Genomic DNA, 72089 nt, shown 5'->3' with positions numbered 1-72089 from the left:
TTCTTTTCGCTGTTGTCCATAACTATTGTGATACTTCTAAGTAAAATGAAACATAAGCGCATATTTTGAAAAGGTTGCAGTGAAAAATGTAGTTACTGGCCAGTGTATGTTTGCTGCGTAAGAAATATACCCAACATATCGAAACTGTTTTAACTCCGGAAGGCGTGCCGTACCTCTTTCCATTCTCGAGTAAATACGCGACAAACTATGATGCATCACACTTGACTCTAGGCCACGCGCCGCGCTATGCAGAGCTGCCCAGGGTGTGCTGCCGATACACACCAGAGTCATAAGCTCATGATACTGACTAAATGTTTTTTCAATCTATGCTCCTTGGTTCGAGGAAACTTCGTGAAAAATGTAAAAGAAATTTCAAAACTAAATTCCTGTTACTTCTGAACGAGCAACTGAACGAAACTGAGAAGGAAACGTCAGGAGTTTTCTTAACATTATGGGCTTCTTCGATTTCTTCAAACACATTGTCTGCCCCTAAGCAGAGCTCACCACCCACTGCTACGCCATCCATGGTGACGAATCTCATTTCAAAACCAGCAATATTTCGCCTGACTACTACTCAAGCTGAATCATATACTACATTGCGAACTTGAACAGTTGTAGAAATACTATCCTAACACTATTAATTTGTAACTACTTGTGTGTATGTGCACACAACAATGAATAAACTACCATAATTGATGGTCTTACTAAAAATAACCTTTTTATACTGGCATTTGTAACAGTAACACCAACTTACCTTGTTACGAAGAGTAACTTCACAACAGGGGAAATAGGACGTCGAAAATTTGTTCTGCATTGTCAGAGTAGCTGATACTAGTAGCTCCAAAAAGTGGAAACTGTTTGGACTCATTTTGTAGAATTCGCAGAATGTGTGGATTTTGGAACATATGTTGTATTCGAACATTGTGCATTACCTCGAAGAGAACGGTCTATTGACACACAGTCAACACGGATTTAGAAAACATCATTCTTGAGAAACATAACTACCTCCTTACTCACACGGAGTGTTGAGTGCCATTGACAAGGGATTTCAAATCGATTTCGTACTTCTAAATTTCCAAAAGGCGTTTGCCACTGTACCACACAAGCGGTTTGTAGTGAAATTGCGTGCTTGTAGAATATCATCTCAGTTACGTTACTGGGTTCGTGACTTCCTGTCAGAGAGGTCACAGTTCGTAGTAATTGACGGAAAGTCATCGAGTAAAACCGAAGTGATTTCTGGAGTTCCCCAATGTAGTGTTATAGGCCCTTTTCCTGTTCCTTCTACATCTACATCTACATCTACATGGTTACTCTGCAGTTCACTCTTAAGTGCCTGAAAAGTGTTCATCGAACCATTTTCATACTGCTTTCTCGAATGGCGCGTGGGAAAAAGGAACACCCAAATCTTTCCGTTCGAGCTCTGATTTCTCATATTTTATTATGATGATCATTTCTTCCTTCGTAGGTGGGTGTCAACAAAATATTTTCGCATTCGGAAGAGAAAGTTGGTGATCGAAATTTCGTAAATAGATCTCGCCGCAAAGAAAGCCGCCTTTGTTCCAGTGACTGCCACCCCAACTCTCGTATCATATCAGTGACCCTGTCAAGACAACAATTTTAAAAAGGCTTATCTATATAAACGATTTAGGAGACAATCTAAGCAGCCGTCTTAGGTTGTTTGCAGATAATGCTGTCGTCTATCGACTAGCAAATTCATCAGAAGATAAAACAAATTGTAAAACGATTTAGAAAAGATGTCCGCATGGTGCAAAAATTGGTAGTTGCCCCTAAATAACGGAAAGTGTGATGTCATCCACATGAGTGCTAAAAGGAACACGTTAATCTTCGATTACACGATTAATCATTCAAATCTAAAGGCCGTAAATTCAACCAAATACCTAGGAATTACGATTACGAACAACTTAAATTGGAAGGAACGCATAGAAACTGTTATGGGAAAGGCTAACCAAAGACTGCGTTTTATTGGCACCTAGAAAATGTAACAGATATACTAAAGACACTGCCTACATTACGCTTGTCCGTCCTCTTTTAGAATACTGCTGCGCGGTACGGGATCCTTACCAGATAGGACTGACGGAGGACATCCAGAAAGTTCAAAGAAGGACAGCACGTTTTGTATTATCGCGATATAGGGGAGAGAGTGTCACTGAAATAATACAGGTTTTTGGGTGGACATCGTTAAAACAAAGGCGTTTTTCGTTGCGGCGGAATCTCTGCACGAAAATTCAATCACCAACTTTCTCCTCCGAATGCGAAATTATTTTGTTGCTGCAGACCTACAGAGGGAGAAACGATCGCCATAGTAAAATAAGAGAAATCAGAGGCCGCACGGAAAGACATAGGTGTTCGTTTTTTCCGCGCGCCGTACGGGATAATAGGGAATTATTGAAAAGGTGGTTCGATGAACCCTCTGCCAGGCACTTAAATGTGATTTGCAGAGTAATCCATGCAGCTGTAGAAGTGTCCGTGTTGCGAGAGCGCACGAGAAACCACAAGTCACCTTTGTTTGATATTTATAGCACTGTACGTGTGCACCCAGTTCTTTCCCGACTTTTTGGTTTTCTTTACCTTTAAATAATGATAAGCCACAGCAAAGCCCTCTTCAGAAGAGTTAAAGATTGCATCTCGAAATGAAACATAAACGTGATTCGTGCTGTCTAGTTGCTTAGCGTTTCATATCAGTAGGAACACGAGTGTCGCACCGATAAGCGTCGCGTTGCGCGACTTTTAATGCCACGTATTGTATGACACATCGTACCGTTTCAGTGCGAATCGCCCCTTACGGGCACTGTTTCGTGAACACAAACGGAAATTTTGAAAAATTGTTCAGTTTTATGAATACTGTAGTGTAGCTCAAAGAATAAGAGTTATAAACTCATGTAATGCTTACCATGTTTCAAACAGATCTTTTGGGAACAGTTTGATGTATAAACCACAGTTTTTGGTCTCACACTTCTTTTCTGAATTGCATTTTGTGTTGCATGTGAAATAAAACACGTTAATTATTCATGTACAGCATAGGTACACATATATCGAAATAAAAGCAAAATAGAGGCCACTTTTTTAAATTATTTACACCATTATGTTTAAAGCAGACTTTTAAAAAGATGTTGCTGTCATTAATTATGGTCATAAATCTTTTTAATAATGATTATCAAAAGTGTCAGTAATTGACTCATAGTTTTTCTTTAAAAGAGTCTTTAATATTCAAATTAAAGGCATTATGCTACTCTACTTTTAAGTTAAGTATGTTTTAAGACAGTACACAAAATTTCAGCCCTATATCTTTAATAGTTTTTAACCATTTTGTACCAGAACATGAAAAAAATAAACATCTGGGAAATGAAAGTTAAAGCTTGTGTCTCTACCTACCCTGCATAACATTAATGCATCCCAGGTCCATATTCATCTCGAGTCTGGTGTTGTTCTCCCTCCCTTTTCTTTTTCAGACTACTTCTTCTTATTCTTGCTTCTCTGGTGGCTTCCCAGTGCTAATTTCTCTGCTTTGAAGAGTCTTCAGCGATCAGTGGCAATATATATTTAGTCCACCAGGCAATCCTATCAATTCCGTAACCTTAAACCTCGGAACAGCACGATCACTGAAACATGGCAGGGCATCCAATACACCTGTTTTCGAAGTATTTAGTTCTACCAGAACAGTTTTTGGTGTTTGTTCCCATATGCAGTTGTTAAAAATCTCATTTGGGGTTTGAGTTCTACCATGTTTATACTTCTCTAATAATCTCGTGTCACTAAGACATTAGAGACTAAAAGGTCATAAACACAAAAAAATGAGAACAGGACTCTGTTTTTAAGAGAGCTATTTGTGTGACGTGGGAGTGTGTCCATGTGTTCAGACGCTTTTAAATTCCTCTAATTCTGGGGTTTCTTCGGTACAATTTCCTCGAAGGGAACTTTTTCTTGTTCAGAAAAGTACAGAGAATTTTTAAGACAAAAAATTTTAAAAATAGATTTTTTAATATTTTATTCGCTTTGTAATCCCATTAACGTCGTTTTCTGCCGAGTGGGGCTTCAGCAAGCACGGAGAATTGCTGCTGAATGGACCGTCTGAGTACGTCGACAAAACTGAAGTACACAGAATTCTAGAAGTCACACTGGTGATTGAGTACTTTAGTTGTTTCTTGCACGTGATGTCCACAGATGTCAATTTCTTTCAGAATGTCCAATAAACGTCCTTTAGGGGCTGTGTACAAAATTTAAAGATGTCTCTCTGTTGGCCATACTGAGTGTTTAGTTTCAGTTGGATGATCTCTAAGTGCTGTCTTAAAATGTATTGAATTCTTCTTTAAAACGGATATCAAAGTTCTGGCTGTCTAACCTACATAATGTTTAGGACAGTCGTTCCATTTAATGCAATACACGCGTGGTGCACAAAATTTAGAACTTCATTTAATTGTACCATGTTTTGGTTTAAACCGAAGAGTTTCACTTTTGCGAAAACAGATGCTTACTCAAGTTTTTAGAAATTGTTGCGCTGTTATATCTCGACGCCCTTCCGCTTATTTTGTAGGCACATAGCTTTTTGGGCTTGATGTCCCTCTTTCAAGATAATATCCTTTCATCTCTGAGTTATGTAACGCATAAGTTTTTCCAGTATTCGGCACTTCTTGAGGCACCAGTCGGGGTCATTCCAGATCGACCCCATGACGGAAGTGTATGCGGAATATGGTGCGGAAACCACTGCCAATTTCTCACCCTGTTGAATACAGAAAGTTATTATTCCTCCTCAGCTCCCAAATGGTTGACGCTGTTTTGCAAGTTCTAGTACCTTATATGCTGGAGAAGCCCATATTTCTATGTATGAAGGTTGTTTCCTCTAAAACGAAAACTGGCGCGCTTTCTGGCACGACACATTCCATGCTCACTGAAACATATAGGTTCTTCACAGAGTAAATCTAGTCTCATCTGTAAACAGAACCTTCGCCTAAAATGCCGTATGCCCTTTGGCACCCAGGTTCATCTTAACTAACATATGGCCTCTGTCTGGGTACGCTAGAATTTTATACCGTCCTTCTGGCAGTCGTATACGACACACCACTATGCCGCATGCGTAGCTATTTCAGAAGATGCAGTATTGTAGTATTTTAACAAGGTTCGCCACATACCTCTGTTCCCTGGGCCTAATCTTGCTTTCACCATTTATAATCCGAGTTTGACCTCGCTGATGTTCAGCGCTTCATTATTGCTCGGCGTCGTCTTATTCTTCACCGATGTCAGAAAGAGATTTTCTCCTTTATTCTTCACTCCATTTCAGCGATTTCACGCAAACGTGTCGAATGAAGTAAGTTTATTAAGTACCTTTACAATGCAAAAGATTGCAGAATTAATTTCATTCATACCCGTGTGCACTTCATAGAAAAATTGCGTGGTCTTACGGAAGGTGGAAGGTTATAAATGCGACCTCCTGCTTCTGTGCTCCCCCCCCCCCTCCCTCCACCCTTCACCCTATTCCCACACCAAAACCTTTGTTAACGTATGAAACTAATTACGTTGTTATAACCTTTTTCTGTTGCAGTCATAATTTAAATCTTTGTGAGTTGCATTGCTGAGACAACATTTGTAAATGAGATACCGCCTAGATCGGTTCTGACCAGTGTACAGAACTAGAAGTCATTAATCGGTTCAAGGTTTCGATGCTGGTCAGACACACGTACCCATCGCTTAAGTTAGTCTATACTATCTGTAGTTGAGAAGAATGCTCTCGACAAGAATGCGGCAGCGAGTAGGGTGAAATTCTTTAGACAGAACAATAGTCTAAAAACATTTTCATGGCTGAATTTACGCCAGCATTGTAACTGTCACTGACTTGGAGTTAGAGCGGCGTAAATGCATTGCTCTGCAAAGCTTAACAACGAGATACATAAAGTAACATAAAACATTAACAACTCGGTGGAAATGAATGAAAGTGCGGAAACATGTGTAAGTAGGCTGTTTATGTTTTCTTATTGGCAACGTTACGTACCGCTCTGTATGAAAATCACTGGCTGTGCTGTGTGCAGTCTGTGGCTAGTTTGCATTGTTGTCTGCCATTGTAGTGTTGGGCAGCTGGATGTGAACAGCGCGTAGCGTTGTGCAGTTGGAGGTGAGCCGCCAGCAGTGGTGGATGTGGGGGGAGAGATGGCGGAGTTTTGAAATTTGTAAGACTGGATGTCATGAACTGCTATATATATTATGACTTTTGATGATATTAAGATCCAGTAAATAAATAATTTAACGATCTACTTCCAAAAAAAAAAAAAAAAAAACGAGGAAGAGCATAGATAATTTTTGTCAATGACTTGGTACATTTTTGGTACAGGGCCATTCTTTTGTAGGGATTATTGAAAGTCAGATTGCGTTGCGCTAAAAATATTGTGTGTCAGTTTAAGCACAGTCTTGTATAATTGTTCAAAGGGGACGTTTCACATGTTCCTAGAGATCTCCCAGTCGCGCACAGAAAGGTGCAAGTCACATGGTGTGCGGTGAGCGTGACTATAGCGGCAAATGGGGCTGTCCCCGCAACACGAAGCAGTTACAAATGGTTCAAATGGCTCTGAGCACTATGAGACTTAACATCTATGGTCATCAGTCCGCTAGAACTTAGAACTACTTAAACCTAACTAACCTAAGGACATCACACAACACCCAGTCATCACGAGGCAGAGAAAATCCCTGACCCCGCCGGGAATCGAACCCGGGAACCCGGGCGTGGGAAGCGAGAACGCTACCGCACGACCACGAGCTGCGGACACGAAGCAGTTACAGGAACGGGCTCAAATGGATCTGAGCACTATGGGCCTTAACATCTGAGGTCATCAGTCCCCTAGACTTAGAACTACTTAAACCTGACTAACCTAAGGACATCACACACATCCATGCCCGAGGCAGGATTCGAACCTGCGACCGTAGCAACAGCGCGGTTCCGGACTGAAGCGCCTAGAACCGCTCGGCCACAGTGGCCGGCACAGGAACGGGAAAAGACTCTGTGTGTGTGTGTGTGTGTGAACCAGCGAACAGTTACGGTGCACTGTGTTGGTGTTCTTCATTACAGCGTGGCCCAGAGACACCATCGGGATGATTTTACACAGGGAAGAATCATCGAGAAACTGGAAGAAGAACAAAGTGCGACAAGTGTAGCTCAGGAGTTTGGTGTTGCTCGCAGCATTGTGTCTCGTGCATAGGGAGCCTTGCAACCCCACAGGCACTGCTGCTCGAATGAGAGAAAGTGGTTGACCACAGTCAACTACAGCGGAAAATGACTGTAACATCGTGCAGTAGGCAAAAGGGGACCAACGTCAAATACCGAGTGGAACTGCAACAACATTTAACAGGGCTGCAAGGCAGGCAATCTTATGTTCCCTGCGGCATGGTGACTGCATAGGGATGGTTTCTTTGTCCGATGACCAGTCCGTTGTGTTCTGTTGAGACATTCACATCAGCGGCAGCGTTTGCGATGGTGCTAATAGCATAGGGACTTGACCACCGAAGAGTGGGGTCGCGTGTCCTTCTCGAATGAGAGAAGAATCTATCTGAGTAGTGATTCTGAAAGTACCCTCATATGGCGGTAGGTGGGAACACGACACCCAGAAACATGACCCTTTTGGTAGGTTCAAAAATCAAATGGCTCTGAGCACTATGGGACTTAACTTCTGAGGTCATCAGTCCCGTAGAACTTAGAACTACTTAAACCTAACTAACCTAAGGACATCACACACATTCATGCCCGAAGCAGGATTCGAACCTGCAACCGTAGCGGTCGCGCGGTTCCAGACTGTAGCGCCTAGAACCGCTCGGCCACTCCGGCAGGCCCTTTTGGTGGGCCAGGTGTTATAGTGTGAGGAGGCAAAACGTTCCATGGGCATACTGACCTTCAAATCTTTGTACTCGGGACAGTTATCAGTCAGCGTTAGTAGGTAGACAGTGCCGTTCTGGCACCAAACTACATCATCTATGACGTCACCAATGACGTCATCAATGGGTAATCGGATTTCGTCACCCTTCCCTCCCTCTACACTCTCTCTGAAAAGGGCCAATTGGCCTATGTATAGAAATGCAGGCAATTAAGCACTAGCCAGGGTTTTCCCCCACCGCTATACGTCAGTGAGGAAGTAGGGCTACTGTCCTAAATTGGCGAGTAATTCAAAAATCTAAGATGGTGCATTGTTATGCTATTGTTAGATCACTTGTGCTAAAAACAGAATTCAAAATGGCTGACCTGGAATCCTGGCACAGTCCCAATGATATCAGAATTTTCCCCCAGCTATTACTCATTATGACATGCATGGCTGTTTATAACTGTCCGGATGTTCCCTTTTGATGTCATCACTTAAACAACTACTCAAGTTTGGTGGGAAATTGGACATATGTGATAGAGCATCATGTTACTTCAATTCAAAAATCATAAGCTCACTTTTCCCCTAAAGTCCGCAGCTCGTGGTCTTACGGTAGCGTTCTCGCTTCCCGCGCATGGGGTCCCGGGTTCGATTCCTGGCGTGCTGAGGGAATTTTTCCAAGCCTCGAGATGACTGGGGGTTGTTGTGTCGTCTTCATCATCATCATCATTCATTCCCATTACGGTCGGAGGAAGGCAATGGCAAACCACTTCCGCTAGGACCTTGCGTAGGCGGTGGTGCGGGTCTCCCGCATCGTCCCTTACGCTCCTCGGAGTATGGGACTTCACTCACTCGCTTTCCCCTAAAAGTTTTAATGACTGCTCTTCTGACACCATAGTTTAAACAAGTTGTGCATTATACAAGCAGACAGTTGACTGTCATATTTGTGGGGTGCTGTTAGATAGAAAAGTGGAAACTCCACATAGAGACCACTGTCATCTAACAGGAAAGTTCTGTGTTGCAGGTGACAGTCCTTGCAACTTGAAGTACTGATTACCATGACAAATACCTGACTTCTTCGATGATGTGAGCGGATATGATCCTCACTTGCTTGTTGAGAACGGGGATGATTTTGGCTTGAAAGATTATAAGGTCAGTACCATTCCTGACACCACTGAAAAGTACATTGCATTTTCCAAGCGAATCACGGCAAAAATAACTCTCCGCTTCTTAGTTTCATTACGATTCATGCACGTGTTTCTTCAGAAACTTGTTGAGATGATGCATCAGGAAGATATTCACATCGCCAGAACTACATGTCCCGACAATGTCTTTCCATAAAAATAACTGGATTCGATGGAGAGACTCAGTGAAACCAAGCTGCCCAACATAACCACTTTCTCCAGTAAACTAACAGGCACTGCCATATCGAATGCAGAATATGAGCGTGTGGTGAATGTCTGACAGGAGTTCAGCGTCTCTGATTTAGAAGAATATGCTAAATTTTACAGAAACACAGATGTACACCTGTTCATAGGTATTTTCCACATATTGTGCCTGAGCACATACTCTCTGGATCCTGCCTTCCTATAAGCCACACCAGTGCATTCATGGAATGCAATGTTAAAAAGAACACATGTCAGCATCAAACTGTTCACCAATGTTAATATGCTGCTCTTCTTTCAACACGGGATTAGTGGGGGACTTAGTTAGTGCATGCATAGTTATGCCAAGGTGAATGACCCGTGAACGGGTGAAGAGGAGTACAAACCATGTGATGACTTCACTTACATCCTTTAAACGGATGGAAACAACCTCTGTGGGCAAGCTGTGCCACGAACTCTGCCGTTTGTAGTGTTTCAATGGATACCCAAAGGGATAATCGCTGGACTGAAGGAAAAGATTCGTGTTGTGGCTGCTGATACTGGCGAGAGATTTGTTCTGGTGGTACAAGTGGCTTATTCTGCCCATGTGTGTGACACTCACACTGACTTGCACTGTAACCGGAATGTGTAGTCCCATGTAAGGTTCCATCCTGAAGCTATTGACAATGCTGGGAAATAAGCAGTGACACATTCTACTTTACAGAAATATCCAGCAATATCTTCACGTTACGATGAAAGAAGAGGCAAATGATTGGCAGGACCGAGAGTTTGTGGGGCTCAGATAGAAAATGTACACATACTGCATAGATCCAGGTGCTGCCTGGAGGCGGCCTATGGGTGTGAATTGTGTGGCCTCAAGAGCTCTCACTATTGAGGACTACATGAAGCGACTGCTCGAGGGAATTGGGTCGCTCCGCCTATGGTGCACTAGACAGTCTTTCAGTTGCAAGACCATCATGTAGATAACGCAGTGTAGCTGAAAGTTCGGCTGTCGCATCATGATGACAAATGGTTCATCTGTGGAGGCAGGATCGGGAACCTCTCATATTCACACTATTTGCTAAGTGATTGAGTGTGTATTTATTTATATGTCAATAGTGGCTGTGTGTGCAGATTAGTGGGATGAACTGCTTTCATAACTTTTGTGTGTGTGTGTGTGTGTGTGTGTGTGTATGTCTATAAGCATGCATGCCTGATTGTATACAAATATGTACCATGACTGTACACTATGTGTGCTTGTAAATATTGTATATATTTGTGTGTATGTGATTTTCCTGCACTGGCTACTGCTAGCCCCCATTTCCCACATACTGTATATGTAGAAAAATGATTAAAATGTATATATTGTGTATAGAATGAAATAAACAACTATAAATTCAACGGAAAATGAAATATTGAAGTTCTTCCATAAGAAATTTATTGTACATTACATTTCTAAATAAATTTGTAAAAGAGAAATGATATTGACTAAAAAATCAAACAATACTGTTTACAAATTGTATTACAAAAATTGTTATTAATAAACCATTAGTTAATTTATCACATCATTGTTATTATTTACAAACCTTTTCACTGTAGAATTATTAGCTGTTGTGGCACCATCTTACAACTGTCTCATGAATCAGTACAGATAATGTTACATGACCAGTTGTGAAATGTGTGATATTTCTAGCACAACATGTTTCAGGACTACGTTATCCCATTATCAAATGCTATAAAACAAGGAAACCATCAATAAATTTCAATACTACACGCACTAACAACCATATAAAAATATTTAAATTATCAAGTAGTATAAAATATTATCTTTAGGTGCCATCAAAAGTAAAGTTTTCTGGTAGGTGTTTACTTTTGACACTGTATAATGGCATAGAAACTTTAAGGTATGCTATACTACATGGCGATATAAATATTATTATATGGTCCTTAGTACATGTAATATTGCGATTTATTGACTGGTTTCCTTGTTTTATAACATTTGATAATGAAATAACGTAGTCCCAAAACAGCTTCTGCTAAAAAAATCACAGATTAAACAACTGGTGGCGTAACATTCTCAGTACTGATACACAATTATTGTTGATAATAATTTGTTTTTATAACAAATATGATCGTCTCCCTTCGGTACTCAACCCAAGATCGGCACGGTGCACGCAACTGAACCAATTACAAAGTATAATAAGGGGGAGTGAGAGCTCTAATATAATTGGCCCCGAGATGGGTGAGGAGTTTGCGGCAGTTTTAATGTGCTCCCATTGGTCTAGGCGTTTCCCTCTAATTTTAAGTTACGCAAGACAACGAGACTGGTATCAAGATACGTTATAACCTAGACCAATTGCCTAAGGGGTGTGGGTAGGCCGCCGGCCGGAGTGGCATAGCGGTTCTAGGCGCTTCAGTCTGGAAACGCGCGACCGCTACGGTCGCAAGTTCGAATCCTGCCTCGGGCATGGATGTGTGTGATGTCCTAAGGTTAGTTAGGTTTAAGTAGTTCTAAATTCTAGGGGACTGATGACCTTAGATGTTAAGTCTCATAGTGCTCAGATCCATTTGAACCATTTTTTTGTGGGAAGGCCAGGGGTTCTGTGGATGCCTTTAATAAATTGCAGTGATTCTGCATGACATGTGGGTATGTGAATAATCTTGAATATAACTAGCCCAAGTGTGTAACCTGACATTGGGGGTTCTTATCAGTGACCTTTAGATAAGACCGTTATCTTGGCCAGAAAGAACCCTGCATAACTACTGGCCCTCTGAATTAAGTTACCTGTCCTTCAAATCATACACTCTGAAATCGCGTCCTTTTAAGTTTAGAACTGTTACTATATAACAACTACAGTCTTTAAATTGCTTGTCGACGACGACATCAAACATTGAACAGTTTTGAAGTCAGACCCCAGTTATAGCGTCTTTAATTCCAGCAACTTTATTCCTTCCTTTAAGTGTGAAGTGACCTTTAGAGGCATATAATACTAGGACAGTTCTTTTACTGAGAAGCATACAAAGTCTGCTGTTCGAAACAGTAGGTAATCAATTCATCGCTACCCTCTAGTTAGAGAAAAACTGTCTCTGTCTTGTCGTGCAAAATAACGGCACATCGAATGAATTATTTATTTATTAATCCTAGTGAATTAGGGCCATAAGGCCCTCTCTTTTACGTACATCCAGGAATTTTATTCGTTTTACTTTACATTCAATACATGTATAATAGGTCTTACATCTAGTATGGAATTCAACGATTAGAAACAGCTATGACATAGTGTAAACTGTAATTGCTACTGGGCTGTTTTGGAAATCAGCCTTATGCAAATGCAATTAGTTTATTTTTATATTTCCCCAGACACGTTTCGACACCAATGTGTCATCTTCTGTGGGTCAAATTTTTATTTCTGTAAAGTACAATATCATATTTGTAATAATTTAACTGCTGTAGGCCTAAGAAATACGATATTTCCAATTTGCTTCGTTTTGTCTGGGCACTCACCTTAAAATTACATCGCTAACTGAACTGTACTGTATTATTATACATTGAGTTTTGTGCTCGTTTTCGACTCTTTTTTTTTTTTTTTTTTTTTTTTTTTTTTTTTTTTTTTTTTTTTTTTTTTACAAAATGTCATCTGCAAACTAGCCATGAAGAAAATTATTGCGTATTTGTGGAGAGCTATTTCGATGGTAGAGGTTATGTACGTTTCTATACTTACATTTTCCGTCCTGTTTCGTGTCCCTGGTTGGTGTCTCAATCAGCTGCTATTTAGTGCATTGCTTTCACTCAGTTTTCCATAAATTTCCACTCACTACTTCACCTCACATGCACTTACACATAATGTGGCGAAATGTGATCTGAGTAGACACTTCTGACAGTACACTGAGTGAGAGGTGTCATGTTATTGTCGTTGCTCACTTGTTCATCGTTGGTCTTGTGTTTGTCATGCGCTGATTTTGAATGTGTGTGTGTGTGTGTGTGTGTGTGTGTGAGAGAGAGAGAGAGAGAGAGAGAGAGAGAGAGAGAGAGTGGGAGATGGAAAGAGGCGGGGAGAGAACCAAGAAAACAGAGGTTTTTTTCCTGTTATGTTTTTTGTAGAGAGTCACCTTTTTATAGTTCATTGAGTGTTCCAAACAGTGTTTTGTTGCACAGTGTTGTATTTTCATTCAGGACTCTCTTTCCCTGTATTATTGCTTTTTGTATGTGACAGTTCTACTCTATTGTAAGTTTTTGATAGAGACTGTTGCTTTCTCTGAGGATCTTAAGATCAGTCTCCACGTTTTTTGGGTGGTGATTTTCTTGTATTAGATGGTCCAAAAAAGTGGAGTGTGTACTATCACTTCTTAGGGCTCTGAGGTGTTCGGAGTACCTCGTTTTGAAATTTCTACATGTTTGGCCTATGTAGACCGACTGGCATGAACTGCAGGTTAACTGATATATTCCAGCTTTGGAGAATTTGTCTGCAGAGGTGTTCTTAGATCTTATCTTCTGTACTTTATTATTTGTGCGGAATAATATTTGTAGCCCTTGTTTCTTCAGTATGTTTCCCATCCTGTGTACGTTTTTGTTACTGTATGTTAGTGTGTGCCATGCTGTACTCTTTGGAGGGTGTTCCTCGTATCCTGTGTTTATCTGGAGCTTGTGTTCTTGGTTCTCTGTTGTGGCTGGTGATTTGTTGATGGTTTGTTCTCTCTTAATTTGTATTTTAATTTTGTTGTTCAGTTTGTTTATCATTTGTGTGTTGTACCCATTCTCTCTGGCTCTGGTGTATTGTATTTAGTTCCTATGTGTAGTTGAGTTTGTCCAGAGGAGTTCTGTTGAGACTGTGTAACATGTGTCTGAAACTTGAGAATTTGTGTGCTTGGGGATGGTTGGAGTTGATGTGAGTGGTTGTACTTGTGGCTGTAGGTTTCCTGAAAATTCAAAAATTGTTTTTTGTTGATTCTGTGTATGGTAATGTCTAAGAAATTAAGCTTCATTTCCTCATCTGTCTCAATGGTGAATTTTATTTTTGGGTGAACTGTATTTATGTCACTGTGAAATTGTTCTATTTGGGTATCTTTACATCAATCAAGCAAATGATGTCATCTACGTATCAGTACCAGTGTTGTAACGTTGTTGCTTTAATTTGTTATGAAAGCGGAGCTGATAGACAATAAAAGCGGGTTAAAAGCTGTGAGCTGTCTGGGGAAGTTAACCTTGCATTACTGAGCAACTGTTTCACCAGGTATCCAGTCTAGCTTACCAAATTCCCAACCAGACTAACATTAATCATAATCTTTTAATAGTCGTACGACAACCGGTGATATGTATATAAAAAAGAGAATTTAAATAAAAAGAAATAAATCAGTTTGTATTTGGAAATTTATTTTAACATTGATCATTGAAATTTCAGCATATTAAACTCGATTCATAACTAAGCTGGTGCCTTATTTAGGATTGTGAAAATGTGAGACTGTAATCTTACGGAACACATCAAATATGGAGCCAATATTGGGAGACTGCATACAACACTGCATGCATAAAATAACACACGAAGAACGTTGAAACATATGCAAGAGGAAATTAACCACAACCAACCGATTCAATTTTCACCCAAAGAAGTTGCGTTCGTAGCGCAATCCTGTCCGTCATGAAATTACCACACACTGGTATACTAAATGCATACTAACTCTCTGTGAAATGTTCCCGAAAAGAATAGCTGAGGGCTACTTTGGTGATTACACCACATGCTTCACGTGGTCAACTTGGTTTACACAAAGAGTGTAGCTCCACAATAATTTTGATAATTAAAATAAATTACATCGAAACGCAATTTACTAAAGAAAAACCTCGAACTGGTTACTGACGTCTTACTATTAACCTGATGGGTCAAACAATTGTATAAGCACGTGGTACTGGTCTCACAAAGTACACCCCACGTTGGTTGAACATAAAGAAAAGTTGCTATATTGAAAAATATTGTCAAGATGAGACTTTATAATCTCACGCACATTCGCATTTAAGATTGATGATCTTAGTTAGAGTTACTGATCAACACGTGGTTCCACTTTACTCACAAAGTAGTGACAAAGCAACTACCGGAATATATTCTGAACTTCACACTCGAATTACACTGCGCTGCAATTTAAGATTACATTTGATATTTTAGAGCTAAACCTGAAATAAAGGTGATTAAATTTTCAGTTAGGCTGAACTTAAGAAATCCATTGTCCTATGGACTTAGCAGACACGCGCTTAGCCGGAGATCTTACCACTTCAGACGCTCGCCGCGGACCGACTGCCCTGGCCTCCTACCAAGGGTGCTTCCGTATACAAATGGCTCTGAGCACTATGGGACTTAACATCTGTGGTCATCAGTCCCCTAGAACTTAGAACTACTTAAACCTAACTAACCTAAGGACATCACACACATCCATGCCCGAGGGAAGATTCGAACCTGCGACCGTAGCAGCCTCGCGGTTCCGGACTGAGCGCCGAGAACCACTAGACCACCGCGGCCGACTCCGTATACAAAACGGAAGTGACCAGAGAGGCAGCTCCCTATACCAACATGACAAGGGACGGACAGGACCATAAGGATAGAAACCTCTTTGCTTTTAGAAAGCGTAGCTACCTGTTCTGACGTTGGTCCTACTGTTCTCTAGCAGACAGGCTTGTCTGCTACCCTCAAGCATGCAACTAGAAATACATTTGCTTATTCATCCTCTCACACAGAAGGGAAGGGGGATGACAGTATGTTATCATATACAGTATATAAAAGAAAGCGGATGTAGGTTCCGTATGAGACTGTGTGACATGAATTACATATAAACTGTATTTTAAAGTGTAGTAGTGTGTTTATGTGTAAAAGTAACACGTTCCACTGCTCAGTCTCCCCCCAGATAGTCAGAAACGCCACAGTAAATTTAGAAGAGGAATTTATGCCGTAAATGGCAACATATTTTAGAAATTAACATGAAAGGAATCCAACAGAGACCTTTCAGTGTATAATCTTGTACTGTTTTGGATGTATGATTTCATTGAATATTTTGTTTTCAATGTGGTTTAGAAATATGTTTGCAAGTAGACCACTGATGGGTGAGCCCATTCGTAGGCCACCTATTTGCAGATAGAACTCTTTCTTAAAAGTGAAGTACTTCTCTTCTGTTATAATCTTTAGAGTTTAGACAACGATGAACAAGTGAGCAACGACAATAACATGACACCTCTCAGTTAGTGTACTGTCAGAAGTGTCTGCTCAGATCATATTTCGCCACATTATGTGTAACTGCATGTGAGGTGAAGTAGTGAGCGGAAATTTATGGAAAACTGAGTGAAAGCAATGCACTAAATAACAGTTGATTGAGACACCAACCAGGGACACGAAACAGGACGGAAAATGTAAGTACAGAAACGTACATAACCTCTACCCTCGAAACAGCTCTCCACAAATACGCAATAATTTTCTTCGTGGGTAGTTTGCAGATGACATGCTGTCAAAGAAAGAAATCACGAAAACGAGCACTAAAATCGATGTATAATAATACAGTTCTGTTAGCGATGTAATTTTAAGGCGAGTGTCCAAACAAAACGAAGCAAATTGGAAATGTTGTATTTCTTAGGCCTGCAACAGTTAAATTATTACAAATGTGATATTATACCTTACAGAAATAAAAATTTGACCCACAGAAGATGACAGACTGGCGTCGAAAGATGCCTGGGGAAATGTAAAAATAAACTATTTGGGTTTGCATAAGGCTGATTTCCAAAACAACCCAGTTTTTTAATCGCAAACACGGAAGAACGAAAAGAGGAGCTTCGTATCTTAGTAAAATGATTACGTAGTTGCTACAGTAGAAAAGTACACAATTTATATTTGTCGGTGGAAAGTAGAATAATCGAAAGTACATATGGTAGGTAACGTAACTTGTCTGGTCGAAACAAACGTAAAAGACCCTACGAGGAATTGAGGTAGTCAGACAGGACGATACTGCAAACGTAACGTTCCCAAGTATTCATTAGTATTACGGTATTTTATATTCCTCCGGGAGTCGTGTTGTTATTGCCAGCATTGATCCCTCCATTTTACGCTCACGTGAATGTCAGTTTCCAGTGGCTTTCTGACACCGTATGTGAAATCTTTCACTACGTTAAATCATTAAAACAATATACTCGTATGTTGGTGCTACCATTTCGTAATGATCATTAACTCTTCAGAACATGGAATGCTTCCGAAAATTTCACAGTCAGATTACGATCATCAGTATCCATATTTTATCCTTTCACCGCCTTTGACATATTTTCGGAATATTTCCCGCCAATATTCGTAAGAATTTGAAGCCCAGGTTGCTTGCCTGCTCTCTTGATCTCGATGAGTGGTTGGTGACGTTACAAGAAAACAATACGCAAATGACTGTTCTGAACAGAAAATCGATGCCTCTGAAAAATTCCCAGCGAATGATTCCAGTTTGCGCTTCATTGGCTGAGGTTTCTGAACTGTGGCAGTCACGCTTTCGCCTCCTGATTCGCAAGAGAAGAAAGAAGAAAGGTGGTAGTTTACTGCGTCGTCAACATGCAGGTCATTAGAGACGGAAGAGTGGCTCGACACGGACGGGAGGAAGAAATGGCGTGGCCTTGCTGATAAAACTTTCGCGGCCTCGAAGTTATTTGTGGAAATCGCAAAAAACGTAAATGACTATGATCGAACAGAGGATTAAACACAACTCCTCCCGAATACGAAGCCAGTGAACCGCCTCGATTGGTATATCAATTAGCAATTCCTGGTCATTAAAAATGGTCGTCATCTCTTTTGTATGCCAGCTGAATATGTGGGCCTGACTTGATTTGTCACGTACGCGGACTTTTTGACGTTAGATCTACCGTCACTGTTTACGCCAACAATATCAAATATATTTGTATATCCGAATCACAATTCGATACAACATCTGGATCAGAATTATTTAGGAGCTCGATATCTCTTGATAAAGTATATATCGTGTTCAGTGAAACACATCAGAAGAAATGTGCCAAATGATGAATTGTATTGTTTGAAGAGTTACATACAATAACGACCGAGTCTGATGAACAGTTTTTATACTACCTTGAATTATTTTACTGTATAAAAATTAGTTATATTACAAGTTTTTTCAACCAGACATTTTAGAGTAATGCCTAGCAGGTTTTTCCGACACTTCTTTTCATTTCACGTTTTTAGTGCTTTTGCACATCATCACCATTTTTGTGCTCATTTCTTTGCCGTGTCCGTAAAGTGAACTCACAGTCACACTTCATAACAAACGTGTCATGCTCGACCTGATGCGCATTTCGTGTTTACACTTCTTAGTCATTGCTACTAACAATACGAACATAAATTTGTGCGATTTGCAGCCATATTTCGTACACAATTTTATGGGAACGAGATTTTTCATATAAAAAATAAAACGAGTAACCCGGTACTGTTCTTCCTCTGACATACAGCATTTACATATGTATTTATCATCGCTGATGTAACAGAATAACTTGCATGAAAGAAAAAGACAACACACGCACAATGAAATCAACAGAAAAGAACAACAATTTGTATTTCGAGACGAACTAATGTGACGTCAACTTGTTATGTTTGTTGAAAGCGGTAAACACGACCTATATCAATCGAGATGCGACCTATTGCTAGAATAGTGGTCTCGTATGCTAGAATAGTGGTCTCGTATTAAAGAGGAAAACGTGTCAGTAACTATATTGAAACTTCCTACCAGATTAAAACTGTGTGCCGCACTGGGACCCAAACCTGGGAACTTTGCCTTTCGCGGCCAAGTGCTCTACCAACTGTGATATCTAAGCACGACTCCTGACCCGCCCTCACTGCACTTTCCCGCGAAAGGCAAAGGTTACACCGTTTTAATCTACAGTACCAGGAAGTTTCAGATCAACACACTCCACTGCAAAGTGAAAATTTAATCCATTGACTATATTGTCGGACAGATAACCATCCTCCATACGATCACGCCATGCCACGCGAATATTGGTGCCATATTTCCTGCTTCTCGCCTTTAACTATTACATTTTCTGAGCACACGTGCAGAACTGGCTCGATTTTTATTGCCGCTGGTTTTTCTCCTATTTCTTCTCAACTAACATACACTGAATGGAAAAAGTCCCAACACCAAGAAATAATTAACGTAGAGTAATGAAATTTCGGGATCACATTTGTCTAGGTGACATATTTAAGTTATTAGTACTGCAAGATCACAGGTTAAATTAATCGCGAAATACGCCATTGGAAATGTGAAATGCTGGCACATTAATAACCGGTTTCACTGACACAATGAAGACTGGAATCATGCAAACGTGCATGCATTGTGTTGTACAGGTGCTGGATGGCAGTTTTTGGGATGGAGTTCCATGCCTGTTGCACTTGGTCGGTCAATACAGGGACGGTTAACGCTGTTTATCGATGACACTGGAGTTGTCGTCCGATGATGTCCCATATGTGATTGATTTGAGACTGATCAGGTGATCGAGCAGGCCAAGTCAATATTTCGACACTCTGTAGAGCATGTTGAGTTATAATAGCGGTGTGTGGACGAGCGTTATCCTGTTGGAAAACACCCCCTGGAATTCTGTTCATGAATGGCAGCACAACAGATGGAATCACCAGATTGAAGGCTCTGAGCACTATGGGACTCAACTTCTGAGGTCATTAGTCCCCTAGAACTGAGAACTAGTTAAACCTAAGTAACCTAAGGACATCACAAACATCCATGCCCGAGGCAGGAGTCGAACCTGCGACCGTAGCGGTCTTGCGGTTCCAGACTGCAGCGCCTTTAACCGCACGGCCACTTCGGCCGGCACCAGATTGAAGTGGAAATTTGCAGTCGGGATGCGTGGGATAACCACGTGAGTGTTTCTGCTGTCATACGAAAATCGCACCACAGACCATAGCTCCAGGTGTGTGGACGAGCGTTATCCTGCTGGAAAACACCCCCTGGGATGCTGTCCATGAATGGCAGCACAACAGATGGAATCACCAGACTGAAGTGCAAATTTGCAGTCGGGATGCGTTAGATAGCCACGTGAGTGTTCCTGCTGTCATACGAAATCGCACCACAGACCATAGCTCCAGGTGTATGCCCAGTGTGTCTAGCACGCAGACAGGTTGCTTACAGACGCTCACCTGTCCACCTTATAACCGACATACGGCCATTACTGGTACGACGTGAAACTGATTTTCATCAGAAAACACCACATACCCCACTTCTGCTCTCTTCTGAGCTCTCGCTTGACGTCACTGAAGTCGGCGGTGGTTTGGGGTCAGTGGAATGCACAGTACAGGGGTCCGTCTCGGAGTTGACCTTGAAATAGCCGGCCGAAGTGGCCGTGCGGTTCTAGGCGCTGCAGTCTGGAACCGCGAGACCGCTACGGTCGCAGGTTCGAATCCTGCCTAGGGCATGGATGTGTGTGATGTCCTTAGGTTAGTTAGGTTTAATTAGTTTTAAGTTCTAGGGGACTAATGACCTCCGGAGTTGAGTCCCATAGTGCTCAGAGCCATTTGAACCATTTTTTTTGACCTTGAATTAACTGATTTCTAACAGTTCGTTGTGGCACTGTGGTGCCAACTACTGCTCGAATTGCTGCAGCAGACGCAGTTCGATGCTCTACAGCCATACACCGAACACGAAAGTCTTCCCTCTAGGTAGTGCCACGTGGCCGTTCGGAGTCCAGTCGTCTTGCGACGGTACCATCCCGTGAACACCGCTGCGAGCAGGTTTGTACTTAGGCTTCATTCCTGCCAAGTGTTTGTGCAGTGTCTCGGAAGGAACATCCAGCCTCTGGTAGACCTATGAAACGACCTCGATAAAGCTCAGTGAGGTTTTGATAATAGCGTCTCAGTCGCCTTAAAGGCATTCTTGACTAATATCAACTCACTACGTCCAGTCTCAAAGGTTACGACCGTTACAGTGCATATTTAAAGAGAACATTATTTGCATTCTCATAGTGGCGCTACTAGCGCACCTCTTATGCGACTGGGACGAAATCTGAATGGACGTTATCTTCCAGGTGTAGAAACACTCCTGTCAACTTTCGTTAGTCTCGCACAACTTTTTCTTGATGCTGGGATTTTTTTCCCGTCAGTGTAGATGGTTCTCCATTACGGAATGGGACTACAAAAGAAACTGATATGGACGAGCGATGTACAGGGTGTTTCAAAATTTCTATTATAGGCTTCTAGTTGCTGTAGAGGCGTCTCTGTAGGTAACGTTTTGATAAAGAGCCCATGTCCGGAAATTTGTGAGTATAATAACTCGTTCTCAAATTTCCCTCTTCGCTGTACGAATACAGCAGACACAATGAGCTCTGACCTATGTGCTCCAGAGGAGCTGCTTCACGTATTGTCCGTTGCAGATGACATATTTGCGACGCATGTTTTCATACGCACGGTCCACAAACCCTGGTGCGAGCCTTTGGAACACCACAGTCAACCCTCCCAGTTGCGAACCTACCGCTGTCTCGCAGTAGTTGTTGCAGTCAGACGAAAATGATACGTGATGGAAGTGAAGCGTTCTCGGAGAAACGTTCCCGATACATGCGTTGTGGAGCTCTATCATTACATACCTTACCGTGAAGCGGGAAATACGAAAGTGACCAGGTCTTCAATCTTATGCTATAACCAAACGGTACATTTTCGGACTTGGGTTCCTTATCAAACCCCAATCTAATAAATACCCTCCACAAACCCTAAAAGCGTGTAAGAGGAGTTGTGAAACGCCCTGTGTATTTGATTAATCAATTTCACTGTCATGAAAGAACGAGAGGCAACTGGGATTAAATCACTGAAGATGCAATGACGTGAAGTGATATCAGTACAGTGACGCTGACTAATGCGTAACCTCAGCAAAATGAATGTATCTTGACTTCTTCTTTTCGTATTATCCATGTCCAGACCGCGCTTTCTTCCTCGCTTCAGTCCATATTTTGCCAGATTTTAGTTTTGGCTTATCTTGGAAACCAATGCGCTCTTGGAATTTCTTCTTGGGCAGAATGCGTTTACGAATATCCTCCATTGTTATGATCACTACATGCCTCCTTGGTTTTCGTGGTCTACATCTACATATATACTCCGCTAGCCACCAAGCGGTGTGTAGCGGAGGACAAAATTCGCGCCAGTCATATTTCCCCCCCCCCCCCCCCCCTCTGTTCCACTCGCGGATCGTGCGAGGGAAAAACGACTGCCTGAACGCCTCAGTACGAGCTCTTATTTCCCTTATCTTTGAATGATGATCATTACGCGATTTGAAAGTTGGTGGTAATAATATATGCTCTACATCCTCGGTGAAGATTGGACTTCGGAATTCAGTGAGCAGCCCCTTCTGTTTAGCGCGTCGTCTATCTGCAAGTGTGTCCCATTTCAAACATTCTATGAGATTTGTAACGCTCTCGTGATGGCTAAATGTACCAGTCACGAATCTTGCCGCTCTTCTTTGGACCTTCTCAATCTCTTGAATCAGACCCAACTGGTAAGGGTCCCATACTGACGAACAATACTCTAAGACTGGACGAACTAACGTATTGTAAACTATTTCCTTTGTTGAAGGACTGCATCGCTTCAGGATTCTACCAATAAACCGCAGCCGGCCGGAGTGGCCGTGCGGTTCTAGGCGCTACAGTCTGGAGCCGAGCGATCGCTACGGTCGCAGGTTCGAATCCTGCCTCGGTCATGGATGCGTGTGATGTCCTTAGGTTAGTTAGGTTTAATTAGTTCTAAGTTTTAGGCGACTGATGACCTCAGAAGTTAAGTCGCATGGTGCTCAGAGCCATTTGAACCAATAAACCGCAATCTAGAGTTCGCCTTACCCGTTGCTTGTGTAATCTGATCATTCCATTTGATATCCTTTCGAATAGCCACACCCAGATACTTTAAGGATGTTACCGCTCCCAAAGACTGGGCATTTATTTTGTACTCGTACATTAATGGGGATTTTCGCCTTGTTATACGCAGTACGTTACACTTACTAAGATTGAGAGATAACTGCCAGTCATTACACCACGCATTTATTTTCTGCAAATCCTCATTGATTTGTTCACAACTTTCGTGTGATACTACTATCCTGTAAACTACAGCATCATCGGCAAACAGTCTAAGGCCGCTGTCAATACCATCAACTAGATCGTTTATATCGTAAAAACCAGAGGACCTATTGCGCTGCGCTGGGGCACACCTGAAGTTACTCTTGTTTCTGTTGAAGTTACCCCGTTCAGGACGACATACTGCTCCTTGTATGTTAGAAAACTTTCTATCCAACCGCATATGTCATTGGATAGACCGTAAGCGCGCACTTTTTGTAGCAAGCGACAGTGCGAAACTGAGTCGAACGCTTTTCGAAAGTCGAGAAACATAGCATCAACCTGGGAGCCTGTATCTAGAGGCTGCTGTATATCATGCACAAAGAGGGCGAGCTGTGTCTCGCATGACCGCTGTTTCCTAAAACCGTGCTGGTTTCTGCAGATGAGCTTCTCAGAGTCTGGAAATGTCATTATGTCTGAACACAAAATATGTTCCATGATTCTACAACAAATCTATGTCAGTGAAATTGTTCGGTAATTATGTGCATCCGATTTTCTACCCTCTTTATAGATTGCTATGACCTGGGCCTTCTACCAGTCTCGTGGAACTTTCCGCCGTTCCAATGATCTCTGATAGATGATGGATAAGAATGGTGCTATATTAGCATAGGAAGTATCGGAAGATCTGACTGGTCAATCTTGTCGGACTCGTACAGACGATTTGGTCATAGAAAACAGTCTTCTTCCTGTGTCTGCGATCTTTTCTACATTCGTATAAAGTTCATGCTTGTGAAGTTGAATTCAGCACATTCTTTGACTGGTCTTAGGATTTATGTGAAATATTTAGTAAAATTCGGAATGCTGGACGATCAAGACGCTCCTGCAGTGATAATTGTTCTACAGTACTTTGCGGCAAGCGGCAAGCAGAAACAAAGAATTTGGATAACTGATCGGTATTAGGAGCGTCAAAGATTCACTCACGAAAGCTTGTTGAGGATATTAAGCTTGAATGAAACAGAAGGTAACCGTAACTTCTTACGCTTTGATGGCCCAACATTTTTTACAAGACTGGAAACAGTTGTCCACATGATTAAAAAAGAAATGAGAGACGCAGTTCCTTCAAGTCTGCGCTTACGTGTAACGCTGCAAGACCTTGCTACTCGTATTTTTATCGATGGCCTAAAATTTACAAGTGCAGTTTCATCTCAAAGTATTTGAAATTTTAGACATAGTTATGGAAACGCGTTATGCAATAATATCTGTGCTAAAGGATACCTTGTAATATCGTGTCGGACCTCCTTTTGCCCGGCGTAGTGGCAGCAGCTCGACGTGGTGCGGACTCAACAAGTCGATGGAAGTCCTCTGCAGAAAATCGGAGGCATGCTGCCTCAATAGCCGTCAATAATAGCGGAAGTGTTGCCGGTGTAGGATTTTGTGCACGAACTGATCTCTCTATTACGTACCAGAAACGTTCGATCGGATTCGTGTTGGGCGATCTGCGTGGCCAAATCATTCACTCGAATTGTCCAGAATGTTCTTTAAACCAATCACGAATAGTTGCGGCCCGGTGACATGGTGCATTGTCATCTGGAACCTCAAGTCTACGAATAGCTTCAATTGCTCTCCAAGTAGCCGAACATAGCCGTTTCCAGTCAATGATCGGTTCAGTTGAACCAGAGGACCCAGTCTGTACCATTTAAACACAGCCCCCAGTATTATGGAGCCACCACCAGCTTGCACAGTGCCTTGTTGACAACTTGGGTCCTTGGCTACGTGGGGTCTGCGCCGCACACGAACGCTACCATCAGCAGCTGAAAGCGGGACTCACGTGACCAGGCCTCGGCCTTCCAGTCGCCTGGGGTACAACCGCTACGGTCACAAGCCCAGGAGAGGCGCTGCAGGCGATGGCATGCTATAGCAAAGGCACTCGCGCCGTTCGTCTCATGCCATAGCCCATTAACGTCAAATTTCGCCTCACTGTCCTAACGGAAACTTTCGTCGTACGTCCCACATTGATTTCTACTGTTATTTCACGCAGTGTTGCTTGTCTATTAGTACTGGCAACCCTTTGTAAGCGCCCCTGCTCTCGGTCGTTAAGTGAAGGTCGTCAGGCACTGCGTTGTCCGTCGTGAGAGGTAATGTCTGAAATTTGGTATTATCGGCACACTCTTGAAACGTGGAGCTCGGAATACTGAATTCCCTAAAGATTTCTGAAATGGAATGACGCATACATCTAGCTCTAACCACCACTCCGCGTTGGCCGGCCGGAGTGGCGGAGCGGTTCCAGGCGCTTCATTCTGGAACCGCGCGACCGCTACGGTCGCAGGTTCGAATCCTGTCTCGGGCATGGATGTGTGTGATGTCCTTAGGTTAGTTAGGTTTAAGTAGTTCTAAGTTCTAGGGGACTGATGACCTCAGAAGTTGAGTCCCATAGTGCTCAGAGCCATTTGAACCATTCCGCGTTGAACGCCTGTTAACACCCGTCGTACTGCTATAATCACGTCGGAAAAGTGCATATCATTATCCCACGACTTTTGTCACCTCATATGTATATACTTTCATGCATAAGTTTGCATTAGTTAATTTTTGTAAAAAGATCTTCCTTCGCGGCTGTAGGATACTGCTCACTGTATTTTGTGAGTAAGAACTCATAGGATTCATTCTTAATGTTTCTGTTTTTGTACTCGTCTGCCCTAACATCCCACAATGCCGGCAATGTTACTAATGTTTCGATGCGCTCAAATAAGAAGGCTCTTTCGTCCTGTTTTGAACTCATTTTCGACTTGACACAACAACAACAACAACAAGAATGCACAGCAAACACAAAGATGCACTGTAACTGCAACACGCTAGAGACTGGCAAAAACAATATTTCCAGGCAGCGCAATGTATTTCAAAAGTTTTGGATGTGCTCAGTATTACCGTTCAATATCATAGCACATCGGAGAATACTGGTTAATAATGTTGATTGCTTACAGGTCGCTTTAGCGCAACCGGTCAATGCAGTAGACAAGAAGCCTGTACATGCTGAATTCGAGTCCCGTCATTTTTATCTCATCTCCCACCAAATACTTGTATCGCTACAACGAAACATTTTCTTCAGAAAGGGACAATAATATTAATAATAATAATAATAATAATAATGTTGATTGTCATCCTCGTGCAACATTCATCGCGTGGTGTAATCGAGGTATAATTAGGAATCGTGATAAAATGAACATTTATTAATCGACAATTATACTTCTACCGCAAATACCATGTGCGTTATGCCAAGCAGGTATAGACCGGTAGACTTCACTACAATATTCGCACGAATGTATCGATGGCTAAATATTTATTTCATCGTGATTCCTTATTATACCTTATTATTCCTTATTATACCTCACCACGAATGTGCCACATTGATTCTTGTTATTCCTTTCCGAAGAAACACGATTTGTTGCTGCAATACAAATGTTTGATGAATTATTACGGAAAAAATACATTGTGTGCCTCGAACGCTATATATGCACCTCAGCCGGCTACGACTTGCGCTCTCGTATGGTATTCAATAGGCTCTTAAAATTAAGAACCTTTGTTTTTCGAAAACTCTTGAGCAGCACTTGTGTCCATCACAACCGTACGAATATGAGCAAAATCGGTGACCCATTGGGTGTATGCATACCCTATGAATGTAACTGATATTGTTTCATTTTATCTTGATCGATTTATTCACCATTTATTCTATTCGTCTAATGTCAACGAAAAGAGTTGAACTGATACTCGGCGCATGTTATTCTCGGGTAAAAGCGTGCTGCCGGGTGGTTCCGTTAGCTGCCCTGGGGCGCGGAAGCCGTGTCGACGCTCTCGCCTCAAAGCAGTTAACGGGCTTCTCATCAGCCGGTGTTTACTCTGCAACTCTAGTTCCTTAGCTGCACATGAAACCGTAAAACGTTTCAAACGTTGTTCATTTCGGCAAGCGAGAACTTTGAGATCAATTAATATACACAAAAGCCTATTTACTTTCTTTGCACACACCGATATAATTCATTTCGGTAAACTTCGTAACAGCTGAAAGGTCTTTCGGCTTATGGAAGTCGCTAAAGTTCGGACTGCACTTTTTATAAAGTCAGTGCTTGCTGCCATTTAGAAACGTTTGACAACAGTGTAGCCTGGAAGTGGATCTTTGTTATTATAAGAGCAGTTAAAACAGGCCAGAATTGTACCTTTGCTTAAGAAAGGTAATGCAGAAGACATAGAAAATTACCGGCCCATTTCCCTGTTGTCAGCATTCTCAAAAATGATAGAAGCAATTATGAAAGGCAGACTAATGAATTACCTGAATAAATACAATCTTTTAAGCGAATCACAGTTTGGTTTCCGAAGTGGCAAAAATACGGAGTCAGCCATAGTAGAATTCACAAATGTTGTACTTGATGTTCTTGATAAAGATGAGCGTGTCACAGGCATATTTTTGGATCTTTCTAAGGCGTTTGATACAGTCGACCACAAGAGTCAATTAAATACATTAGAAGCATTAGGAATAAGAGGGGTAGCTAATGACTGGTTTCGATCATATCTAACAGATAGGGTATAAAGAGGAGAGATAACACATACATCAAATAGGTTGAAATATTTAGTAAAACACTTGTCAGAACCAAAATTCCTTAATATAGGGGTACCGCAAGGTAGCATATTAGGACCAATACTGTTTCTGATATACAACAATGACTTTCCCAGTAGTGTTACTCATGGCGAAAAAATCCTCTTCGCTGGTGACAGCAATATTATAGTCACTGAGAAAACAAGAGAACTCCTTGCCGAGAAAGCGAATGAAACTCTCAAGGAAGTTTATGATTGGCCAATAAGTAATAAAGTGGCATTGAACATAAAGAAAACTAATGCCATGAATTTCAGTTTGAAGAGGAAAAATTACAATGTTAAATTAAATGTAGATGGCACCTCTATAGACTATGTAACAAATGCAAAATTTCTAGGAATGAATAGTGATTCTCAACTGAAGTGGCGTGAACACACAAAGGTACTTGCAAACAGAATGTCATCAGCATGTTATGCCCTTACATCCTATCATCAGTGTGTAACATGCAGTGTCTTTCAGTTACATATTATTTATATGTACACTCAATTCTTAGCTATGGCATTCTTTTTTGGGGAACAAATGCACAAAATATGAACACAATTTTCAAACTCAAGAAAAGAGCCATAAGAATAATAACCAAAAATACTAGTCGAGTTCATTGTAAAGATCTGTTCAGAACACTGGGGATTTTAACTGCACCATGTGAATACATTTACCAGTCAGTTGTATACATCAAAAATTAAATTGGTAATTACTTCACAAACAGCTCTGTCCCTGACCATGCAACAAGAGATAGACTTAACTTACATTTACCAAGAAAAAAATAAACATAAAACTCAAAACAGCATTTTCTACCAAGGAATAAAACTGTACAATAAATTGCCAAAAGAGATTAAAGAAATTGCAAAAATACACTTACTTAAAAAGGTAGCTAAAAGTACCTGTTATACAATACATTTTATACATTGAAGGATTACTTAGCTAAAACAGAGTAGGGGTTTGATGAAAAATGTTACACAAATGAATAATAATAATGATTATAAAATATCCAACATTCCACATAACCCCTTCACTTTATGCTTTTTTCCTTCCTTTTTTCCTTTCTAGAAATACTTACCCCCAAGCTATGCATTGCACAATACTAACACCTCTTCCTCTTTCTGAGCTCAACATCTCACTCATTATGGAGGGATGCTGACTCAGTTTTTCAGGATAGCAAATGGGAAGTTCCGGTACAGAAAATGGCCCAGAGATCACCAGTGTGTGTGTGTGTGTGTGTGTGTGTGTGTGTGTGTGTGTGCGTGCGTGCGTGCGTGTGTGTGTGTGTGTGTGTGTGTGTGTGTGTCTGTCTGTGTGTGTGTGTGTGTGTGTGTGTGTAGTGAGTGAAGTGTTATGAAACAATGTGTGTACAGTGTGTGCAGTGACTGATAGTGAGATATGAGTGAACAATGTGCCATTACACTATTTAATAAGTTATTTGTAAAAAAGTATTGTATACCAGGAGTAAATCTGATGATTATCTCTAACTAGAAATCTGTAAATACATGTGTATACGAATTAGATTATTTTAAATTGATCTAAATATGTAAAAGCTTTGACATATCCTATATCCTTGTAAAAAGAGATCTACGGATGAATAAAGCTACTACTACTACTACTACTAGAAACTTTGAGGGTAGCAGCGATCTGGTGAGGTCGTATGACCCTTGCCTAGAGGCATCTGCGAGCTGTATTGGTCACTGCAAGTACTGTAAAGGACTTATCCGTAATTCTTAGGCAACGAGGGTACTATAAAACACTTTTTCATCCTCACTTTTACGTCTATGATCAGTTTCGGCGCTTAAATCATCGTCAGGTAGCCAGTCCTAAAGTGGAAATCATCGCCGCTTTATGATAAAAGATTTAAAGTAAAACTTACAACACAGTCTTGATGAAAATGGGGCATATCAGCGAAGAAGAACTATGTCAGTGACTTTCTGTTCACCTATTATGTGGCTCAGTCCGTTTGGTGTGTCGTCTTCATGAACCTTCTGCAGCTGCTGTTCTCTTCTGTTGAGGGAATGCTAATCATCATATCATCATCATCATCATCGCGTGTAATTATAACCGCGTGCCTAATATAAAATCGTATAACTCTTACTTACACTTGGCTGGTGTTGCTGGTGGAAGAATGATTGACATACCACATGTTTCCTGTGACACTGAAGATTTGAATCTATACCTACAGCGCTTCGTCGAGGGATTTAAATTGTGTTCAAATGGGAACACAATAAAGAGTGAAGTTCTAACAGAACGTGAAATGGTTGACTGTAGGAAGGCAAGTGCAACAGCGCATCTTTTACGATTTTTCACACGTATACTGAAAGATGAAAAAAATACGAATCTGATCTACCTGTACAGATACTAGCAATCAGTACAATTTTTACCGAATGTAGAGTCACTACACATTACTATTTTGATGGACGCTTTTTTCCCTGTAGTATCTGCAGGTTTTAATATCTTTGAAATACCAAAGATGACTTTATTTACCAGTTGCAGTTCAGTCATTAAGCGAGTTACTACTACTCATTGTCGATCAAAAACATATGCGTATAGTCTTTGCTGGAGAGGATATTGCATCTCAGAAAGCGCGATGGAAATTGTGTATAAAACTACAATGCACATACAGAAGGCTATCGCTGGCGTCTTCACACGGAAAAATGGAAGATTCCTAGAATCTTTGGGATTTGAAGTACTTAAGAAGAAGAAATATAGACGTCACTAGGGATTGCGGCACCTGTAGACAATACAGTTATGTATTTAGAGAATACTTGTCACATAAACCATAAGCTTCAGCCACCTTTTGATATGATTATGAAATTAAGATTCCTGTACAGTATCAAGATTCTGTAACAATTACAGGTGACAGTTAAATACCTATCAATGTTCCGCTTGTTAAGGAGGGTGGAATTACTACAACTACATCTAAACCTATTCTTAATGCCCTTGCGTTCTAATTCCATGACATTCGTTACGAAGTTAATAGTGTAGAAATAGACAGAGAACGTAATTAAAAACTTCCACTCTTAAAGCATATATTTCTTCACAGGTTCTGAGTTGAATGTATTAAATGACTCTGGATGGCGTACTGAAAAAGAACCCAAGCCGTCAACCTTATATGAATGGTTCAGTGTGTGTGTTCGACTAAGTTTGATAATATATTCTGGGGATGAAACGAATTCTCATCAGTGTTAAACAAGAGCTAATTGTGATATGGAATGCTACCGACGGTGACGGCCACGTAAAGGGAGTTGCTGCACCAAAATCAAATAAATGAGGCTGTGTGGAAGATGCTTCTCGTTTCTGTCCCTTATTAACAAATATTAAATCTTCTACAGATTGTGAACTCTGGAATAGTGCTTCCATTAAGTTTCTATCCCTGGGAATTAATGGAATATTCTCTGCTTCTAATCACATCTCGTCATAGCTGGTCGCTGAAAACGACAACTGAGATCGAAACACCATGTTTCGTAATACACGCACTTCATACAAACACAAAATAGAATCCTGCTCGAGAATAGAGTGTGTTTGCTTGCTGCGATGTCACAAATGTTTTTAGGTTATAATTGTTACCCATAAGATGACATGCAACGAAACTCGGATAGCGATGTTAATGCGTTGCTACATGACACGTACGCTCAAACTCAATAACCATATTATCAAGACAAAAATAACATCTAATGTCTGTTAAACCAACATCGGTTCAAAGAACTTGCACCAATTGCTGTTATAGACTGTCCAAAACAAAATGTCACCTTAGAATCTATCACAGTTGATGCACGAATCGAATCTGAATCAGCTGGAAATTTTCCAGTCAATACCAGCCCTGTCTCAATGTACTCTCGACTACTACAGTCCCTCCCCGCTCTTTTCATGGCCTTCTACTCATTATAACTGCAAACTGGGCTGTAAAAGTTCTAGATAACCTTTCGCTCCTTCCTACCTTCAGCATTTTACAAAGTGTATTCCAGTCCACATTCTTAAAAGCCCTCTCTAACTCTACAAATGTCATGAATGTAAGTTTGAGCCATGTGAGATTGTATAATAACTATCACTGAATGCAAAACAGACGTTTTGACCGCATTTATAGTAGGCTGTCTCTGGGTCTACTAGAGCGCGCTGCTCTTTCTTTCCTCTATTGTTACTACAGTACCTCCAGTCAGGGTGCATATAGCTTTTGGAAAGGGAGAGGAGGAAGTTCGGGGAAGAGGAATATGGATGGGCTAGCAGCTGTACCTTTTCACCCTTCAAGTGAGAGAATTTGTGGAATATGCCAGCAGAGTTCTCTAAAAACTTCAGCAATGTAAAATATGCAAGTGTTTTTAAAATAACTAAAACGAACGGTTCCATGTTACATATTTTAACTAAAATATTAGTGTACTTTTGAATAGATCATAGCCTATACTAAAAACAAAGGGAATCGAGAATCTCGACAAATTTTGCCTGTTATCGATATTGATACTGGCAAGATATGGGTTTTCTGGGAATCCCAAGACTTTCGAGAGTGTTCTAGCTTTAAGTTTAAATTTTAAATTTTTTGTGCAGTTTCGTATTTGCTATTGTAATGTTTCATTTATTTTTATTAATTTTGGAGTTATCTTAATATGCTATGCTAAGTGGCAATTGCAGATGTGTTTACTTCGTCTGCTTTCATCCCTGTTACGATTACTAGTAAGATTTGACAGAATTCTCCACAAATGAAAACGGTGCAGCCAGCCATAGGGCTATGTCAAATTGGAATGCTTCAACGGATATTTTATGGGGTATCAGAATCTTATCCCAAAGAATATAAGTGCAGCATTGCTTCGATTACCAGTATTACTTTGTTTTGAAACATTATACACACTGCATAAGTGGCTTAGGCATAGACTGTTAGGGAATGTTTTGTATGTAAAGTAAGCAGTTCGTAAAGAACTTTGTGGCGCTAGCGCCGGTGTAGCATGGTAGTCGGGCAGCCTTACGCGTATCACCACTAGATGGCAAAGACATTTTCACAGTGGAAGGGGAATTTACTTCATCCTAACTCATCCAGTAACCATAAAATATATATAAATTATACACAAAAACCTTCCTCGTGAATCACTCTACCTATTAATGAAAACCAGATCAAAATCCTGAGATTTTTGACGGATTATTAATGTAATTTAAGTTTGTATTAGCAAAGATATTTTTATGTGACGTAATTGCAAATTAACAGTTTTTGGATTTTTCCTTTATTTGTACTGTGAAACCTTGCTTCTTCCCAAATTTCATGTTTCTAAATGAATCGGAAGTATCCTATAGGTTTTGATGAGTGAGCTTGAGGGTATCAAAAAATGACCATCACTTTTGATTGTATTGAATTAGAAGTTTAAATTTTTACACCGCCAAAGGATCACACACTACTGGCCATTAAAATTGCTACACCACGGAGAGGACGTGCTACAGACGCGAAATTTAACCGACAGGAAGAAGATGCTGTGACATGCTAATGATTAGCTTTTCAGAGCATTCACACAAGGTTGGCGCCGGTGGCGACACCTACAACGCGCTGACATGAGGAAAGTTTCCAACCGATTTCTCATACACAAATAGCAGTTGACCAGCGTTGCCTGGTGAAACGTTGTTGTGATGCCTCGTGTAAGGAGGAGAAATGCGTACCATCACGTTTCCGACTTTGATAAAGGTCGGATTGTGGCCTATTGCGATTGCGGTTTATCGTATCGCCACATTGCTGCTCGCGTTCGTCGAGATCCAATGGCTGTTAGCAGAATATGGAATCGGTGGGTTCAGGAGGGTAATACAGAACGCTGTGCTGGATCCCAACGGCTTCGTATCACTAGCAGTCGAGATGACAGCCATCTTATCCGCATGGCTGTAACGGATCGTGCAGCCACGTCTAGATCCCTGAGGTAACAGATGGGGACGTTTGCAAGACAAAAACCATCTGCACGAACAGTTCGACGACGTTAGCAGCAGCATGGACTATCAGCTCGGAGACCATGGCTGCGGTTACACTTGATGCTGCGTTACAGACAGGAGCGCCTGCGATGCTGTACTCAACGACGAACCCGGATGCACGAATGGCAAAACGTCATTTTTTCATATGAATCCAGCTTCTGTTTACAGCATCATGATGGTCGCATCCGTGTTTGGCGACATCGCGGTGAACGCACATTGGAAGTGTGTATTCGTCATCGCCATACTGGCGTATCACTCGGCGTGATGGTATGGGGTGCCATTGGTTACACGTCTCGGTCACCTCTTGTTCGCACTGACGGCACTTTGAACAGTGGACGTTACATTTCAGATGTGTTACGACCCGTGGCTCTACCCTTCATTCGATCCCCGCGAAACCCTACATTTCAGCAGGATAAGGCACGACCGCATGTTGCGGGTCCTGTACGGGCCTTTCTGGATACAGAAAATGTTCGACTGCTGCCCTGGCCAGCACGTTCTCCAGATCTTTCACCAATTGAAAACGTCTGGTCAACGGTGGCCGAGTAACTGGCTCGTCACAATACGCCAGTGACTACTCTTGATGAACTGTGGTATCGTGTTGAAGCTGCATGGGCAGCTGTACCTGTACACGCCATCCAAGCTCTGTTTGACTCAATGCCCAGGCGTATCAAGGCCGTTATTACGGACAGAGGTGGTTGTTCTGGGTAGTGATTTCTCAGGATCTATGCACCCAGATTGCGTGAAAATGTAATCACATGTCAGTTCTAGTATAGTATAGTTCTCCAATGCCCGTTTATCATCTGCATTTCTTCTTGGTGTAGCAATTTTAATGGCTAGTAGTGTACACCTTAGTATTTGAAGCAAATTTCAACTTGATACCTCTACCCGTTCCTGAGAAAAAGGGTTATTAACAATCGGACAGACGGGCAATAAAGTGATCCTATAAGGGTTCCGCTTTTACCGATGAATGTACAGAACCCTTAAAACTGATCACTTCACTTTCCAGGACTGCGTTATAGGAAGTGTGCAATGGGTGAGGAGGGTTGGTGGACGGAGAGTGTTTTGAAAAGGATGTGGAATGGAAAAATTGGGAGGAGGACCCCGATCATAGCTTTCGGAAGGGGAGAGGAGGAACTTAGGGGAAGAGTAATATTATATTGAAGTTCTATGGGTGGTTAGATGTCTGAGCGAATTTCGTGGTCAGATGCGGTAGGGCGATTACAGTTTCAGTGGGGTAGAATATGAAGAGTGTGCAAGTTTAAGGTTTAGTGGGATGTTGGTACAAGTGCACAGAGCATGAGGGTTGATAATCAGGAATGAAACGACACGCCTGCATGCTGTTCAGTGTGCGTGACAGGAGAGAGGAAATCGATACAGGATCCCAGTGGAAAAGAGTAGACGGGTGGGGAAGGTGAGGCGGAATGCATGACATTTGAGGATTTGAGCAAAATGGTAAAATTTCGGTGGAGCGGAAGTCCAAGCGACAATGGTGTGAAGAAAACAGTCACATTAGTGTACGCCCCATTCACCAGTAACTACCAGTCACGGTTCATACTGAATGAGACAATAGACAACAGCAGACCCCCACTCCTTCCCCCACAGGAAGTTTCCCACTCTTTCTACTTTGTGAAACTAATAATACGAATAGTTGTTTGAAACTGTGACGTAATATGATGCCCATTAGAGAGGCCATAACGAAGTATAAATGAGTGAAGACTGTGAACGAAGGTCCGGGCATACGGAACAGGTTCTCAGCTATCTGAGTCGCTCAGAGACTACTTAGGTGATGGAATCGAGTACGTTGTCCTGCACGGCGAGCGCTGATCGGAGACAAGAGTATCGTCACGAGAGTCCCAAGAAAGTGTGAAAGGACCACTCTTCATCTGTATATACATAACTTATCTGACGGGTAGACTGAGCAGCAATCTGTGACTGTTTGCTTATGACGTTTTAGTATACGGGGGGATCGTCGTTGAGTGGTTGTACGAGGATACAGGATAACTTAGACAGAATTTCTATTTGGTGTGACGAATAGCAGCTTGCTGTAAATGTAGAAAAATGTAAGTTAACGCAGATGAAAAGGAAAATCAATCCTGTGATCTACTAATACAGTATTAGTCGTGCTGCTTTATTTATTTATTTATTTATTGTTCCGTGGGACCACATTAAGGAGAAGTCTCCATGGTCATGGAACGAGTCAATACATGAAATTACAACACGATTGTAGAAACAGATAAAATGAAATATAAGAAACATATTCAGTTGTAGATTGTAGAAACAGATAAAATGAAATATAAGAAACATATTCAGGCGACACGTCGTTAGTTTAAATAACGAAAATCAAGAATGTATCACTGGAATTTGCTTAATTTTTTAGCTCTTCCAGGAGCTCCTCGACAGAGTAGAAGGAGTGAGCCATGAGGAAACTCTTTAGTTTAGACTTAAAAGCGTTTGGGCTACTGCTAAGATTTTTGAGTTCTTGTGGTAGCTTATTGAAAATGGATGCAGCAGAATACTGCACTCCTTTCTGCACAAGAGTCAAGGAAGTGCATTCCACATGCAGATTTGATTTCTGCCTAGTATTAACTGAGTGAAAGTTGCTAACTCTTGGGAATAAGCTAATATTGCTAACAACAAACGACATTAAAGAAAATATATACTGTGAGGGCAATGTCAAAATTCCCAGACTATTGAATAGGGGTCGAGAAGAGGTTTTCGAACTTACACCACACATAGCTCGAACAGCCCGTTTTTGAGCCAAAAATGCTCTTTACACGGTCACGTTGATTAAATATCTACATGTTACGCTGCAAATCGATATGAAATGGAACGAGCACGTAAGGTCGGTTGTAGAGAAGGCAAATTATCGACTCCGGTTCATTGGGGGAATTCTAGGAAAGCTTAACTCATCTACAAAGAACGCATCGAAAACAACATTGCCCGCATCTCGTGGTCGTGCGGTAGCGTTCTCGCTTCCCACGCCCGGGTTCCCGGGTTCGATTCCCGGCGGGGTCAGGGATTTTCTCTGCCTCGTGATGGCTGGGTGTTGTGTGCTGTCCTTAGGTTAGTTAGGTTTAAGTAGTTCTAAGTTCTAGGGGACTGATGACCATAGATGTTAAGTCCCATAGTGCTCAGAGCCATTTTGAATACAACATTTGTTCAACCCAGTATTGAGACTACTCGTTAGTTTATAATTCCCAACAGGTCGGGTTAAAGGAAGAGATGGAAGCAGTTCAGAGGCGTGCGGCTAGATTTGTAACCGGTGGGTTCTATCAACACGCGAGTATCACGGAAATCCTCCGTGACCTCAAATGGGATCCCCTGCAGGGAGGACGACGTTTTTTCACGAGACGCTATTGACAAAGTTTAGAGAACCGGCATTTGCAGCTAACTGCAGAATGATTCTACTACCGCATAAAATCGAAGAACATCAGATAAGAGAACTAGGGCTTGTACGGAGGCATATAGATAGTCGTTTTTCCCTCGTTATATTTGCGAGTGGAACAGTAAAGGGCACGACTAGTAATAGGTCAAATTATCCTCCGTCATACACTGTATGGTGGCTTGCGGAGTATGCATGCAGATCGTGTGAGACCCAACTCGCTTTATTTGTTCATGAGACCCAGAAAATATTAGATACAGGCTCCCAGGTAGATGCCATTTTCTTTGACTTCCGGAAGGCATTCGATACAGTTCCGCACTGTCGCCTGGTAAACAAAGTAAGAGCCTACGGAATATCAGACCAGCTGTGTGGCTGGATTGAAGAATTTTTAGCAAACAGTACACAGCATGTTGATCTCAATGGAGAGACTTCTACAGACGTTAAAGTAACCTCTGGCGTGCCACAGGGGAGTGTTATGGGACCATTGCTTTTCACAATATATATAAATGACCTAGTAGATAGTGTCGGAAGTTCCATGTGGCTTTTCGCGGATGATGCTGTAGTATACAGCATTAGAAAATTGCAGTGAAATGCAGGAAGATGTGCAGCGGATAGGCACTTGGTGCTGGGAGTGGCAACTGACCCTTAACATAGACAAATGTAGTGTATTGCGAAAACATAGAAAGAAGGACCATTTATTGTATGATTATATGATAGCGGAACAAACACTGGTAGCAGTTACTTCTGTAAAGTATCTGGGAGTATGCGTACGGAACGATTTGAAGTGGAATGATCATATAAAATTAATTGTTGGTAAGGTGGGTGCCAGGTTGAGATTCATTGGGAGAATCCTTAAAAAACGTAGTCCATCAACAAAGGAGGTGGCTTACAAAACACTCGTTCGACCTATACTTCCTATACTTGATTATTGCTCATCAGTGTGGGATCCGTACCAGGTCGGGTTGACAGAGGAGATAGAGGAGATGCAAAGAAGAGCGGCGCGTTTCGTCACAGAGTTATTTGGTAAGCGTGATAGCGTTACGGAGATGTTTAGCAAACTCGAGTGGCAGATTCTGCAAGAGAAGCGCTCTGCATCGCGGTGTAGCTCGCTGCCCAGGTTTCGAGAGGGTGCGTTTCTGGATGAGGTATCGAATGTATTGCCTCCCCCCTACTTATACCTCCAGAGGAGATCACGAATGTAAAATTAGAGAGATTAGAGCGCGCACGGAGGCTTTCCGTCAGTTGTTCTTTCCGCGAACCATACGCGACTGGAACAGGAAAAGGAGGTAATGACAGTGGCACGTAAAGTGCCCTCCGCCACACACCGTTGGGTGGCTTGCGGAGTATAAATGTAGATGTAGATGTAGACGTGGACCCTCGGCTACACAGTACACCAGTAGACTCAGAGGCAGCCGTCACCAAAATGTCTGTTTTATTCATCCGGTGACAGTTACTTCCAGCACAACGCAGTTATAGGCCCAGAAAATGTTTATGTTAATGTGAACCTTTACTTCTTGCAGACTCCCACGTTTCATTTTTCTTCGTTATCATTTAATATTCTCAAACCGAATCGCACTACAGTTATTACACGGCTGTCGAGGTCGCTGCCAAGGGCGTCAGAACAACTGTTGACCTCAACTCGCCTTTCCCTAATTGCTCTCACAAGAACCAGAGGTGCTCAGTATTTTCCCTTTCTCTGACTACCGGCGCTTGGCGGCACGATTGGGAGGCTTCCCGCGTTAGCCACGTAACCATAAAACAGGGGTCGCTGAGGAACAGGCCAAGAGAGGCAGCCAGCTACCTCGGTCGGCTACACGCGGGTGTGTGTCTGTATGTGGTAGAGGTCATAGTATTATGACAGACCTTTAAGGAGGATGGTGAAGGGCAAATACACTGAGGAGAAAAAACATTATGACTACTGTCTAGTGTGTGGTTGCATGACAGCTGGTGGCTCTATGGGCACGTGACAGGGTTAGGAAAATAAGTAAGTAGTAGAGACGAGTGGGGAATAATTCTAGCGACGATACGGGTCGCGAATAGGGAAATAATTGGTTTAAGAGACCTTGACAGAGACCGACTGTTATGGCGTGGCTCCTGGGAAAGAGCCTCTCGGAAACGACGAAACTGGCCGTCTGCTTGTCTGCTACTATATGGAACATACACGATGTATCAAGAGTAAACGGTTTCCAAAAAGAATGACCTGATTTCAAAACTCCGTATTTATTGATAAAAACATACTAAAAACATGGGATGAATTGCAAAATACTCAAAACATCTTAAACTTTTAGCTATGTTATTTAAAATGCTGTATGTGTCCACTAGCAGGAGTTCGAACAACATCTAGACGCTAGCTAAATTTGTCATAAGCTTTACACAATGTATCTGCTTTAAACAGAAGTAATCGCGGTTGTCATTCTATCCTTCACTTCTTCTATCTCACGAGATAAAGGTGAGATGAACATACATTCCTTCACGTACCTTCACAGGAAAAAATCGCGTGGGGTCATGCCTGGCCAAGTATGCAGGGATCGCGTGCGCCCTATCCAGCGCTGACTTATCTTCAAATTCTGCACAACTGCCTTTTTGCACAACTTCAGGAGGACTCCGACGGCTTTATTTTCCAATAGCATGGAGCTCCACCACACTGGCACAACCACGTACGTCAGTTTCTCAACGCTGGATAGGGCGCACGGGACCCTGAGACACTGCCATACATCTTTGGCGTCCAAGATCGCCTGACATGACCCCATGCGATTTTTTCTTGTGGGGATACGCGCAGGAAAGTGTATTCATTTCCCCTTTACCTCGTGACATAGAAGTGAAGAGCAGAATGACAGCCTTCATGACTTCTGTAGTAGTAGATACATTGTGTAAAGTTTCAACGAATTTACCTATCGTCTATATGTTGTTCGAGCTTCTGCTGTAGGACACATAGAGCATTTGCAATAGCATAGCTAAGACTTTAAGACTTTGTGGGTATTATGCAGTTCATCCCATGTTTTTTATCAATAAATACGGGATTCTAAAGTCAGGCTATTTTTTTAAGCACTCTGTATGTTATGTGGCGCGATGTGTACCATGTTAGCATAGTTTATGCTCTAAAACGCTTCATTTGCGTGCTGGCGTCTCTGAAAAGTAGAGGAGGACGTAGGCGGTTTAGACCACACGAGTTAGGCAAGGAGGAAAGGAGAAATTGTGCATTACTGTTAGTAAACAACAGTTTAATTCACTGTCAGAAGGAGCTGAATATGAGCACCATCAACTTCGATACATTCTGTGTATCGCCAGATGATGTGCTGAATTCTTGGTCCCCTCGCACACCAGAAATGACATCATTGGATTTTCATTTCTGAGGGTACATGAAAACCCTGATACACGACGCAGCCGAGGTAGTCATCTCTAGATCTTGTGGCATCAATACAAGTAGCAAAGTTGGTCATCTCCGATACGCTGGGAATATTTCCAAGGGTTCAGCGAGAACCAGGCGATACACAAAACATATAAACCCGCCTCCCTGGCCGAGGTCGCTAACGCAGGTTTGTGTGGTGGCTCTCGACCCTGGGGTAAGCTGGATCGAATCCCGGTGGTGGAAGAATTTTCATTGCCAGTGTGTGGTCAGCAAGGGGAGGAGAGCTGGTGGAGTAAAGTTTCTGATTACCACACTTTGCGCCAGTGCTCTGGTTTAAATACCAAACGTGTACGCAGTGTCTCCTGAAATGAGGGCATATGATCCTGTTGATGGTGATCTGTCTGTCGGATAGAGAAGTTAAGCCTGGTGTGCCCCTTGGTGCTATTCGCGAGGAGCAGGCTGTGCCCCGGCACCGGATTTCACCCTCTCCCTCCTCACATCATCATCACACAGTACAGGCATTACACAACACTCCACACACACACAATACATACATGACCGAACGAGGTGGCGCAGTGGTTAGTACAGTGAACTCACATTCGGGAGGACAACGGTTCAAACCCGCGTCCAGCCATTATGATTTAGGTTTTCCGTGATTTCCTTAAATCGCTTCAGGCAAATGTCGGGATGGTTCCTTCGATAGGGCACGACCGACTTCCTTCCCCGTCCTCCGCTAATCCGGTGGGGCCTATGACGTCGCTATTTGTTCCCCTCTCCCGAATCAACCAACCAACCAATACATACACGTAGTATTACGAATTTTGCAATGAAGCAAGTTGAAAAAAAAAAGACACAAAATATATCGAAGTTGGTGGCGGTCATATTGCACACCTTTTGTAAGTGAATTAAGCTGTTTTTTCTGACACTAACATAAATTGCCTCCTTTACTCCTTGCTCAACTCGTGTGGTCCAAACCGTCTACGTCGTCCTCCAGAGACGCTAGGCAATATTTAATTAAAGATAATTTAATGAATGATACCTTTGTATCTTTGCTTAATGATAATCTTTGCATTGTATACATAAACGTCAAGTGTATAGCACATGCGAGATGCTCAACACTGACATTAAGACTATTATGACGTGTGCCACAGTAATTTATTTATAATATGTGTTAATATGTGTGCTGTTTGCTATTCAACAACATATACATCGACCTGGAAAACCACATGGACCAAACACAACAAATCACCATCTAATGGAGCTTATGTAAGTGAACACAACTATTTTGTATCATATATAAATAAATGCAAGCACTTTAGAGTATTTTTGTTAATGAAACAACATATAAAGTGGCGTTAACCACTCAGATATTCTTGTGCAATGTGGGAGCAGACGACATGCTGTTGGTCAAAACGTTTGTGTGATTAAAAATATTAGCCATCTGAAGAGAGGCATGGTAGCCCGAAATCGGTTATGGCACTAAAATAAAACATTTAAAAAGTATTTGCGGCTGGTTGCGTCATTCACCAGCTTTCTATAAGATTCTGGTGCTTTCCCGTTAATTCAGTAGACGTATGTCCCAGTACATTCGATGCTAGTAAAAATAAGACTGCTCTTATTCAGGAGTGAGTTTGTTCGATTTTGCGAATGTGCGAGGAAACAAGGACTAATTAATTGCATGATTTCTTTCTACGTCGCTGGCTGATTTGTTCGTAATTCACTACAGACAGAACAACATAGTCAGCAAACGGGGAAGGGTGCAAATGAGCGTTTTCGTAGGAGCACTGAAAGATGATCAGCATTTGTATATTGTTATAAGTAGCAATTACCATAACAAGCCGAGGTGCTTTCCCAAATATTTGAAACAATAAAATGTATTAAGCCGGACTTTATGACTCCAAAGAACCTCAAAACAAAATTTTAAATATGCGCAACATTTTTAACATTGAATGATGTAGCCAACCGTTCCTGGAGAGCGCTACGGTCGCGAAACACGTTGAGAAGCTTCTTCTGTGCAATGTACCAACTCGTTTCTGAGCGTGCACCAGCCATATTGAAAACCACTTTTGGCGTGCATCGCGGTGAGAAACACGGCCATATTCTCATTGTGAAGGACGTCAAAGGTGGTGGCCATCTTGGTTGAGGACCATCTGCATGTCTTAATGTTTGATGTCTCTCCTGATAGCGATGGAAGCTACCAGCAGGATTTATTTGTTTATCGTATGATGAAAACAAATACATATACACGACATTTGTGGACAAATGTGCACGATCTCTAGCTCGTGCAATATTACATCTCCAGATCTAGTCCCATGATCCATTCGGTCGCTTCATCTGATGTGTGGTGAATGTCCGTTATCGTCCTTTTGTACACCCGAAGAGCGCAGTCAGCAACGATATGGTGAATTGGCTCTGAAGGGACACCACAATCACAATTTGCAGAACTAGTCCATTTCAAAGTGTGCAGTAGATAACCACATCTGTTTTGTCCAATTCGAATTCGGTTCATGACCCTCCACTGACGTCTGGCGAGATCGGATCACTGTATCCAAATGGACAGGTTTCTCGACTAAACATTAGTTGACTACAGATGAATCCTCGCCCTGAATTTTCCGTGAATGGTTGACACTGTAAAAAGACCCAAGAAGATTGTTTTCTGTGGGCCACGACGGTTTCCTTGTTTTCAAGTGTTCGTGTTCCGTTCGTGCAATATATCGATGAACGGGTACCTGAGGAGCCTTTTGAATGTTATTCCACACCGTCAGGAGAACTTCTGATCAACTTGGAGCTGGTGGTGAGATACTGCTCAGAACGGGAAGCCACAGGTTGTTTGTATTCCGTCCACGGTGGGGTTCTACGTTGCGTCATGTCCGTCGTTATAACCTTTCATTATCCTACACGTGGCCCGCAGGTGGTGCACAGAATGGGAATATGATGGTGAAACTGAACAGTTCAAATTTCTAGGTGTTCAGATAAATAGTAAACTGTCGTGGAAAGACCACATTCAGGATATTGTTCAAAGACTTAATGCTGCCATTTTTACTATTCGAACGGTATCTGAAGTGAGTGATCGTTCGACACAAAAATTAGTCTACTTTGCTTATTTTAATTCGCTTATGTCGTATGGTATTATATTATGGGGTAACTCTTCCCATTCTAAAAGGATATTTTTGATTCAGAAATGGGTGGTTCGGGCGATAAGTGGAGTAAGTTCATGAAACTCTTGTCGACCCCTGTTCACGAGTCTGGGTATTTTGACATTGCCCTCTCAATATGTATATTCCTTACTGTCATTTCTTGCCGGCCGGGGTGGCCGAGCGGTTCTAGGCGCTGCAGTCTGGAACTGCGCGACCGCTGCGGTCGCGGGTTCGAATCCTGTCTCGGGCATGGGTGTGTGTGATGTCCTTAGGTTAGTTAGGTTTAAGTAGTTCAAAGTTCTAGGGGACTGATGACCTCAGAAGTTAAGTGCCATAGTGCTCAGAGCCATTTGAACCATTTGAACTGTCATTTCTTGTTAACAATATTAGCTTATTCCCAAGAATAAGCAGCTTTCAATCAGTTAATACTCGGCAAAAATCAAACCTGCATTTGGATCGGACTTCCTTAATTCTTGTGCAGAAAGGTGCGCAGTATACTGATGCATCCATTTCCAATAAGCTACCACTCGAATTCAAAAATCATAGCAGTAATTTGCGCTCTTGCAAATCGAAACCATAGAGTTTCCTCATGGATCACTCCTTTTATTCTGTCGAGGAGTTTCTTGAAAAATTAAGCTGATTCTTTCAAATTGTTCAAATGGCTCTGAGCACTATGGAACTTAACTTCTGAGGTCATCAGTCCCCTAGAACTTAGAACTACTTAAACGTAACTAACCTAAGGACATCACACACATTCATGCTCGAGGCAGGATTCGAACCTGCGACCGTAGCGGTCGCGTGGTTCCAGACTGAAGCGCCTAGAACCGATCGGCCACTGTAGCCGGCAAGTTGATTCTTGTTGTATTGTTGATTGCGTTTACTTCAACTTCTGGATTGACTTTTTTCGGATTCATAAACATTCTATTTTTATCTGTTATTACTTTTATGTTGTAATTTCATGTACTGACACGTCCCATGACCTTGGAGATTTGCTCCTCAATTTGATCCTACGGAACTTGACGTGGCTCTGAGCACTATGGGGCTTAACATCTGAGGTCATCAGCCCCCTAGAACTTAGAACTACTTAAACCTAACACATCCATCCCCGAGGCAGAATTCGAACCTCCGACCGTAGCGGTCGCGCGGTTCCAGACTGAAGCATCTAGAACCGCTCGGCCACACTGGCCGGCGAACTTGACGTGTAAATAAATAAATAAAGAAGAACCGAACCGCCTGAAAAGACCTTCGTTCAAAAGACATAAAGAAAGTTGGAAGGTCCTTTTAAGGACCCACAAGTTCGTAGAATTTGATCATCTTTCCAGCACGATAACTGTCCAGGTCACAATGCTAGAATACTGGTGCAATGATTTGAGAGACATCACAGTGAACTTGCGTTGATCTATTCATCATCAAACTGGTCTGATTTGCGCCAGGTAGAATACATCTGTGACTATCGGACACCACCTCCGCGCCGACAGACCACCGCCCCGTAATGAGTGGGAATTGCGCGATCTGTGCGTTGACATCTGGTGCCATATTAGCTCTGGAAACCTAGCAACGACTTGTCGAATCCATGTCACACAGAATCGCTGCAAGGCGTTTCAAAGTTGCACCAGCACGCTGCTGAACAGGCGGCCATAATGTTTCGGCTCATCAGTGTAACTGTAGTACTTGAGAGAGGTGCCCGAATACCGTGAAAGCAGCCGGCGCGCTGCACGGGACTACGTGACGAGCGACATGTGTGGCACCTCCCGGCTTTCCCTGCCGCGTTCATCGTCTGTTTGCGGAACGCTCAAGGACTTACACACCAGGGACACGTCCAGTTCTGCGTCACCCGCACCTTCTTGTGTAGCATACACTACTGAGCAGCGCGCTACACGAAAATACACCACTTTTAGAATGAGATTTTCGCTCTGCAGCGGAGTGTGCGCTGATATGAAACTTCCTGGCAGATTAAAACTGTGTGCCCGACCGAGACTCGAACTCGGGACCTTTGCCTTTCGCAGGCAAGTGCTCTACCACTGAGCTACCGAAGCACGACTCACGCTCGCTACTCACAGCTTCACTTCTGCCAGTACCTCGTCTCCTACCTTCCAAACTTTACAGAAGCTCTCCTGCGAACCTAGCAGAACTAGCACTCCTGAAAGAAAGGATATTGCGGAGACATGGCTTAGCCACAGCCTGGGGGATGTTTCCAGAATGAGATTTTCACTCTGCAGCGGAGTGTGCGCTGATATGAAACTTCCTGGCAGATTAAAACTGTGTGCCCGACCGAGACTCGAACTCGGGACCTTTGCCTTTCGCGGGCAAGTGCTCTACCACTTTTTTTTATTATTTTTTTTTTTAGCTCCAATTCAAGTAAAGATCTCTCGGTTCACATGCCAATATTAGCAATCGTTTTCATCAAAGATAATGTTTTATCAGTGTACCAGTGTAATAGCTAACTAGGAAGACAATCGACTGAGTACCATACTCAGGCAAAGGTACCGAGTTCGAGTCTCGGTCGGGCACACAGTTTTAATCTGCCAGGAAGTTTCATATCAGCGCACACTCCGCTGCAGAGTGAAAATCTCATTCTGGAAACATCCCCCAGGCTGTGGCTAAGCCATGTCTCCGCAATATCCTTTCTTTCAGGAGTGCTAGTTCTGCTAGGTTCGCAGGAGAGCTTCTGTAAAGTTTGGAAGGTAGGAGACGAGGTACTGGCAGAAGTAAAGCTGTGAGCACGGGGCGTGAGTCGTGCTTCGGTAGCTCAGTGGTAGAGCACTTGCCCGCGAAAGGCAAAGGTCCCGAGATCGAGTCTCGGTCGGGCACACAGTTTTAATCTATCAGGAAGTTTCATACACCACTTTCGTTTACACGAGTGGCTCCTTTTCTCCGATGCTCGATGCTGCATACTTACTGCAACAAAAACAATTGACTCTTTTCCTCTTACTTCATGAGCAGTGTGCCTCTGTTACTGCCCTTCAAAACCTAAGCTAGCTCACGTATCAACCCTCCCCCCCCCCCTCCCCTCTCACATACAGTTATCAGTCCGAAGACTGATTTTATGCAACTTTCTATGCTAGTTTCTGTTCCGGAAGGCATACCTGCATAACCACTGCGCCCTTCATGCGTTTGTACCTATCTCAAACCTAATCATTCCTCTCCTACTGTATACCTTTTTACTATTTCGTTTAGTCGTAGTCTATTGCTCTTTGTAAAACTCTAAACACAATGTAGTTGTTTTCAGCTATCCATGTCCCATCTCCTCACTTTCCTACCTGTTAAGAAATTTCTTCAGCTTTAGTTTGCATTTCATAACCACATTTTAGTCGCGTTTGGTCCGTCCAAGGATCTTAATAGTTTGGAATGAATTTAGTCTACTCCAGGTGCCTTGTTTCGGCTTGCGTCTTTCAGGGCACTGTCAAATTCTTGTCGCAGTATCACATAACTCATACAGTCTTCGTCCATTTCCTCTACATTCTCCGTAACATCGTCTTCAGGAGTTTTTCCTTTACATAAATCTTATATGTATATATGTTTATATAAGATTTATGTAAAGTAAAGACTCCTGAAGACGATATTATGGAGAAGGTAGACGAAATGGATGAAGACGGTATGAGTTTCTCATATATATATATATATATATCCTTCTTTCAGTGTTCTCTTCTTTGCTTAATCCTTCGAGTACCAGTGGTTTCTGCCTGAAGCCATCCTTTTATTATTATTAATACTATTGGAAGTAACAGTGCCTTTCGCATGAAACCAACGATGCTATTGCAAGACAGAGACATCTAATGTTTGTTGAAGTACTTTTAGGATGCAATGCATTGTAGCAGTCGGCGCAGAGATCACGTTACGTGATTGTAGGAGATTGTGACAAGTAGTTTTTTTATAGTGACCATACTGAGAAGTTCAATGACAGTGAAAGTAAATATACCTAAAGTTATTGCAACATAAATGTGAGTCTGTGCTACTGTTGGTATAAGTGGTTTCGAAATGAAACTACTGGACCAACATGTACTTTTGATTTGATAAATTGTAGGACCATGTTTGCTTGTTATTTAGGACTATAGTTTGCTGTAGGCATTACAGGTTCAAATGATGAGTGATTGAAAACTGTGTATCTCAGTGGCTCCAAAGTAATACGACAAGTTTAAAACAATTGATTGTTTACTTTTTGCCAATTTCTTCTTATATTCGTGGCTTACTATGATAATAAAGATTAATTTTCTCAAAAATCTGTAAAGTATATTCCAAAGTGAAACCGCCTTCTTAAAATAATTCATTGTTTATTTCTTTTCGTATCCGTTACTTACTATGATGAAAAAGGTCAATTTTCTCAAAAAAAATAATTTTTTTATTGTTGGGACTCAAAGGATTAATAATGGCTCTTCATGTTCATTCAAAGTCTTCTATTTTCTCGAAAGCTTTCTTTAAACTTCCTGTAAACGTCATCCACCTTTATTATCGTTAGGCGTGCTTCTACAGCCTTGCACTTCTTCAGCTTCGCCATTTTGCACTTCCTGGCAGTCTATTTTCAGGCATTTGAGCTGTTCAGATACGTTTCAGACCACCAAGTATCTGCGAACGTCTATGGAGAAGGAATTAAAGAGCACGCGGTCTTCTGCTTATTTAGTCCATCTCCATGACAAAAAACCGTCAATAATAAATACAGCGTATCTACGATGTACGATCATTAATCTGCTGTTGAAGCGCGATAATAGTGTCGGTGACTAATTTAGCGGTGATGCGATGCGTGTTTCGTGCTAATTTCAATCAAAACTGAACCTCGTTTGTTTAATTCAAATTTAGTGTTATACAGTATGGAGGAGGGTACTTTGATCGTAGCTAGTCGTTTCTTGCTCCACTCGCAATGGAGCGACGAAAATTGACAAGTGGCACACGTCCAGACGAGACTTAATTTATCTGATTTCGTCCCAATGTCCTCATGCGAGATTAATATCTGAGACAGTTCAGTCTCTCGCAGATGATTTTTCTCTAAACTTTCTCAACGGTAGTGGTCCGGCCGACCAGTAAATCTAGCAGTTCGCCTCCGAATTGCTTCGATTCCAATTGAAAAGTGGAAATGGAAAAGGCACTAACTGCCAGATCTCACATTTGTCAGGAGAATAAAGAAAAACAATATATCGCTTTTTGTACATCACTTATTTGTATCCAAATAACTGAGGAGAGCCGCGCGGTCTGGGGCGCCTTGTCACGGTCCGCGTGGCTCTCCCCGTCGGAGGTTCGAGTCCTCCCTCGGGCATGGGCATTGTCCTTAGAGTTAGTTTAAGTTAGATTAAGTGGTGCGTAAGCTTAGGGACCGATGACCTTAGCAGTTTGGTCCCATTAAGACCTTACGACAAATTTTAAAACAAAAAAAAAACCTGAGAAGATATTCTGATACCACATGATCATGCAGCCATCTTCATCGCCGAAAAAAAATAATAAGACAAATTAGAAACTAAATAACAATTTATTAAAAATTTTCTAAATAACGTGCCAGGAAACTTACTTGTTCTTAGTGCCAATAATAAAGTTTTTGTTTCAAGTAACATTATACGGACTCAGTACTTTTTTAACTAGTAGAAATGTAGTCAACAAAAACCATTTCACGTATCTTTTGAATTTTTTACTAGGTAATAACATTATTAAATTCAAGAAAAAAATCTCTCAGTATTGACTTCTGTTTCTTACACAGCTCCATTATTTGTATCAGATGTTGCGAAGTTTTCTGTAAAACTGCCAGTGTTGTCGAAGAGGAAATGGCAACGTCGTCAGCAGGTATTTCCGTTTTGCAACTGAAAAATATGGCCTTCATATGAATTACGTCATGGCATATATCTGCCATGGTCTTCCTTCTCTCGAATATACTGACTTTTTCCATTCTTCTGTTTCATCAGACCAAGAATTTTCATATAGGTATTTGAGATGGATGAGTATGAGACACTTTCATGCTACTACATTTGAAGATCTTACCCACCAGCATTAGCAACAACGTTTCAGCAGCATCCTTAAAATCAAACAAGTGAGTTGCATTCATTGGAATTACAAGGAATGAGTTCATAGCTTTAGATAACTCAACAATATTGTATAAATCTTGTGGAACAAAGCCGCTGCTTACCTTCCTTCGTTTCTCTCTAATTGTAAAATCTCTGATATAGCTCAATAAGCCCTGCCCACTCACCAAAAACTGATGCCTTATGTCTTCAAACTACCCAGGCAAACGAACGGTTCCTTGACGCACGGCACTTGGAAGCACTGTTTGACACAAACACCACACGCCATCTAGTAATGAATGTTTGAAACATTTTCTCCATGATTTGACATTAGGATCAAGTCTGGGGACACGCAACACAATACCGAGAACACACTAGTACTGGAAACAGAATGTTTTCTATTTCCACTCTTCAGCTAAACTTGTGTGCTACGTTTCATGTATTGTCGGAACGTTACGCCTCGATATTTCATCGACGTGAGTGGTGGTGTGAGTGAGGAATTGACGCTAATGTCCTGGGCTGTATAATAAGTGGATCAAAATTGAGGGTAAGAAATGTTTCTATTCATTTTAACACAATTATTACAGCAACCACAGACTACTGTTTAAAATAGAGTGAAATGTGACTGGAAGACGAACTGCAATTGCAAAATTTCCACTGTGTGTTCGATTTCTGGCCATGCTGAACCACGTAATTGAGATTAATCTCCAGTAAGTGTAAGCGGCGGAAGGAAAAAATACTTCAACCTGCCTATTCTGAAACCTGCAATTGACGATCACAGGACGCTATAATCACAAGGTAGGCTTTGGCAAGCACGAAGAGAGCTCGTATAAACCCTCGCTTTGTGGGGACGGGCATTATCTTGCTGAAATGTAAGCGTAGTATGGCTTCCCATGAAGGTGTTGTAACACGGTACCTAACAGGTTTCCCTTTCTATTTAGCCCACAAAGAAAGTGCACAAGCCAGACTACACCACGGTGCACAGTTTTAGACAGGTAAACCGTGAGAGCTGCTGATAACTCTTCGTTGGAAGGAACCCGTCTACAGAGTGTCTCCAGATAATTTTATCCCTGTGAATATACAGGATCTACATCTACATCTACATATATACTCCGCTAGCTACCAAGCGGTGTGTCACAATTCGCGCCAAAGTCATATTCCCCCCCTCTGTTCCACTTGATGATCGCACGAGGGAAAAACGACTGTCTCAACGCCTCAGTACGAACTCTAATTTCCCTTATATTTGAATGGTGATCATTGCACGATTTGAAAGTTGGTTGTAATAATATATGCTCTACATCCTCGGCGAAGATCAGATTTCGGAATTTAGTGAGCAGCCCCTTCCGTTTAGCGCGTCGTCCATCTGCAAGTGTGTCCCACTTCAAACTTTCTATGAGATGGCTCTCGTGATGGCTAAATGTACCAGTCACGAATCTTGCCGCTCTTCTTTGGACCTTCTCAATCTCTTGAATCAGACCCAACTGGTAAGGATCCCATACAGACGAACAATACTCTGGACGAACTAACGTATTGTAAGCAATTTCCTTTGTTGAAGGACTGCATCGCTTCAGGATTCTACCAATATACCGCAATCTAGAGTTCGCCTTGTCCGTTACTTGTGTAATCTGATGATTCCATTTGAGATCATTTCGAATAGTCACACCCAGATACTTGACGGATGTTACCGCTTCCAAAGACTGGCATTAATTTTGTACTCTTTCATTAATGGGGATATTCGCCTTGTTATACGCAGTAGGTTACACTTATTAATATTGAGAGATAACTGCCAGACATTACACCACGCATTTATTTTCTACAAATCCTCATTGATTTGTTCACAACATTTGTGTGATACTACACTCCTGGAAATTGAAATAAGAACACCGTGAATTCATTGTCCCAGGAAGGGGAAACTTTATTGACACATTCCTGGGGTCAGATACATCACATGATCACACTGACAGAACCACAGGCACATAGACACAGGCAACAGAGCATGCACAATGTCGACACTAGTACAGTGTATATCCACCTTTCGCAGCAATGCAGGCTGCTATTCTCCCATGGAGACGATCGTAGAGATGCTGGATGTAGTCCTGTGGAACGGCTTGCCATGCCATTTCCACCTGGCGCCTCAGTTGGACCAGCGTTCGTGCTGGACGTGCAGACCGCGTGAGACGACGCTTCATCCAGTCCCAAACATGCTCAATGGGGGACAGATCCGGAGATCTTGCTGGCCAGGGTAGTTGACTTACACCTTCTAGAGCACGTTGGGTGGCACGGGATACATGCGGACGTGCATTGTCCTGTTGGAACAGCAAGTTCCCTTGCCGGTCTAGGAATGGTAGAACGATGGGTTCGATGACGGTTTGGATGTACCGTGCACTATTCAGTGTCCCCTCGACGATCACCAGTGGTGTACGGCCAGTGTAGGAGATCGCTCCCCACACCATGATGCCGGGTGTTGGCCCTGTGTGCCTCGGTCGTATGCAGTCCTGATTGTGGCGCTCACCTGCACGGCGCCAAACACGCATACGACCATCATTGGCACCAAGGCAGAAGCGACTCTCATCGCTGAAGACGACACGTCTCCATTCGTCCCTCCATTCACGCCTGTCACGACACCACTGGAGGCGGGGTGCACGATGTTGGGACGTGAGCGGAAGACGGCCTAACGGTGTGCAGGACCGTAGCCCAGCTTCATGGAGGCGGTTGCGAATGGTCCTCGCTGATACCCCAGGAGCAACAGTGTCCCTAATTTGCTGGGAAGTGGCGGTGCGGTCCCCTACGGCACTGCGTAGGATCCTACGGTCTTGGCGTGCATCCGTGCGTCGCTGCGGTCCGGCCCCAGGTCGACGGGCACGTGCACCTTCCGCCGACCACTGGCGACAACATCGATGTACTATGGAGACCTCACGCCCCACGTGTTGAGCAATTCGGCGGTACGTCCACCCGGCCTCCCGCATGCCCACTATACGCCCTCGCTCAAAGTCCGTCAACTGCACATACGGTTCACGTCCACGCTGTCGCGGCATGCTACCAGTGTTAAAGACTGCGATGGAGCTCCGTATGCCACGGCAAACTGGCTGACACTGACGGCGGCGGTGCACAAATGCTGCGCAGCTAGCGCCATTCGACGGCCAACACCGCGGTTCCTGGTGTGTCCGCTGTGCCGTGCGTGTGATCATTGCTTGTACAGCCCTCTCGCAGTGTCCGGAGCAAGTATGGTGGGTCTGACACACCGGTGTCAATGTGTTCTTTTTTCCATTTCCAGGAGTGTATGTTCGGATATTCCCATTAGAAACTTCTAGGACTTGTAGAAGGGAGTGAGTTCATAATATTTTGAATAGGAAGCCATGTCTGAAACAGATATGTAGCGCGTCCACGTCAGCTGGGGAAAGAGAAAGTCTCAGACTTGCTTGTCTTGAAATGCAATAGGATAGAAAGGATGACGGGTACTACGTCTGACGGTCACCAAATGCCAAGTTTAGTTTACGAGACTCCTGCAGAGGAAGAGGAAGATCTGCTGGCACGAGTTCTGGATGCTGCACTAGAAATTGAAGAGACACCAGGTGGGATGGAGAGTGCGTAAAGATCACACTTCGTAGGTACAATGTCTGTAACAACGTTGGTAGTCGCCACATCGAGCCGCTCTTGTAATCTATAAGTACTGTTCTGTACGTACAGTATGCTAGGTTCTTTTTAGTTCTGGAATAATGTAAACACGTAATGTTTAAGTATTAATGCAAACAAATGTGATTAAGTGATGAACGGATGTCACGTTATGTTTCCTTTCGAATTGTTACCTATTAATTGTACTACATCGAGCCTAATTTAAATGATTGGTTGGCTAATTTGGGGGAGGGGACCAAACAGCGAGGCGATCCGCCCCATCGGATTAGGGAAAGATGCGTATTTGCCTGAAGCGATTTAGGGAAATCACGGAAAACCTAAATCAGGATGGCCGGACGCGGATTTGAAACGTCGTCCTCCCGAATGCGATTCCAGTGTGCTAACCACTGCGCCACCTCGCTCGGTCATAGTTTAATTCCTCTGACAGAAGTGGATGAGTTAAACATCTGAGCTGAAGGCGTCGGAGGACGGAATCGGTACGTTACCGTGCAAGGGATCCTTGTCAAAATACGCACATCGAGAAAAGTTTTGCATCACCCCGTTTCTCAGAACTCCTGAAGATAGACGTTGACTGTGGATATTGAATCACAGACACAGTCCCTTTGGCTGTTCAGAGATGTCACTAAACCCACCCAAAGCTGTAAACAACCATGCATGACCAGCGCCTATTAGATGGAGGGGGTCCGACAGGCGATCAGTTCCAGTCATTCCACCAGGTAGGAGGTACACAGCTCGTGTTGTCTGTAATTCAACCATGCCTAGACGGTCAATACCACGGTTCGATCGCGTCCGCATTGTCACTTTGTGCCAGGATGGGCTTTCAATAAGGGAAGTTTCCAGGCGTCCCGGAGTGAAACAAAGCGATGTTGTTCGGACATGGAGGAGATACACAGAGACAGAAACTGTCGATGACATGCCTCTCTCAGGCCGCCTAAGGGCTACTACTGCAGTGGATGACCTCTACCTACGGACTATCGCTCGGAGGAACCCTGACATCAAAGGCACCATGTTGAATAATACTTTTCGTGCAGCCACAAAAGGTCGTGTTACGACTCAAATTGTGCACAATAGGCTGCATGGTGCGCAACTTCACTCCCGATGTTCATGACGAGGTGCATCTTTGCAACCACGACACCATGCAGCGATGCACATGGGCCCAACAACATGCCGAATAGATCGCTCAGGATTGGCATCACGTTCTCTTCACCGATGAGTGTCGCATATGCCTTCAACCAGACAATCGTCAGAGACGTGTTTCGAGGCAACCCGGTCAGGCTGAACGGCTTAGACACACTGTCCAGCGAGTGCAACAAGGTGGAGGTTCCCTGATGTTTTGGCGTGGAATTACGTGGTGCCCAGGTACGCCGCTGCTGGTCATGGAAGGCGCCGTAACGGCTGTACGATTCGTGAATGCCGTCCTCCGACCGATAGTGCAACCATATCGGCAGCATATTGGCGAAGCATTCGTCTTCACTGACGACAATTCACGCCCCCACCGTGCACATCTCGTGAATGACTTCCTTCAGGATAACGACATCGCTCGACTAGAGTGGCCAGCATGTTCTCCAGACATGAACCCTATCGAACATGCCTGGGATAGATTGAAAAGGTCTGTTTATGGACGACATGACCCACCACCCACGCTGAGGGACCTACGCCGAATTGCCGTTGAGGAATGGGATAATATTGGACCAACAGTGCCTTGATGAACTTGTGGATAATATGCCACGACGAATACAGGCATGCATCAATGCAAGAGGACGTGCTACTGGGTATTAGAGGTACCGGTGTGTACAGCAATCTGGACCACCACCTCTGATGGTCTCGCTGAATGGTGGTACAACACACAACGTGTGGTTTTCATGAGCAATAAAAAGGGCGGAAATGATGTTTATGTTGATCTCTATTCCAATTTTCTGTGCACGTTCTAGAACTCTCGGAACCGAGGTGATGCAAAACTTTTTTTGATATGTGTATTAGGTACTCACTCCCTTCCACAAGGACTAGAAGTTCATACCGGAAATTTCCGAACACGCTGTATATATTTAAATAAGTAAATAAATAAAGACGCACCACGAAGTAACTATGCAAATGAGACGAAATCGGTAGATGTGATGTACGTATACAGACAAAGAAATGACTAAAGTTTCAGAAAAATAAAAAGATATTAAGAGCTGCACAAACTGAGCAGGCCAATAATGCGTTGGTTTAGCCCTGCTCGTTATGCAAGCAGTTATTCGGCTTGGCATTGATGACAGAGGTGTTGGACGTCCTCCTGTGAGATGTCGCGCCAAATTCTGTCCGATTGGCGCGTTAGATCGTCAAAATCCCGAGCTGGTTGTAGGACCCAGAACATAAAGCACCCAGTGTTCTCCATTGGTGAGCTTGTTGACCAAGTAGGGTTTGGAAAACACGAAGACAAGCATTAGAAACCCACGGCGTGCGTGAGCGGGTATTATCTTGTTAAAATGTAAGCCCAGGATGGCTTGCCATGAAGGGAAACAAAACAGGTCGTAGAATATCGTCGACGTATCGCTGTGCTGTAAAGGTGCCGCGGATGAGAACACCGGCCCATCACTCCTGGTTGCCTGGCCATGTGGTGGGCGACAGTTAGGTTGGTACCCCACCACCACCGTGAGGGACATCCTCTAGGCATGTGTTCGATGCTGATCGGGGCTAAATCCGAAGCGGGACTTGTCACTGAAGACAGTTCTACTCCAGAGCGGAAACGTGTCTGGAGACGACCCGGACAGCAGCAGGGTACTAAGCTAATTGTCTCGCGCCATACCGCCTAACAACCAGGAGCGACGGTCTGAAGTGCCATTTCTTTTCGTAGCAGGACCTGTGCGGCACTCTTATAGCATGGAGACACCTTGACGATATTCTACGCCCCGTTTTGTTGCCCTGGGCTTACATTTCAGCAAGGTAATACCCGCACGGCGAGAGTTTCTGCTGCTTGTCTTCATGCTTGCGAAACCCTACGTTGGCCAGGAAGGTTGCCGGATCTCTCCCCAATTGAGATCTTTTGGAGCATTATGGGCAGGGTTGTCCAACCAGCTCGGGATTTTGATGTTTTGACGCGCCAATTGGACAGAACTTGGCACGACATCCCTCAGGAGGAGATCCAACAACTCTGGCTATCAATGCCAAGCCACCCAATAACTGCAATCATTAGGGCCAGAGCTGGACCAACGCGCTATTGACTTTCTCAATTTGTGAAGCTCTTTCTCTTGAATAAATCATCAAATTTTTCTCAAACTGCAATTACTTGTTTGTCTGTATATGTACACATCAAATCTACCTATTAGCGCCCCATTCAGATAATTCCTTCGTGGTCGTCTTTTTTTTTTTTTTTAGATTTTCTTTTCCATTTTTGTCTACATATATACAATGTCATTATTATAGCTATTGTAAAAAACTTTTCTCTCTCATGTACGTGTAGTTGTGCCGTATTTATTCATGGTGCTGTCATCTGGAATAGAGGTCGTTCGTTCGATTTAAAAGCACACGCAAAGAATACTTCCTTACCGTTTTTATATCTTTTTTTTTGTATGACTATGGACAGCTAGCGTACAACTGATGACAACGGAAACGTTTAATACTAAATATGCTCAAAATTTATTCGTTTGCTGATTTTTTAAATTAGTCTGCAAATACAGCTTCATTTCTTATGAACAAATATCTGTACTGTAATTTTAGAGGGTAAAAACTAAACAATACCAGAATAGAGAATATCTCTAAACGTCTTGATTGTGACAATTTTTGTCTTCATTTTTGATGCGTTTTATCCCATGTCTTTCCGCCATACTTTTAGCGCCTGTGACTGATCTTAAAGGTGTAGACGTAGTAAAACAAAATATGTCTGGATAGGATTACGTACATTAAATAAATAAGTTGGCTTCTGCAAACAGAATGCACTCACTTTAGAGCCTTGACAGTTGGCAACGCTGCTACGAGCTACCAACTGAAAAGTGCTTTTAAGGGCTGCTCCGGTACGGAAACTACGTGACTGAAAACAATAGCTGAGGCAACACCGAGGAATTGCCATAGAGACGTATACAAAATCGCGTTACGAGATTGGTTGCTCCATCGCCCGCTACTGGCGGACAATTGTAGTGCAGACGTTTAAAGCAGACCCGTCAAATCCGCTTTAACTGTCGCTGCTGCCCTTCCGCCGTAGCTGTTTTGGAGATGCACGCACTTGTCTGGGCCAGCCAGACACTTAAAACTGAAGGCAGATTCGAGTTTAACGTCCCATGGCCGATGAGGTCATTAGAGACGGAGCAAAAGTTCGAAATGGACAAGGATATAGTAGCGAATGGCTCACGGCCGTTTAAAATTAGCCGCCCCGGCTAAAACTACACGGCCAGACGCCGACTGAACCTTCCTTCTTGCGAATGCGAAAGAGCCAAATTCGGGTTCAACGGCCCGGGGACGTTTAGGCCATTACGCACGGAGCTCAAGCTCACGATGGGAAAGGAAATCGGCTGCGTTTGTTTTGAAAGAAACTATCCAAAACGTTAATGATCTTTACTTCGTGGGGCCCACAGTTTTTTGAAAGAATTTTTTGAAAGAAATTTCCTCCATTTGTTAATTGTACACTTATTTTACGCAATCGTAATTTCGGCTTTATAGCCACACTCTAGAGCATGTTGAAATATTAAAATATATCTGACCAGTCTGTGACATGTCATCGTTGAAAAAACATAATTCTAGTCTTCAAGGCCAGATGTCATATTACAGGATATGAGCACATTATTATTATTACAACGATTGTTCCCCTTTAGGAGAGCGATTGAACTTGAATTCATAATTTCATCTTCGGATGTTTTTCTTCTTTGCTTCCCCAAACCTCCTCATCCTCTCAGAGTGCTCCTTCTTCCGTTCCTCTGTCCATTTTTTACCAGGCTGACGCGATGTTCTTTCCCCAAACTTCACACTTGTGATTTTATGCCGGCACTCGGTGCGATCTTCGAGATTTTTTATGTTGATCTGCTGTAGATCCCTCTGGACTTCCTTCAGCCATTCCGTGCCACATTTACTCCTTGTTATAATATTGAATAATTTCTTTGCTGTTCTGGAGTCTTCCATCCTGTAGATGTGTGTGTAAAATTTGGCTCGGCGCTTTCTGATTTCATCTGTTACTATGTTGATCTTTCTATAGAGCTCGTTTTGTGGTCTCTTCATCCAAATGCCATTTTTGTTGATTGGACCGTAAATCTTCCTGAGAATTTTTCTTTCCTGCTTTTCTATTTCCTTAATTTTAGAATGACCATCAATCACCATTGTTTCAGCTGCATAGATTGCTTCTGGAAGAATCACTGTTGTATAGTGCCTTAATTTTGCGTCTGTCGAAATGCACTTCTTGTTATAATGCGTCCATGTTAGATTGTAGGCTTTCTGGAGCTTGGTGATTCTTTGTTCATTGGCAATTTGGTTTAATCCTGAGGACTGTATAGTTTCACCGAGGTATTTAAAATGGCAGACTTGTGCAATTTTACCATATTTTGTTATTAAAAGGGATTTATTTTCTGGCTGCCTTTCCATATATTGGGTTTTTTTATAAGATATCTGTAGTCCGGTTTTTTGTGAAATTTCATGTAGTTTTTCCACTGCGTGAATCGCTTCTGTTTTGTTATTGGTGATAATTGCAATATCGTCAGCGAAAGCAAGGCACTTGACTTTAATTCGGTTCTCTTTCTTGATACCAATTTGGATACCCTTTACGTGAGGTTCCCATTCCCTGATTATCTTTTCTAGAACAATATTGAAAAGGATTGGGGATAGTCCGTCCCCCTGTCGGACTCCAGATTTGATTTCGAAGGGTTCTGATACTTCGCCCATGAATTTCACTTTGGCCGTTGTTCCTGGAAGTGTCTGTTCTGTGATTTTTCGTGTCTTTCGGTCGATCCCAAATTCTTCCATGATTTTAAACAGGGTTCCACGGTCCACTGAATCATATGCTTTCCTGAAATCGATGAATGTAACTACTGTGTTTCTGCATTTCCTCATTTGCAATATTGTCTTTAAGCACCAGATCTGTTCCGCACATGACCGTCCTTTTCTGAATCCGGCCTGGTATTCACCAATTAGTGTATCTGCTTGGGATTCTATCCTGTTTAAAAGCGCTTTGGAAAGGATTTTGTAAGCGACTGGGAGCAGGGAAATTCCTCTGTAATTGTTCATGTCTGTCTTGTCGCCCTTTTTGTGTAGCGGGTGAATTAGAGCGCATTTCCAGTCCTCTGGTATCTGCTCCGTTATCCATATGTCTGATATTATATGGTGTAATTTCTGCATAAGTATAGGATCGTTTAGTTTCCAGAACTCAGCAATGGTCCCATCTTCTCCTGGTGCTTTGTTATTTTTCAACTGCTTGACTATCTCCATAATTTCTTCAAGATCCGGGGCATGTGAGTCTGGGTGTGTGAATACTGGAGAAGAGAAGACAAGTTTTTCTTGGGGTGGTTCGCAGTTGAGGAGGGAACTGAAATATTGGGCTAAGATTTTGCAGTTATTTTTCGTGTTGGTTTCCAAAGAGCCATCGGGTTTCTTGAAGCACAAGCTAGGCGCTTGGTATCCCTGTAAGTTTTCTCTGAAAGTCTTATAAAAATTTCTTGTGTTATTTTTGATGAAATCCTGCTGGATTTCAGAGAGTCTGTTGTTGTCATATCCCCGTTTTTCTTTCCTAATTGTTTTTGAGGTCTGTTTTTGGGTTTTAAGAACGTTCTCCCAGTTTTCTTCAGTTTTGTGACTGCTAAATTTTTTCCATGCAGTTATTCGGTTGTCAACTGCCTCATCACAGGTTGCATTCCACCAGCGATGTTTCCTGTTGCGAGGGGGTTGTCCTAATTTGAGGGCTTCCTGAATTTTCTCTGTTAGTTTCTTCCAGTCTGTTGATTTTTCCTGATTAATTTACACGATGATTTTTTCTTTGTTCAGTTGCAGATATTCCGGATCTGGTTTGGTACTTTTGGGTGGCCTTTTTAGCATTCTATTGGGTTGGAATTTTGTTTTTATTTGGAGAAGATGATGATCTGATTCAAAGACACCTTTGCGGGTTCTGATGTTTTGAATTTCTTTTATGTTTTCTTTGGAAATTGCGACGTGGTCTATTTGGTATTCACCCTGTCTAAGACTGGGTGATCTCCATGTGGTTAACTTATGTGCGGATTTTTGAAACTGGGTACTCATTATTTTAAGTCCAAAGTTTCTGCAGAAGTCGATTAGTTTTTCACCATTCTTGTTGGCACGTTTGTGTTTGGTGTGGGGTCCAATGGTATCTCTGAATTTTTTTTCCTTCCCTAATTGTGCATTAAAATCGCCTACTAAGATTTTCACATGGTGCCTAGGTACTTTATTTGTTGTTTCTCCTAGTGTTTCCCAGAAATTGTCCACTGTTTCAGGGTAGATTTTATTGTGGTGATTTGTGGGGGCGTGCACATTGATCAGAGTGTATGCTTTATTAGCTGATTTTACTGATAACAGGGAGACTCTTTCATTGGGAGGCGTGAAGTCAATAACTGAGTCGAGTACGGAAGTGTGTACGGCGAATCCTGTTCCGAAAAGTGGTAGTTTGTCTCTTACTTTTATGGCAGGTTTGCCCTTGTAGATCCTGTAATTCTCTGTGTTAAAGTGTCCTTCATCTGTGAATCTTGTCTCTTGCAGTGCAGTGATTTTCAGGTTAAATTTTCCCATTGCGTTGGTGAGTTGCTTTAATTTGCTTGTTTTAGTGAGGGTGTTCACATTAATTGTACCAATAAAATCTTTACGTTTCGTTTTGAGAGTGTGACGAGTTTTTGAGAAGCTCCGATTCTTCTCCGCATGGTGTCCCTGATCCCCCAGAATCCGATGATCAGGTGAATCCAGTCTATCGACTGGTGCCTGGGGTAGTGACTCTGTGGTCGTCTTTTCCATCATGCGTTCAAGTTGAATTTTAGTTTTTGTGGTGATCTCTGTTGAGACCACAGGTATACGACTCGATTTTTGAGTTCGAGAAGATTTTGTACAGCCGCCTCAACTAGAGGAACACACGCTGACCACTGGCCGCCAGATGCTGAACAGACACCACTGGGGTTATTGGTTTTTGGTCCGCCTTGGGTATTTCATTTCCCCTGTACCACCTATATCTAGGAAGCTTTCCCCTATCCGCCACCCGGGGAGGCCCCCGATGGGGGTACCAACAACCCCACACGGGGATATGAGTACATATCGAAAAAATATGTTTTTTTCGACGATGATATGTCGCAGAGAGGTCAGATATATTTTTACATTCGAAGTGCACATGAAGATGGCTGTAAAGCCGAAATCTTGAGTATGTAAAAGAAATAAACAATTAACAGTCAAATGGCGGGAATTTCTTTAAAAAATATCCCGGGAAGTGCCTTCAGCAGTTTAGAGAAACCATGTAAAATCTAAATGTGGATGGTAGGAGGGGGATTTGAACCGTGCTGTCTCCAAATGCTAGTCCACTGCTCTACCGCTCCGCCATCTCACTCGGTCCCGAAAACAACTTCAGTTCTCTAACCACTCCGCCATTTCACTCGGTTCACGCAGAGACATCTGCAGGTTACCTGCTGGAGTAGGTATCAGATGAGCAAATGGACAGAAAGACAATGTCCAGCAGAAATCCTTCAATAACGCAGGAGATTTTAAATACTGGCGGAAGAGGAAATATCAAACTGCAGAAAATGAAACATGCAGAATGACATGTAACTGCTCGAAAAAAGTTTCTCACGACTTGCAGCCCGAAAAAATATTGAGCATCATGACAGATAAAGGGATTAGTGGCCACTAGGTCGTATTAGCGAGACTGAATATCATAACGTCCAAGCCCACAAAAAATAAATGCAAAAAATAACGGTTTAAAAAAATGTGGATACAAATTCACATGACACCTTCCCAAGAGACAGTCTCCATTTCTTCCGAACTAACCATGTAAGTGTAGACGATATGTGGCTTGAATTTAAAGGCATTGCATCGACAGCAGTTGACAGATTTATACAACGTACGTTAATAAGAGATGTTACTGATCCATGGTACACAAAAAAGGTCAGAACTCTGTTGTTTACAGAGGATCGAATTTTCGCTCGGATTTCAATGTGAGTTACTTTTAATAGTTCCCATAATGAAATTCTGCCTTAAAATCCGGCAGAAAATCTAAAGAGATTCTGATCATATGCAAAGTACACCAATGGCAAGACATAGTCAATACCTTCGCTACGCGACAGCGATGGTAATGTTACTGATGACAATGCCACTAAAACGGTGATACTATTTACGGTTTTCCGAAATTCATTCTCTGCAGAAGACGAAGTAAATATTCCAGAATTCGAATCAGGTCTGCTGCCAACATGAATAACTTAGAAGTAACTATCCTCGGTGCAGTGAAACAACTCAAATCAGTTGATAAAAACATGTCTAATGGTCCAGATTGTATATCATTTACATTCTTGTCAGAGTATGCTGATATAATAGCCCAATAGCTAGTAATCAGCCGGCCGGGGTGGCCGAGCCATTCTAGGCGCTACAGTCTGGAACCGCGCGACCGCTACGGTCGCAGGTTCGAATCCTGCCTCGGGCGTGGATGTGTGTGCTGTCCTTAGGTTAGTTAGGTTTAAGTAGTTCTAAGTTCTAGAGGACTCATGACCTCAGAAGTTAAGTCCCATAGTGCTCAGAGCCATTTGAACCATTTAGAACCTAGTAATCAAATACATTCGCTTGCACGATGAAAGAATCGTACCTAAAGATTGAAAAGCTGCACAGGTCACAGCAGTACTCATGAAAGGAAATAGGATTAATCCGCTGAATTGCCGATCCATATCACTGAGGTCAATTTCCAGTAAGATTTTGGAACACATACCGTGTTCTAAGCTTATGAATTATCTCGAAGAAAACGCTCTAGAGACACGTTGCCAATACGGATTAAAAAAATGGTTCAAATGGCTCTGAGCACTATGGGACTTAACATCTGAGGTCATCAGTCCCTTAAACTTAGAACTACTTAAACCTAATTAACCTAAGGACATCACACACATCCACGCCCGAGGCAGGATTCGAACCTGCGACCGTAGCGGTCGCGCGGTTCCAGACTGAAGCGCCTAGAACCGCTCGGCCACATAAGCTGTCTGCATGGATTGAAAAGATATCATTCTTGTGCAGCACAAATAACTCTTTATTCTCATGAAGTAGCGAATACTATGGCGAGGGTATCTTAGACTGATCGCATATTTCTTGATTTATAGAATTTTTTTGATAAGGTTCCTCATAAGCGACTTATAATCAAACTGAGTGTCTGTGGAATATTATCTTAACTATGCAACAGGACTCATGATTTCCTCTCGAAAGGGTCACAGTTCGTAGTAACTGAAGGAGAGTCATCGATAAAAACTGAAATGTTCCCCAAGGAAGTGTTTAGGCCTTCTGCTGTTAACTTATATAAATTATTTAGGAGACAATCTGAGCAGCCATCTTAGATTGTTGGCGTATAATGCAGTCGTTTAGCGTCCAGTACAGTCACCAGAAGATCTTAACCAATTTCAAAATGATTTAGACAAGATATTTGTACAGTGAGAAAAGTGGCAGGTGACGCTAAATAATGAAAAGTTGTAAGTAGCCTGTTTATATGTTTCTATGTTGGCAGCGCTATAGATTGTAATTAGTAACGGTGACAGCGCTCTGCGCCGTCGGCAAGAGATTCTGTAGTTGGACGAACTAGCAGTTAACAGTTAGCGAGCGGACGGCTTAGACGTGGGTCCTTCATGGAGACTCAGTGTTGGTAGGATATGCATTGTAAAATGAAGCTGGATGTAGTTGGTAATGTTTGGGTTAGTGGAATTATTGATGACTACATAATTTTTGGAACTGGATGTCACATGAATAAGGTAAAATCTGCTAAATACATTGTTGGCTCTTCAACAAAATTGTTCTTTTGCTAACCATATGCCTGCTAGTAGTTAGAGCCTATAGTAGTTAGAATCTTTTTATTTAGCTGGCTGTAGTTGCTGCTTGCTGCAATTGCTGTAGTTCGTGTTACGAAGATTTTCTGTGAGGTAAGTGACTTATGAAAAAGTATGGGTTATTGCTAGGATTTCTTGCAATTTAGGGCCATCCTTTTGTGTTAATTATCTGAAGTCATGTTGTCATTTTACAGCAGTCAAATTGCGTTGCACTTGTATATTGTGGGTAATAAATGAATAGATTATGTTTGAGTTGTCTTTGTCAGAGAAAATTCTGTAGGTCAGTGTATGATAAAAATAAGTAACGAGACAGTAGGTTCAGCTTCATTCAGTAGCTTAAGACAAACACAAAGAAGTTTCACCTACTCAGTTATTTCAGTAGACTCAAACTAAGAAGTTTCAAAGTGTGAGGTCATCCACATGAGTACTAAAAGGAATCCCTTAAATTTCGGTTAGCCGATAAATTACACAGATCGAAAAGCTGTCAGATCAATTACATACCTGGGATAGCAATTATGAACAGCTTAAATTCGAACGATCACGTAGGATAATGATGTGGGAAGGCGAACGAAAGACTGCGTTTAATTGGCAACAAACCTAGCCTACACTACGCTTGTCCATACTCTGCTAGAATAGTGCTGTGCGGTATGGGTTCCTTACCAGATAGCATTGACAGAGGACATCACAATAGTTCAAAGAGGGGTAGTTCCTTTTGTATTATCGCGAAGTAGAGGAGAGAGTGTCACAGATATGATACGCGAGTTGGAGTGGCGATCATTGAAACAAAGGCATGCTTCGTTGCAGCGAAGCCTTTTCACGAATATTTCTATTTCCAACTTTCTCCCCCGAATGAAAAAGTATTTTGTTTACCCCCACCTACATATGGAAAAAAGAGCATCATAATGAAATAAGAAAAATCAACACTTGCAAGTACAAATTTAAGTGTTCGTTTCTGCCACCTGCTGTTCGAGGCACTGATGTTAGTTGATCTTGATACAACTCACTTTCCAGGGTTCCTTTGACATGCACTTCCTCTTCAAATGCTCATTGGTCAGAGTTGAAAATAAATTCCTTACTGAACGATGGGATAAGTTTGTTTATCTCATCTACAAATGTTAGGGCCAATTTCACAGTTTGCTGTGCATCGTCAAGGTGACGCTTTGTTTGAAATTTCGTTATCCATTTCTGAAGCACTGTTTGCAGTTATGCAACCATCTACTGCTTCCTTCGAAATCACTGTAATCCACATTGCACGCAGTTTGATGTGCAAAACGTAGTACGTCACTATCATGCACATCCCGTAAACTGTATCTAGTATCCTTGAAATGCACAAACATCAGTTTTTGTAACAAGCGTGCCTTGTCCTTGCTTGAATATCCACAGTTTTTCTTATGCACTACACGGTCCTTTAGCTGCGGGCTAGTTTGAAGTCTGTTCATAACTGTTTTTTTTTTACTATGCCGCAGATGACCTTCCATGTACTTAATTATTTTTAGTACCCGCTCCTTGAACAACAATTAACCTTTACTATGTTGCACTGGACCAGGATGTGTGGTTCCCTGTTCGACATGGATGATGAACTACATGGCTCAACATCTGTTTCAGTATCACTTTTACTTGTTAGACACATATCGTCATCATTGTACTCCTCAAATACATTGTCCGCATAATCGATTGTATACAGTACCACACGTTCCACGGACTCATCTCTCATTTTACAGAAACGCTAATATTTTATCCGTCACTTCTTTCCCACTCTGCAAAATTTCTTAGGTTCCTCTCTGACGAAATGTCGACTCTGACAACTGTTTTTGTAGATATAATGCCACGTTTGCTTTGTTTATCGTTACCATTGCTCTACTTTTTATCCAAACCACTAGGACTGTAGCACTGTTCTGAGTTACTTATCAACTAAGCAGTTAAACTACGCTCCGTAGCTTCATGATGTGCTCACTAATGGATACCTCCAGTCGCGCCCCTGTTGCCATTAGCAGCCGATATTGTGCATGCATGGTAGACAAATGAGGGACATCGAATGCCGTAAACAAAAAAATGGTTCAAATGGCTCTGAGCACTATGGGACTTAACATCTGAGGTCATCAGTCCCCTAGAACTTAGAACTACTTAAACCTAACTAACCTAAGGACATCACACACGTCCATGCCCGAGGCAGGATTCGAACCTGCGACCGAAGCGGTCGCGCGGTTCCAGATTGAAGCGCCAAGAACCGCTTGGTCACACCGGCCGGCTGCCGTAAACATCATCGGCTTTCTGCAACCTCGCACTCAAGGAATAGCTTGTAAGTACAGAATCAAATATAGGAGACCTGGTGGATACTGGCACATCCTGCATGGTTGTTGGGTCACTGCCGGCCGCGGTGGTCTCGCGGTTCTAGGCGCGCAGTCCGGAACCGTGTGACTGCTACGGTCGCAGGTTCGAATCCTGCCTCGGGCATGGATGTGTGTGGTGTCCTTAGGTTAGTTAGGTTTAAGTAGTTCTAAGTTCTAGGGAACTGATGACCACAGCAGTTGAGTCCCATAGTGCTCAGAGCCATTTGAACCATTTTTTTGTTGGGTCACTAGTTCTTGTTATAGACTCTGGCCCTAAGCTTAAAAGGTCGAGCAATAAAGGCAGCTGTGTGCTAGTGTCTGTGTTTTTCACATTTTACTTACCCAGTGTCGGTGTTGTTTTAGAGTAAGTTAATGTCGATGTACTAGCCACTCCATACTTGGCACTGCAAGCATCAGAGGGCTGGCATGCTAACATTAACCATTGCATAGAAATACTCGGCACACCATCTCAAGACCTTGATGATGAAGGTATGTAATATAAGTCAGCATCTCTATATGTGTATACAGGTAGAGTTACTTGTATGTTGTTTTCATGTATATTTAATAAGCATTATTTATTTTGTTCTAGTGAGCCAGATGCAAGGCATGTGGTACATTATGGATCATTACAGTCCACTAGACTGTAATGATCACACAGTCTCAAAATCTTACTATGTCTTGCACACCAACACATCACCTTACCACTCATAATGAACTCATGAACATAGTTCTCTGAATGGGCGTGAGGATGCTTGTCGCAGACAAAATGGAATAACTTGGCTGAGGCAGAGTTTTTGTGTAAGTTTCTGTATCTCTACTTGAGTATGTATGTGCATACATTTTTACATTTTACTAATAGATCTTTTTTCCTCACAAATGCTCCAAAAACGAGTTACAACCCTATCACCTGCACTTGGGCTTTTGTGATTGGTAGCAATGGCATCCGCACCGCCAGCGACATTGGTCCAGACACAGCCCGTGCCCACACTGGTGGCATCTGCACCATCACAGGCATCGCCAGCAGCCACGACACAGCATGTGCCCGGACTGTGGTGGCTGACATCATAGTTACTGACACCTGGACCATCTGGATGGAGTCTTCATAACTTTAGTGACAATCATTTATCAGACAGCAGCAGTCTCCGTGCTTGATACGAGGTGCATTCAAGTTCTAAGGCCTCCGATTTTTTTTTCTAATTAACTACTCACCCGAAATCGATGAAACTGGCGTTACTTCTCGACGTAATCGTCCTGCAGACGTACACATTTTTCACAACGCTGACGCCATGATTCCATGGCAGCGGCGAAGGCTTCTTTAGGAGTCTGCTTTGACCAATGGAAAATCGCTGAGGCAATAGCAGCACAGCTGGTGAATGTGCGGCCACGGAGAGTGTCTTTCATTGTTGGAAAAAGCCAAAAGTCACTAGGAGCCAGGTCAGGTGAGTAGGGAGCATGAGGAATCACTTCAAAGTTGTTATCACGAAGAAACTGTTGCGTAATGTTAGCTCGATGTGCGCGTGCGTTGTCTTGGTGAAACAGCACACGCGCAGCCCTTCCCGGACGTTTTTGTTGCAGTGCAGGAAGGAATTTGTTCTTCAAAACATTTTCGTAGGATGCACCTGTTACCGTAGTGCCCTTTGGAACGCAATGGGTAAGGATTACGCCCTCGCTGTCCCAGAACATGGACACCATCATTTTTTCAGCACTGGCAGTTACCCGGAATTTTTTTGGTGGCGGTGAATCTGTGTGCTTCCATTGAGCTGACTGGCGCTTTGTTTCTGGATTGAAAAATGGCATCCACGTCTCATCCATTGTCACAACCGATGAAAAGAAAGTCCCATTCATGCTGTCGTTGCGCGTCAACATTGCTTGGCAACATGCCACACGGGCAGCCATGTGGTCGTCCGTCAGCATTCGTGGCACCCACCTGGATGACACTTTTCGCATTTTCAGGTCGTCATGCAGGATTGTGTGCACAGAACCCACAGAAATGCCAACTCTGGAGGCGATCTGTTCAACAGTCATTCGGCGATCCCCCAAAACAATTCTCTCCACTTTCTCGATCATGTCGTCAGACCGGCTTGTGCGAGCCCGAGGTTGTTTCGGTTTGTTGTCACACGATGTTCTGCCTTCATTAAACTGTCGCACCCACAAACGCACTTTCGACACATCCATAACTCCATCACCACATGTCTCCTTCAACTGTCGATGAATTTCAATTGGTTTCACACCACGCAAATTCAGAAAACGAATGATTGCACGCTGTTCAAGTAAGGAAAACGTCGCCATATTAAGTATTTAAAAGAGTTCTCATTCTCGCCGCTGGCGGTAAAATTCCATCTGCCGTACGGTGCTGCCATCTCTGGGACGTATTGATCAATGAACGCGGCCTCATTTTAAAACAATGCGCATGTTTCTATCTCTTTCCAGTCCGGAGAAAAAAAATCGGAGGCCTTAGAACTTGAATGCACCTCGTATGTCGGCAAAGACAAAGATGATCACTAATGCTGTGCAGAATTGCCATCTTCATATAGATGAGAAACTTGGGTTACTATAATTTCAGTGACCCACTCTGAAATTCTCTTTTAGGCCATCCAACTACTCACCTTCAACTACTTCTCAAGATCGTCATCTGAGGACACAGGTAGATTATAGTAAATATGAGACATTTAATTTTGTGTGATAGTATGGGACAGGAACGTTTATTTATGTAACAAATGCTATTTGAGTCTCCACTGCCCATCGAGCTGCATGTCGAAATCGCTACACCATCTGTGCCAACCCTCACAGAATCCTGCACCAATGCCGAATCTGTTTTGCCACGTGTGTAGAAGGACAGGAACGTTCTTTCATTAATTGAAATGTCTGTAAGAGGCGCAGCATACCACAACATCCGTTGATGTGCTGGCAACAGGCCATCATAGTCAAGGGCTGAACGTGTCTGTCAGCTGCAACAGCAGAGTTGACCGTGCTGTGCTACAACCTGACCTGGAGTATTGTTGCCACTAGCTGAGGACTGCTGAGACTCTCATATATTAGTGTGACGCCAGTTGACATCAGATGGTGCATCAGATGTTTCAGCATCACCTACCAGACGAAACACGAACTATATCTGCAGGCTGACTAACATGTGCACATTGTTATTGCACAAGTTAATCTCTGTGGACACCAGTACGCCAGGACACCTCGGAGTATAGCTGTTTACAACATACATTGGCATGACTGTCATTCCACAACATGTGGTGCACCAGACACTTTAGCGCCATCCACTGTCTAATGTATGTGCATCGTGATTGCATGTGTCAACTTCTGTAGACACCAGGACGCTGGGAGACCTCAAACTAAAGCTATTTATAACACACAAACATTCCAACGCCATCACTGTTATTCCACAAAACAGCAGCTGTAGGGCAGGTCCACAGTAGCTCTGTGGTAGGTCCACACTAGCTCTGTGGTGCTGAGATATTGATTACACTGATATAGGGCTATTAGCAGCTCCCAGCCACATCAGTACAGACAGTGTTATCAGACAAGATCTGTGCTAGGAAGTGTCAGACTATTAATCGGAAGGTCTGTGTTTTTTAGGCCCACATCAATAAGTCATAGTATTTGTACTTTTTCCTTAATAATTCTTTCAATTATGTTTATGTTTATTTTTATAGAGTCAAACACTGCAGATACAAATCATAGCTTAATACCATCTTCTTCTTTATGCAGTGAACATTATAAAATCGGTTGGACAACTACCAAATCGTAAATATTGTCGAAGTTTGTGATATCAATTTCCGCACTAAATAATTAAAACTACTGGCACATTAAACACACATCTTCTTGGGTGCATGTTGCTAACCCTTCTCTCCATATTCTTGTGTATAAAACTAAAGTTCCTATCGCATTAGCAAACGAATGGCTGTTTCCAGTTTACGCCACAACAGAAGCATGCAGCAGAGGGCATATTGAAAGTACTGCTTGGTAGCATGAAAATAACCAAGCAACACCATGGAGTTACAAATAGCAGCTTAATACCATGTTTTTTAGTCAGGACACTTCATAAGATTGATAAGATGGTTACCTAGTCGTACAAGTCTGTCACATCGTTTTGATTTAAACTTTTACGGTGTTACTGCTTCTTTCTGTAATAGTATAGTGAAGTACGTTGACATTTTAGTCTAGGATTGGGGTGTTGTTTGATTCGTCTGGATTTTTTATTTCAATTACGCTAACATCTACAGACCGTTAAGACATCCACAGCGGCTCACGCAGTCATTGCACCGAGTACCACGTCAGCAACGACACCATGCCATGTTGAGATGTGCCTCATGTTCGCCCTGCTTCTGCAGAAGCTGTCTCGTCCAGCCCCGAGAGCTCGCTCCTGCGCTTGGCTGTTACGATGTGAGGAGAGGCCGCTCCATCACAGCAGACGCCTTCGGTCACTGCACATCAGTTGGAACGCGTAGCTATAACTATTATGAAGTGATACTATTTCTAGTGTGCCAAATTTAGGTCTAAGTCACCACTTCCGATTAAAACACAGAAGAATTTTTAAAGCCAAGGGCCCAAAGTATACACTGTAAAACACTGTTCTATAGTTCAGCCCCATAAAGTCATCTTGAATGTATGCATTGTAAATACTGTTTATCTCTGCAGGATCAAACATTGTAATCATAGATCGTAGCTTCCAGACTGTCAAAATACATTTTTAAGATATCTGTAAAAGTAGTGAATAAGAACAAATATTCATGCACAAAAATCTTTATTAATTTTTGCATATAACACAACAACTGTTCTGTAAGCTACGGTATGTAACGGTTGTGAGAGTTATTTCTACACCTCTTACTAAGAAGACTGCTGCATTCTTATGACCCCAGCGGACATCTAGCACGGAGTGCAGTGAAAAATATGGATTGTTTGCGTAGAGTCAATCAATATAGCTATAAATCATAACCCCCGGTCTAGTAAAATCAGGTTCATTAGTCAAGAAGACGCATATGACAGCACTTTATAAAATTTGCAAGACGGCTAAAAAGTCGTAAATAGTAGACTATTTTAGAATTTTTAGTAGGTTAACGAATAAGAAAACAAATATTCTTGTACAAAATCTTTATTACTTCTTACACAACACAGAAAACAACTCTTTCTTTATTTTTGGCTGGTCTAGTTTTAATGTTATCCAGCTTAATTCTTAAGTTACAGTTTATACCTGCATCCGAATCAGTTATTTTCTCTGCAGTCAGTAATTCTATAAAAACAAAATAGGCATGATTTCGAATTGCGATACGTATCTTTTTTTTATTAACTACCTTTTGTACGGCCTTAGCAATTATCATCGTTCTTTCTAGCAATTCTAATCGAGAGTATTTGGGGATTTTAATTTTGCCTTTTATTTCCTCCTTTGAACTTTTGTCAAAGCGTTCCACGTCTTCTTACATGTATACTGCCAACGCTTTTCCTACACATTCTTAAAGGATTTTCATATATAACCTTAAGTTTACAACTTTTGCAA

The sequence above is a fragment of the Schistocerca americana genome, chromosome X, assembly GCF_021461395.2.
Source record: "Schistocerca americana isolate TAMUIC-IGC-003095 chromosome X, iqSchAmer2.1, whole genome shotgun sequence".
Taxonomy (NCBI): Eukaryota; Metazoa; Arthropoda; class Insecta; order Orthoptera; family Acrididae; genus Schistocerca; species Schistocerca americana.
The sequence above is the reverse complement of the archived record's forward strand: the minus strand, read 5'-3'. Positions refer to the sequence as shown.